Genomic DNA, 72089 nt, shown 5'->3' on the forward strand with positions numbered 1-72089 from the left:
CATTTCTCAGCACCTAGAGAGTCACAGTGGCATTGGGGCAAGAGATCAAGCACTGATGAATTAGCCATCTAGGGGAGCCCTATAATCCCCAGGAAATGTTCAGCCTCATAGGGAGGTGCTTACTGCTGCCAGGCTGGTGGTGCAGGGCATGCTCAGAGAGGGCTTTCTGTAAGAGGCATTGGGGGGCTCTAGGGATACCAAGGTGGTGTCTTAAAAGGCAATGGCTAATCAGGGGACTAGCTGTGTGAAACTTTTCTTGAAGACCCAGAATTTTTACTTCCACCACCTCTTCTCAGGGCCTTCTGTGAAGCTTGAAGCAGCAACCAAAGAACTGAAGCATTTAACCAGGCTCATAAAACCTAAAAGCCAATCCTTGGGCCAAATCATCTGGCCATTTCCATTCAAATTAATTTATTTGATCAAGGGAAATGACCAACCCCTCTTAGTTACTCCCACAAAACGTTTTTGCTTTCTCTCTTCTGAAATTTATTCATTGTCCAAAGTTAAAGATTTCCCAGTTCTATGGCTGTGCATTTTCCAGTTTTTATAGAGTAGATGCTAGGTTGTCAGACGTTGGCAGTGACTGTACTAAAAGTTAGGCATTTATGGCATTTGTTACATTCAAATAATTGTTAGCTTTAGTTGAAGGATCTTTTGGTTAATAAAAAGTGGTTATGGTAAATAAATCACTACATGGCATTAATGCAGCTATTGGCAATGATCCTTTGAAATGCTGAAGCTCCGCCCAGGAGCTATTTATTGCATGATTTCTGCTATATGGCTCCAAGCTTTGGCTTTCTTCTTGGCCAGGGAGAACCAAACTGGCTCATCTGGCTGTGCTGGCTCTTGGAGCACAGCTGGGAGAGTTGAAGATCGCCTGGTTTCTTTTTCCACTGCAGGCCCTTGAACTATCTTCGGATCTTCAAATCCTATGAGAACCACAGAAGTAAGAAGCTCCAGAGACACAAGGGTATGTTAATGGGATATAGTAGAATTTTTCCTCCTTTCCGGTTTCCTCTGGCTTCCAAAAGTTAGTGCATGTGCACTGCTATGGGTGGTGTGTCGAAGGGATAAAATCGACATGGCTGTGGCCATGAGGGCCTGGGCATGGGAAGGCCTGAGAGAAAATACCTAGAGCTGGAACGGCCAAACTTTGGGTGGTTATTATTAGATTATCTTACACTTTTGAATTGAAACCATAGAGGAAACAGACAATATGTTATCTATTCAGTTTTTTACATTTCAAATCAGGTAATGTTATTTTTGTTTGGCTGATCCATGTCACAGGAAATGACTAATGACTTGGTAGATCTACCCAGTAAAAATCTGTGCTAAAGAACACCATACCACCTACTCTGACCAAGCAGACAACCGCCCCATCCCCCAGTTCTACTCCTTACTTCATGCTGCTTTATGGCTGACTGACTCAGTGGCTTAGACTCAACCAGTGTGCAGGCTACACATTAGAATCACCTAGGGCTCTCTCTCTCTTTCTTTTAAGCAACCAGACTTTTATTTGGTCAATTAGAATTGCAATTTTGGAGACACAGATTTGGGTAGAAGCCTGACTGGTGTTATACAGCTAGAGCTTTTTAAAAAAATACCAATGACTAGGTGCACCTGGGTGGCTCATTTGGTTGAGCATCTGACTCTTAATTTCAGCTCAGGTCCTGATCTCAGGGTTGTGGGATCGAGCCCTGAATCAGACTCCATGAGCCTCCTTAAGATTCTCCCTCTCTCCCTCTTCCCCTCCCCTCCATATCTAAAATAAATGAACAAATCTTTAAAAAAAATATATAAATGAACAAAAGTGCCAATGCCCACACTATTTCCTGAACTACTGGAATTAGTTAGCAATGGAGCTAACTAAAAAGCTCACCGGGCAATTCTAGCACACAGTTAAGAACCACTTGACAGGAGTACAGTGCCCATGAGATTATTAATAACTATCAGCAGGTCAGGTGCTACTATTTCATGGCCAGACAATGGCTTCCTAAATTCCTAGTCTAATTTCTTCACGAAGGGGACTAAGGGAGAGGACAAAGATGATTCAATACATATCCATTCTCCCCTCCCCCTGCTCCAATGGAAAAGAAAATCCCTCTGGGACACAACTCTACTATTGAGACCATGTTCTATTCTATCCCAGTCCAGTGTTTGCTGGACTTGGAGAAACAAGCCTTTTAAATAGTTAAAGGAAACAATTGGACACCACTGGGCCTTTACAGTGGATTACTTTAAAGTGTCACTGGGGCTGTAGCAGGTAAGAAAGTACTGCTTTGCTGTAAACTGGAAAGTAGCTTGGTGCTTTCCTCTTGAATCTCAGCCACAGGACCATTCTACTGAGTGATCACAGCTCTGTGCCTATATCAGCTTCCTCCACGCAGCAGAAGACTAGGAGACCCTCTGAAAGTTACATACCGGACCCAGAGTAGTCCTAACAATTAGATTTTCCTGAAACAAGCTAATATCTGTACCTAATGGAAGAGCCACGGGAATCATGAGGCCGATTTGAGGTGTGGGAGGGGTAGGGAAAGACATGTTGTCTGAGATTGAAATTACTAAAGTTGCCCAATATGCTGCTAGGGCTCCTTCTCTGGGGGCGGGGGGTGGCGGGGGGGGTATTTTTACCTGCTTTGATGGACTTGATGGACAGCTTCTTCTGTGCCATCTTCTCCTGTTTATTGATAACAGAAGTAAAAATCTTTCTGGGTTGGTTTTCATTTGCAAGGCCAGCTCCCTTTAATACAAAAATGAAAACAAAAAGTTTGTTAAGTCCCAAGGTGGAAAAGAGCGAATTACTTATTCAGATTACCACATAGTGCAAGCGCTGTTCCCTGGCTATTATGAGTTCAACATTAGTCAAAAGGAAAGAAAGAGAAAGACAAGGAAGGAAATAGCACTGTGAGGACCTTGGCTTAGAATTTAGGTTCACAAAACCTTAGCTAGGTCCAAGTTTACCACCTTTGAGATCTGGAAGGAAAGGTTGTCTAATCACACAAATAGCATACATAAATGGGCTAACAATTATTTAACTTGAGAACAATCCTTTCCCTAGCATGTTGCCAACACTTAACAACGAGCCAACATGTACTCCTTGCACTAGAAAGGGATGTAGCTACAAGTCTCTTCAGAATTGTACAGTGTTTAAGCTTTTCAAATGAACCTCTCCACAACTGGTATAAATTAATGAGTTTATATACACTAGTGCATATCTCTTCATATGTACATGTGATGTTTTCTTAGGTCAGTGTTCTGTCATTTTGACAAGAAGGGTTCTCATCCCAGTACCTCCAAAGACATCACAAATGGGACAATGAAAGCAAAACACCATCCCGTCATCTTTGGTACACATGTGGGAACATTTGTCTAGATCATCACATAACTTTGCTTCTAACCTGCAGGGAGGTGCCACACCAAACCAAACCAATATGTAAAGCCCCAAATATCAAACATTACCTTTATAAGGTCAATCATTATGTATGACATAGAAAGGTGCCCAGAAATTAAATGTCAAATGAAAAATAGTACATATATTTTGATTCCATTTATACTGTCTTGAATGCATACATATATTCAACAGGCATAAAATGCCTGTAAGGATAGTTACTCAATTCTCACCTCAGTGGTAACCTTGGGGGTTTTTCCCCCGTAACTTATTCCTCACTGCTCAATCAATTTCATGGAATCCTGCTCTAGAATATTTAGGACAGGATTTTATTTACAGAACCTTCTCATACTCATTACATTTCACAAACTCTTTCAGAGCAAAAGTAGGGCACATTATTGTATGTGTACCAGGCAAGACTCTTCCCCTGAAGGGCACCCCCCGCTCCACCGCCTTGATTAATGTACCCAAAGAGGTGGGACACTGCACACTTGACAAAATTCCAGGTACAAGCTTAGTCAACCAACTCTAGTAACCTTTTGGAGTATTTTGTAGGCAGGTTCTACCCCTCTAGGCTCTTTGGCCTCAGCCCTGGCTCCAGCTTTGTTCTTGGTTTTTGCTTCTTTCTTAGGAACGTAAACCTGGGAACTCTTCTGCCTCTGCTTTACCATGGTTATCCAAGCTGGCTCCAAGGTGCCATAATCTGCCTGTCGACCAGGAGCCTTTCCTGAGAAAGGAAAGACAGGAGTTAGTACTGAAGTGGGGCAGACAGGGTCTTGAGCCAGGTGGGGGCCTAACCCACAATCATGTACCAGATGGGGTCCTTGTTAATTGCCAGATGAAATGAAATAAAGATCACATAGAAAAGGGGCCCCTTCTTTAATGCCATCCTCATAACCTGGCTAGGCAGGAGCTACTTGTGTAGATAAGAGGCTGTACCTCAAAGTTTGCATACTGTCCTCTTACTGGTCCCATTCCCTCCCTTGTCCATCCCTCTTCCTATCCCCAAATCAGGGTAGGACCATGGTTTCCAGGTGGCCTGGGGAAACTCTCAGGAGGCCAGAAGCTCAGGCTGTTGATGTCATCTCCAAGGAACATCCTATAGTATTTGGTATTTCATGGTCGCTCATGTGAGTGTGGGGCTACAGGGGCATGGCTGTAGGCATGAAGGCCAGGTGATGGTCAGCGTGAAGGCACAAAGGCTTTGAGGGAGATTAGTCCCCAAAAGATCACCTCACTCTGGATTCATAGACATTTTAGGTGCGTGAAGAAGCTATGGAAGTATAAACATTTATAGTAAAGTAAGATTTCAAGCTGAGAGGCTGAACATAGTGCTCTACTAATGAGTTGTCTTTTAAAAACCACATGCTGGTGTGGGGGGAGCATACTATGTATAAAGGTGTTTTGAGAAAAGTATAAAATTCCATCTAAATGCAAGGTGCACAGAGGGTTGGGGGAGAAGGAATAGGGAGATAGTAATGTGTCCATCACAGAATGTGGATGGATGTCCATGGCGGATCTCCTTGGGAGAGGGAAGACTCAAAATTTAACCATATCCAAATCCATTACTTGAGAATGGGGCACCATCCTGTTCATAATATCCACAATCCAGCCCTATCAAAGCAACAACTAGCAGGCAAGGCTAGAAGAGACTCCACTCCCACCCACGCATTCAAGACTTTGATTTCTAGTTCTTTCCTCCACTTGGTACCTATGTGCCCTCTGGCAAGAGAAAGTCTCACCTGGGACCTTGTAAGCAGGTTGCTTCTTGATGAAGCATTCAGATTTGGGCCTGCTCTGTTGCTTCTCTGCAACTTCAAATGGGTAGGTGAGGTACTCTGTGGTGCCTAGGAGCCCCTGGGAAGCACTTCTGATTCGCTGTTCTTTACCTGCCGAAGATGAAACTGGGCCCAAGAAGAATGAAGAAAGCTTGGTAAGATCATCTGGTTTCTCCCTCTTGTACTTCTTCAAGGAAGGGACCTTTCTCAGACGAACTCCAAAAAGGTTTTCCACACTAGCCCTAGTGGTGGACACATTTGGATGGCTGTTATTTTGATTGCGGCCCTCAAGACCCTCCTCCTTAGAGACAGTGCCCCCCAAAGTGGGCGCCTGCTTGGCAGGAGCAGTAGTGAACTTCACTGGTTTGGTAGCAAAGGTCAGGATATTCTTGATGGGGTCTTCAGAGCCTTGTTTATGTTTCTTGGCTTTGTTTGGAGAAGCTGGGCCTTTTGGTTGTGACCAGCTGTCAGAACCGCCCTGAGAGATGGTTCCCTCAGTGGAGGCGGCCCACACTGGACCTGAACGACCCTGTGGCTGATATTCAGGGCCTGCAAAAGCCTGACGAGGGTGTCTGGGAGGCTGAGGCTCCTCAGACCTGCTCCGCTTTACAGGTACACTCACTGGACCTGTTGAGAAAAGCTGTGGCTGTAATTTGGCCCCCTCTTTGGCTTGGGGAGGGCCCCTGAAAGGCAGCTGCCCTTGAGAACTCTTCCGTTCTTCATGAGAGCTCTGAGAGACAGAGAAGGAGATCCCTTGCTGGTACTCCAGCTTTCCCAGTGCCTGGGAAAGGTGTCCGGGGGGCAGCTGATCCTTGGAATGGCCCCACTTCAAGGGGGCACTCTCTGGATGTGAGAGAACTTCTTTTGGGCCTTCAGGCTTCCCGGAGGGCTGTATAGGGCGTGGTGGCATAGGCAGTAGCTTCGAAGAAGTGCCTCCCTTGGTACTGGCATTCTCCAGCTCTGAGAAAGCTTGGTACTGGACTTTTGACCTCAGCAGAGGTTTGGAAGGCTGATTTGCAGGTGGAGGATTCCTAGGGCTTCTCCCCTCAGCAGTGGGCCTCTCTGAAAAGACCTGTTCTGCCATAAACTTCACAAATGACTGGGAAGGCTGCCTGGACACTGGAGCTTTCTTAGACTTGCCTCCTTCAGCAGCAGTGATCTCTAGACGTGAGGACAGCTCCTGAACCTTAGACCTCCCCAAGGGCTGGGGAGCTTGTTTGGAAGGCACTGACTTCCCTGAAATGGCTACCTGGGCAGCATTCTCAAAAGTTGATGACATTTGCTGGACTTTGTATCTGGTGGGAGGCTGGGAAGGCTGCCTGGAAGGCCCTCTCTCTGTAGAAGCAACCCCCTCAGTGGCAGCGCTTTTCAGAGCTGCAGGAGCCAGCTGCTTGCCCAGCGGTTTGGTCAGGGGCTGAGAAGACATTCTGAGAGGGGGTTGCTCAGTAGAACTGCTCCTCTGGGCCATGTAGCCCTCTGGAGCTGCCGAGGCTGGTTGCTTGCCCACTGGTTTGGTCGGGGGCTGAGAAGACATTCTGGGAGGGGGCTGCTCAGTAGAACTGCTCCTCTGGGCCACGGAGCCCTCTGGAGCTGCCGAGGCTGGTTGCTTGGCCACTGGTTTGGTCGCAGGCTGAGAAGACATTCTGGGAGGGGGCTGCTCAGTAGAACCACTCCTCTGGGCCATGGAGCCTTCTGGAGCTGCCCAGGACGGCTGCTGATTGCTCACTGATTTGGTCAGAGACTGAGAAGACATTCTTGGAGGGAGCTGCTCCATAGAACCGCCCTTCTGGGCCACAGAGCTCTCTGGAACTGCCCAGGACACCTGCTGCTTGCTCACTGATTTGGTCAGGGTCTGAGAAGACATTCTGGAAGAGAGCTGCTCCATAGAACCCTCTGGAATTGCCCAGGACATCTGCTGCTTGCTCACTGATTTGGTCAGAGTCTGAGAAGATATTCTTGGAGGGAGCTGCTCCATAGAACTGCCCTTCTGGGCCACAGAGCTCTCTGGAACTGTCCAGGACACCTGCTGCTTGCTCACTGATTTGGTCAGGGTCTGAGAAGACATTCTGGAAGGGAGCTGCTGCATAGAACTGCCCTTCTGGGCCACGGAACCCTCTGGAATTGCCCAGGACACCTGCTGCTTGCTCACTGATTTGGTCAGGGTCTGAGAAGACATTCTGGAAGGGAGCTGCTCCATAGAACCGCCCTTCTGGGCCGTGGAGCCCTCTGGAACTGCCCAGGACGGCTGCTTGACTTTTGCGCTCCCTGGGGTCAGGGAAGCGCCTCTGGGAGGCTTTGGCTCCGCTGGAGAGCTCCGTTCTCGGGCAGCAAGGCTCCTCGATTCCCGGGAGGCGGCTCGGGCCGCCGCCCGCCTCTTCCGGGTCTGAGAAGGCCTCCTGGGAGGCAGTGGCTCCAGAGAAATGCCCCACTCCAGAGCGGCGCTCTCCAGACTCGCAGAGCTCTGCTGCTCGAATGGGGAGCTCTGCCAGGACTGCAAGACGCTCCTGGGAGACGCCGGCCCCGCGGGTTGGCTGCACGCGGCCGAAGCGCACACTGTGTCCAGAGGAGGGAGCTGTGGCTGGAGTTTTGACCTCACCGAGGGCTGGGCCGGGAACCCGGACGGCAGCTCCACAGACGCGCCCTCCTCGGCGGCGTTGTCTGACTCTTGCTGGCCTTCAGGATTTGGCAAGGACGGAGGAGCAGAATATTCCGGGAGCGGTGGCTCCATTGCAATGACCTTCTCGGTGGCGGCACCGTCCAGGCCGGAGAACACGTCCGGTTCCACATTGGGGTGCACCAAGGGCTGCACAAGCACTTGCAGAGGCGGGGGCTCAGCAAAGGGCACGGCGCTTTCCGCGCTCGCGGGGACCTGCCCCTGGACTAGAAGCGGCGCCGGGCGCTGGGAAGCATGTCTGGGCAGCGGCAGCGGCTCCACCACGACGTTCTCTTCGACCGGGGCGCTTTGCACGCTCAAGAACACTTGTTCCTCGACGGCTGGTCTCGGCAAGGCCCGGAACGGACCTCTGGGAGGCACCACCTCCACGGAAACGCTCCCCTCCACGACTGGGCGCTCTGGCCTCTTGGGGACGGCTTGCTCGGGTTTCAGCGGGGGCTGAGAAGGCTGTTTCGGGGGCAGCAGCTCCGCGGCCCTGTCCCCTACGGCAGTCGCCATTTCTGGACCTTTGGCGACTGGTTGCTCGATCCTAGGCTGCCCCATGGGCCTAGAGGAGACTCTGGGGGGCAGCGGCTCCAGAGAAATGCTGCAGTCCTCAGCCGGGCTCTCGCGGCCCCCGGGGGCCTGATGCTCGGCCTGGGGGCGCAGCCAGGACGGGACAACCTTCCCGGCCGGCTCCACCAGGCTGCTCCCGGGGGCCGGGGGGGCCCTGGCCTCCGACGACACTTGCTGCTGAAGCTTGGGCCTCGAAAAGGACTGAGCGAGCCCCTCCAAGGAAACGCCCCAGTCCTCGGGGGCGCTCTTTGAACCCGAGGGGATCTCCAGTACGTCTGTGGGCTTCCCGGAGGCCTGGGCAGGGGGCCTGGGGCGCATATCTTCCTCCGAGGTGCTCCAGTCGTCAGCGCTGTTGTACTTCGCGACGTAGCTGTTGGATTCGGCGGAGGAGGCCCAGTCTTCCGTCTGCCCCAAGGCCCGGGACACGCATCTGGGAGTCAGCTCCTCTGAAGCCCTCGAGTCCCCGGAGCTTTTGGAGACTGAGAAGACTTGTAGGTAATCTTCAGGCATCCCCAAGGACTGCAAGGGGTGCCTGAGAGCCAGGCGCCGCTCGGAGTCGCTCTCGCCCTCTGAGGGACTGTCCGAATCCGAGGATGCTTCTTGAACTTTGGGCATTGTCAGGATCAGGGAAGAATATCGCGGAGCCAGCGGCTGCTCCGGCCTGCTCAGTTCCACAGCCGAACTTTCTGACTCCGTGAAGAATTTCTGGTCATCATCTCTGGGCTTCGCCAAGGACTGGAATGAACGCCCGGGAAGCAGCTGCAGCTCAGACCCGCTGGCCTCCTCTGAGGAGCTCTCTGAACCCGAGGACGGCTCCTCAGCCTCGAGATCCGCCAAGACCCAGGAGAGGCTTCTGGGAGGCAGCCTCTCTGCAGACACGACCCCCTCGGCCTGAGTGCTCGTGGGACCCGAGATGCTGGCTGTAACGGCCCGCAGAATGCTTCCGGGAGACTTTTCTCTGCAAACCGCTGGAATATCTTGAACTGACTCCATTTTCAATTTGATGGCTTGCAAATCAAAGCTGAAAGCTTCCTCCCTTTCTGACTGGATATGAGAAGGATCCATAAACACTTGAGCCTCCATTGCAACTGAGAAGATGACATCTTCTTGGGTTGTGGAAAGAGAAGCTCTGGCCGCTGGCTTCTCGGCTTCAGGGCATGGCGATGGATCGCTGACCATGGACTCTGCCGAGTCTTCCGGGGTGGCTGGTGAGGCCAAGCCTTTTCTGACTTTCAAATCGACACCGGCACCTCTCTTTCTGGTGGCATCTTTACCTGAAAGAAGCTCCTGAGGAGTAGGACTTTCTGCCTGTGGAGTCGTGGGCTGCTCCAGAACTTGCTGCTCCAAAGACAGGTTCCAGAGAAGATGATCTCTGGCACTCTGATCGGCAGGTGGGGATCCCGCCCTATCACCGCTGCGGAGCCCTCGACTGGATTGTTTGAAGCTTCTTCCTCTGGGCACACACTCACTAGTTCCTGAAGCACTCAAACCTTTCTTTGCACCTCGTCTTCCATGTGCCGCTGAAAATGGGTAGCTCTGACTCCCAGCAGCATCTGCACTTGCGGCCTGATCTACTGTCTTCTTATCGTAAGTTTCAGTTTTCTTGCTCTGTTCCAGGCCTGAGACACCTGTACCTAAGAAAAATAAGGAAAGGAAAAATATACATGCCTTTCACTTCCTAAAATTCAAACATTCTGCCCTGGCCCAGCGGGTACCTATTCACTATTGAATTCCTCCTTACAGAGAAGTAGCCATTCAGAAGAAAGTGAGTGACCTGGTCACTATTAGCCTCTGCAGTTGGAAATTATTTTTGAAGATTTTTTTAAAGATTTTATTTATTTATTCATGACAGACACACACACACACACAGAGAGAGAGAGAGAGAGAGAGAGAGAGAAAGAGAGAGAGGCAGAGACACAGGCAGGTGTGTGAGCAGGCTCCATGCAGGGAGCCTGATGTGGGACTCGATCCCAAATCTCCAGGATCACGCCCTGGGCCGAAGGCAGACGCTAAACCGCTGAACCACCTGGAAATTTTTAAATCAAAGTGAAATCTCAGTTTTATGAACTGATTACAAGGTCAGCTCATCAACAGCAAATCAGTAGTCAGATCCACCTTTACCTGTGAGACACATTGCAAGTCAATTCCCCATCATCCAGTGATTATATGGAAAACCAAAGTAACTGCCCCCACAAACACAGAATTGGTCCTATCCTCTGTGTGTAAAAGGGACAACTATTAAAAATAAGTAAGAGAAAAATATTTAAAAGAAAGAAAATTTAATTTTCATTTCATTTTCTTCTCTCTGTGTGTGTGTTCAAGACAGTTTTGTGGTTTTGTTAGTTTTCATGGATTAGACAAGCTTATAAATAAGCAAGCTCAGAATACCTCTCTGGTTGGAAATTCACTTAGATAGGATAGAGATCCAGGTAGAATCTTTTACCTTAATCCCATGCAAGTGGTAATGGTATTAGGCAGGCAGTATAGATGGAGAAACCTGGACCACTTTGATATGCATCTTAAATTGAAAGCTCTTTGAGGACCAGGGGCAGACAGAAGCCTGGGTAAATCTCATATAGCTCCTCTCAAAAAGCACTGTGCAATTAAATTCATAAAACACATTTCTGAATGAGTGTGAAGCTGTGCCAACCTGGATTGTCTTTTTTCGGCTTCTTTCGGTCAGCTTCTTTTGGTTTGGTTGTACTCTTCTCTTCTTCAGAAACCAGTAGAAGCATTGACTCCTCTTGCTTTGGTTTTGCCTGAAAGAGGGAAAGAAAGAGCTTCAGACTGAAGTGCTTCCCACTCACCCCTCCATGGTTGCCAAAGAAAATAACATTAGGAAAAAAGTTCTTGATATCCAAATAGCTCTGCTGGGAGCATAACAATAACCATAGAAATTATTTCCAATGGCATTAATTCCCTGGTGATCATTTCACCTACTAGATGTGATCATTTTACCTATTGGAAGTGATTCACCTAGATTGGAAGTTTCTGGTCTCTAAGTGATATGCTGCAGAGAACCCTCTGTGACACCCCGGAAACTGCTGAACCACACTACAAGGCCATCAATCCAAAAGTGGGGTTGTTGGGCCTGACGGCGATCATATTCTTAGCAACATTGGAATTCCCAAATTTGTTTCAGCAGATTTGGGAGCCAAACTCAAATCCCATTTGGCTTCTTTTCAGGGAATTTAATGAAAGCATGAATTAAGCCTTTCCAGCTCAAAAGAAGAAAGAGAATCAGGGTTTTGCTGGGAAAGTAGAGGGAAAATAATGAAGGGTTCAACCTTATGCTGAAAGAGTTGAAATTGATTTCATATAAACAAGGCTTGCATATGATTACAGTGCAGCTTTGGAAATGTCAGAGTAGCACTGCACTGAACGGTTACCAGAATTTGCCTCATGTGAGCCTTTCTGCCATGCATCTAAAAGCAAATGTCCTCCTCTTTACGCTACTACTCAGGGTGCCTGTGCAAACATACTCAACTCAAAGTAGTTTACTTTTGCATGAATGAGGTTGAGATAGGCCTGGGTTCGAATTTCGGCTCCAGTATTTACTCGCTGTGTGAGCCTCGCCAGGTTGTTCTCTAAATCTCTATGCCCACATCTATGTCTAAATCTCTATGCCCACCTCTATAAATTAGGGGTGAGGGGGAACCTAAGAAACTCCAAAGCAAGGAGCAAGTGGCAGCAGCCTCTGTGTCCAACATGATCCTGGACCCTTTCATATTCATCCATGTGTCAGGGAGAGTCACATGGAAGAAGACGTCCTGACCTTCTTAGAAAGTGATGCCCAGGCCTTTTCTTAATTAGGCTATGCTGAAGGAAGAGAATCAGAGGCCCTACATCCTTTCCCTGAGCCAACATTCCCCATCTCCCAGGTTTGTGGTGAGACGTCCAGGTGATAATGCATATATAGTGTTTAGTGCATAGTAATTGGTCACCTTCTGCTTGACAGCCAACCAAGGAGATACTCTCAGGGCCACCAGAGGGCCCCCCAGACCTGCTGTCCCTGACTGTTCTTTCAATTCGTATTTTGTTCTCTTTCTTTTTAAAAAAAAAAAAAATTATTTATTTTTAGAGAGAGAGCATACAAGTTGGGGGAGGGACTGAGGGAGAGGGAGAGAATCCCAAACAGACTTCCTGCTGAACTGGGAGCCTGACGCGGGGCTCAATCCCATGACCCCAAGATCTGACTTGAGCTGAAATCAAGAGTCAGATGCTTAATGAACTAAGCCATCTAATTTCTAAAGTTAAATTGAGGTGTCTAAGCTTGATGCACTGTGGGGTGAAAAGAGTACGGGGCTGGAGGTCAACACTGGGTTCTGGCCCTAGCTCTACTACCATCTGGGTGTGTGACCTTAGGCAACTATTTGTACTTTAATGTCCTCCCCTGTAAAATGCTTATAACTACAAAATCTTTGAGTGTCTTCCAGTTCTAATTTACAACCCTTTACTTATAGCCCAGAGTCACTGAAGAATTGAGTGTTTGACCAAAGTGAATCTTCCAGCTAACTGACACATCTTTTTGAACACCAACATCTTTTAGCAAATTAAAATTTACAACACCAATATCTTTTACCTTTTAGTAAAAATCTTTTCCAAAGGCACTATTTCCCTATCTTCTTAAACAGATATAAAACACAGATAAACTTTTCTTGATGACTTGGATAAATAAGGAACATGATCGATTACACTGGACTATGATATAGTGTGGCCCTGAGAGATTTAGATTTACTGAGGTGGGCATGGTTCTTGATCCCTCTACTAAATGGCCCCAGATCATTTCTGCCATCTTTCAGCTATCAACTGTCACTTCTCCTTGTTGTCAGATCTCTGAGTCTCGTGGCCATGTTTTTAACATAATTGGCTTGCCTAAATGTAGTTTTGCCTGCTAGAAAATCATGTGACACAACTTTGGGACATCTATGTGACAATGAGATTTCTAGGGGCATTAATAGCTGAATTCTGAATGCTTGGAGTTGCTGGAAGCCTTGCCTCCAAATGAGTTGAATGGGGCTGCAATTTGTAACTCATGGGTCTTACCTGATTAATAATTTCCTGATCTGGGCCATGGTTGAATGTCCTCTACAAAGAGGGCTGAATGAATTCCCAGACACTAAGCCAATAAGCAATTCCTGGGGTTTAAGCCACTGTTTCTGCTTTCTTCAGTCCATTTTATGTAAATACCACATGGATAGTACATCCTACCCACTAGATACAAGTTTGCTCACCTCTGGCGGGGTGAGGGGGTGTCAAACTTGGGATAGTGCCCTTGACTTTACCATCCTTACTTAGGGCATGGATCCCCTAAACCATACCACTCCCCAAGAAGCAGTTTGTGAAGGTTGGAACTCCTCTTTTACTATATGGGAGTTTGTTCTTAGGCCTCTTGAAGTACTTACACTGGTTTGAGGGTTCTTCTTTTTCTTTTGTTTCCGGGGGTTTAAAGCCATCTTGTGTCGAGCAGCTGAAGAATCTAAACAGCCCTTGGTGGTGGCTGGGGTGTTGAAACTCATGGGCAGGTGAGTGCTGCCAGGAGAGGCAATCATGGCAAACGTGGTCAAAGATTGTGAGCGGATTGGTCCAGGTGAGGGCTCAAAGGAGCTCTGGAGAGAGGGGGAGAAAAGGAATGAGTCATCTCCCTATGCTGCCACTGGTCTCAAAAGCTGGAAACTTGTCTGGCTGAAGAATTCCTAAAGAAAAAAATCCTTCTGGTCAATAGACTCCTTAGAGGCAAGGTGCACACTTCTGCTGGGTCCCTTGTAGGTGAAAACAAGAAAAGGGAAATGAATTCAGGTTGTGCCCCTGCTTAGAGAGGATTCAGGAGCTCCCCTTTGCCCTTAGGACAGGAACTCAACCATTTAATGGAGTTCACAAGGTCAAAGGATTTGTGTTTTCCCTTGTCCTATACCCCTTTAATTAACAAGAGGGGCTGATTGGGGTGAGAGGCACAGTCTGTGTCAGGAAAACCAATCAGGGCTGTGGGGTTTCTCCATAGGAGGGCTGGGTAGAGGGGAGAAAATCAGGTTCAAAGAGGGCTTGTCTGTAAGCTGCATTTGCAGAAACAGCACACTACCTTTATTTACATTTACTGTTCACGGGTGCCAGGCTGATGGGAGGACCTGAGTACCCCCACCCCCAATGAGGTGGAGATGGAGCCTGTCACCTTGTCCTCATTATGGCTGGCTTCTACCTCTCTGAACTATCTGGTCCCTGGGGCTCCCAGCTGAGTTCCTCCTAGGAGCCTCAAACTACTCTCCTCTAGGCTTCTTGACATAGCATTTTCTACACCTCAAAAAGACACCCCAGAGCACCTCCTACTCCTGAGAAGCTCCCAATATTTGCGTCAGGAGAGCCCCTTGGAAGGCCAGGTGATAAGCCATCGCTCTCCTGCACACCAATGGAAAGTGATACAATTGAGCAGGTGGACACAATCTTCATTTCTGTTTACTCACTAGCTCTTTCCAAACTAGCTTTACATAGCACTAGAGTCCCCTTTGGTATTTGCAGCTCTCACATCTCTTCATATTCCACCCACCCCCCACTACTTTATGTTGGTTCAGTGATAACCTTAGCTACTATCTTGGTTCCAAATATGGTTCTTTTATGGCCAGTGATTCCAATGCCTGGGGCGCAACACAGTGCTAATGGGTCAGGCCAATGATAGATCCAGGTCACTGTTCTGTTTTTTATTCTAGGAAAAGGGGAAGGAATGGAATGCTAGTTATCTTTTGTGGGGTCAGTCACACAGAATTAAGAGTGGTTCTGGAAGCCTTTTCTAACTTGTTCATGCAACTCTCATCCATGAATTTATAGAACACCTCTTCTGGGTACTATATATTTGCTTGTGTGATCTGGTGGAGTTGTTAATTTAACATTCAGTGTACAGAGTAAGGTCTCTTGTTTTGTTGTTCTGAAATGTGTTCATACTTCAGGGCAATCTTATAGTTCCGGTATTTGGGGACTACATGATAAGGTCCATACTCCCACTAACCTCACATGATCTATCTCCCTGTTACCTCTGTGACTATGCCTCCCATTACTTTCTGTTCCAGACATACTGCTGGTTTGCTGAACTTCAAACGTTCCATGTGTGCTCCTCCCTAAGGGCATGCTCTTCCTTCTGCTGGGCATGCTCTTCCCCCATGTACATGTGGCTGCCTCTCTCACTTCCTTCAAGTCCCAATACAAAAGCCACCTTCTCGGTGACATCCTCCCTGGCTAACCTATTTAAAATTGTATCCCTCCACCGTGACACTTCATCATCCCCTTCCTTTTTTTTTTTTTTTTTTTTAGATTTATTTATTTATTTATTCAGAGAGAGCGAAAGAGAGGCAGAGACACAGGCAGAGAGAGAAGCAGGCTCCATGCAGGGAGCCCAACGTGGAACTCGATCCTGGGTCTCCAAGATCACACCCCAGGCTGCGCCACCGGGGCTGCCCCATCATCCCCTTCCTATGTTGTTTTTCTTTTCTCCTTGGCACTTTTATCACTAACATACTGTATATTTTGCTTATGTATCTTATTTATTGTCCACATCTCCCACTACACATATAAACTCCATGACGAAGAGTTTTCATTTGTTTTATTCACGACAGTATCCCTAACCCCTAGTACCGTGCTTGGTACATAGTAGTTGCTCAATAAACATTTGCTGAACTGGCAAATTGATTATGCTAAATGTTTCCGCCAGATGTTTCCTTTCTGAGAAATTGCTTGGAGAAAGCCCCTCTGTTCTCTGTATCATTTTAGTTACTCTTTGAGACCTCACTAGTCAAGGAGCTCTATGGATCCAGAAGCCCTAAAGGAACACCATGTAACTGGCTTTTCATGAAAACTAACTTATGATGCCTAGACAGCAAGTAATGTACATTTAATGTAAAATTTTTTTCAATTTCTTTGGCATCCTAAACCTTATGGTGTAAGCACTATAGACAAAAGCACTGTTTAGTGAGACTCTATAGCATAACAATGAAATCAGGCTCAGCAAAATTCTGGCAACTTGTAGATTGAGTGTGTGCAGGTGAGAGCTTAGCCGTTCCCAGCAATAGCTTAAACCAAGAGTCCATCAAACTTAAAAATAGCCACTAGTCTTGCCATGCCTGATTGGCTCTCATTAAGAAATCTCTAGGTATTAGACCTAAACACAGACCCATAGCTATCTTCGAAACTGGGCTAAAAATAAGAGAGCAGAGCCATCAAGCATTATCCTCACCTGACTATGGCACTCAAGTTCAAGCATGTGATTCAAAATAGCCCTAAGGGAATCTCCGTTGTTGAGTTTAGAGTATGTCATCTGGCTATAGAGTATGTGTATATTTTACAACTTCCCTTAAACTCATAAGTGAATTAAATAAACAGTTAATAAAATCAATTATTCAAATAGACCCTCTGGAACTCGGGGCAGTGAAAATATGGTCTAGGATCTCCCAACTCCCAGCATCAGAGTCACCTGTAGTGAATACTGAAAAAAATACATTTCAAAAGATATAGCAAGACCTGTTGAATAAGACTATCATGGGAGGGGCCTTATAATAGGCTTAACAGGCTTTCCAAGTGAGTTTTCCGAGTTGTGAATCACTCCTAACTCTGGTGTGACAAAAGGCTCTCATTTTCAAACAGAAGCACAGCAAAATCAGGGGCGTCTGAGTGGTTCAGTGGTTGAGCATCTGCCTTTGGCTCAAGTCATGATCCCAGGGTCCTGGGATCGAGTCCTGCATTGGTAGATAGATAGATAGATAGATAGATAGATAGATAGATAGATAGATAGATAGATAGATAGATAGATAGATAGATAGATAGATAGATAGATAGATAGATAGATAGATAGATAGATAGATAGATAGATAGATAGATAGATAGATAGATAGATAGATAGATAGATAGATAGATAGATAGATAGATAGATAGATAGATAGATAGATAGATAGATAGATAGATAGATAGATAGATAGATAGATAGATAGATAGATAGATAGATAGATAGATAGATAGATAGATAGATAGATAGATAGATAGATAGATAGATAGATAGATAGATAGATAGATAGATAGATAGATAGATAGATAGATAGATAGATAGATAGATAGATAGATAGATAGATAGATAGATAGATAGATAGATAGATAGATAGATAGATAGATAGATAGATAGATAGATAGATAGATAGATAGATAGATAGATAGATAGATAGATAGATAGATAGATAGATAGATAGATAGATAGATAGATAGATAGATAGATAGATAGATAGATAGATAGATAGATAGATAGATAGATAGATAGATAGATAGATAGATAGATAGATAGATAGATAGATAGATAGATAGATAGATAGATAGATAGATAGATAGATAGATAGATAGATAGATAGATAGATAGATAGATAGATAGATAGATAGATAGATAGATAGATAGATAGATAGATAGATAGATAGATAGATAGATAGATAGATAGATAGATAGATAGATAGATAGATAGATAGATAGATAGATAGATAGATAGATAGATAGATAGATAGATAGATAGATAGATAGATAGATAGATAGATAGATAGATAGATAGATAGATAGATAGATAGATAGATAGATAGATAGATAGATAGATAGATAGATAGATAGATAGATAGATAGATAGATAGATAGATAGATAGATAGATAGATAGATAGATAGATAGATAGATAGATAGATAGATAGATAGATAGATAGATAGATAGATAGATAGATAGATAGATAGATAGATAGATAGATAGATAGATAGATAGATAGATAGATAGATAGATAGATAGATAGATAGATAGATAGATAGATAGATAGATAGATAGATAGATAGATAGATAGATAGATAGATAGATAGATAGATAGATAGATAGATAGATAGATAGATAGATAGATAGATAGATAGATAGATAGATAGATAGATAGATAGATAGATAGATAGATAGATAGATAGATAGATAGATAGATAGATAGATAGATAGATAGATAGATAGATAGATAGATAGATAGATAGATAGATAGATAGATAGATAGATAGATAGATAGATAGATAGATAGATAGATAGATAGATAGATAGATAGATAGATAGATAGATAGATAGATAGATAGATAGATAGATAGATAGATAGATAGATAGATAGATAGATAGATAGATAGATAGATAGATAGATAGATAGATAGATAGATAGATAGATAGATAGATAGATAGATAGATAGATAGATAGATAGATAGATAGATAGATAGATAGATAGATAGATAGATAGATAGATAGATAGATAGATAGATAGATAGATAGATAGATAGATAGATAGATAGATAGATAGATAGATAGATAGATAGATAGATAGATAGATAGATAGATAGATAGATAGATAGATAGATAGATAGATAGATAGATAGATAGATAGATAGATAGATAGATAGATAGATAGATAGATAGATAGATAGATAGATAGATAGATAGATAGATAGATAGATAGATAGATAGATAGATAGATAGATAGATAGATAGATAGATAGATAGATAGATAGATAGATAGATAGATAGATAGATAGATAGATAGATAGATAGATAGATAGATAGATAGATAGATAGATAGATAGATAGATAGATAGATAGATAGATAGATAGATAGATAGATAGATAGATAGATAGATAGATAGATAGATAGATAGATAGATAGATAGATAGATAGATAGATAGATAGATAGATAGATAGATAGATAGATAGATAGATAGATAGATGTAGTCAGTATAATTATAATGAATAGTCAGGTGAGGGGTTTCAAAGAGAAATGCAAACTTTAAAAAAGCAACCAAACAGAAATTCCTAAAATTGAAAACTACAGTGTTTGGGGAAAAAAATTCCCAGATAGATTTTACGTTCTTCATAAAAGCAGAAGAAAATACCAAGTGAATTTATACAGAGAAGTCAATAAAAAAGGTATAATATGAAAAAAGAAATAAAAAATTAACAAAAAATAAATTCTAAAGAATCTCCATAAATCTACGAGAGCTAATAAAGGAATTAATCAAAATTAAAAGATACAGGATCGACACACAGAAATTAGTTGAACTTTTATACATTGGGCATGAATAACCTAAAAAGGTAATTAAGAAAACACTTCCATTCACAATGGCATCAAAAAGAAATAAAAAGTTAGAAATAAGCTTAACCAAAGAAATGCAAGATTTGTACACTATAAACTATAAAACATCCTGAAAGAAATTAAAGACCTAAATAAATGGACAGACATCCCATTCATGAATTGGAAGACTTAATGTTAAGATGGTGATCAACTCCCCAAAGTGATCTAAAAATTCAAAGCAATCCCTATCACAATCCCAATGTGCTTTTTAAAAAATATTTTTAAAGATTTTATTTACTTATTTGACAGAATGAGAGAGTACACAAGCTGAGGGACGGACAGAAAAAGGAGAGGGAGAAGCAGACTCCCTACTGAGCTCCCCACGGAGCCTGACGTGGGGCTTGATCCCAGAACCCTGAGGTCAGGACCCTGAGATCAGGTGCCCTTCCCAATGTGCTTTTTAGAAGATATGGAAAAACTTATTGTAAAATTGATATGGAATTGCAAGGGACCCCAAAAAGCCTAAATGATCTTAAAGGGAAAAAAAGGAACAAAATAGGAAGATTCCCACTTCCTGATTTTGAACCTTACTACAAAACTAGATAAATCAAGACAGTGTAGTACTAGCATAAGGACAGACATAGAGACCAATGGAATAGATCTCTATTCTGAAAGTCCAGAAATAAATCCATTCATCTGTGGTTAACTGATTTGCAGCAAGCATGCCAAGAACATTAAATGAAAGAAATAAGTCTTTTCAACAAATGGTGCTGTGACAACTGGATAGCCACATGCAAAAAATGAAGTTAGATCCTATCTCATACAATATATAGAAAAGAACTCGAAATGGATCAAAGACCTAAATATAAGAGCTAAAACTCTTAGAAGAAAACACAGGGGTAAATCTTCATGATCTAAGATGGGCAGTGGTTTCTTTGACATGACAGCAAAAGTACAAGTACTAAAAGAAAAAAATATCAATAAACTGGACTTCATCAAAATTAAATTAAAATTTTTTTAATGTTATTCTTTTGAGAGAGTTAAAAAAGACAACTCACAGAATGGGGGAAGTGTTTGCAAATCATATACCTGAAAAGGGTCTAGTATCCACAATATATAAAGAACTCTTAACAAGAGAAAAACCAAACACAATTTAAAAATGGGCAAAGGACTTGAATAGACATTTCTCCAAAGGAGATGTATAAATGGTCAATAAACACATTAAAAGATGCTTAACTAACATCATTAGCCACTAGGGAAATGCAAATCAAAACCACAATGAGATACCACTTCACAGCCACGAGAACAATTTTTTTTAAAAATAGGAAAATAACAAGTGTTGGTCAGCATTTGGAGATATCAGAAGACTTATACATCAGCAGGAGGGAATGTAAAGTGGTGTAGCTGCTGGGGAAAACAGTTTGGTGGTTCCTCAAAAGGTTAAATGTAGAATTACCATACGATCCAACAGTTCCACTCCTAGGTAAGCACACAAAAGATTTGAAAACAAGGGCAGCCCAGCTGGCTCAGCGGTTTAGCACCTGCCTTTGTCCCAGGGTGTGATCCTGGAGTCCCGGGATCAAGTCCCACATTGGGCTCCCTGCATGGAACCTGCTTCTCCCTCTGCCTGTGTCTCTGCCTCTCTCTCTGTCTTTCAAGAATAAATGAATAAAATCTTAGGGAAAAAAAAAGATTTGAAAACAAGTGTTCCAACAAAAACTTGTATTTGATTGTTCATAGCAGTACTATTCACAATAGTCGATAGGTAGATAGGACCCAAATGTCTATCAGTGGATGAATAGCTAAACATGGTAGATCCATACAGTGGAGTGTAATTCAGCCACAAAAAGGATTGAAATACTACAACATGGATGAACCTCAGAAACATTGTACTCAGTGAAAAAAGCATTTGCAAAAGGCCATATACTGTATGATTACATATATATAAAGTGTCCAGAATAGGCAAATCCAGAGACAGAAAGCAGATTGGTGTGGTTGCCAGGGGCTGAGAGGAGGGAGGAATGATAAGTGACTGCCTAATAAGTATGGGGCTTCTGTTTGGGGGAACCAAACCTATTCGGGAACTAGACAGCGGGGATGGTTGCATAGCATTGTGAAAGTATTTAATGCCACTGAATTGTATACTTTAACATGATAAATTTTGTTATGTATATTTTATCACAGTAGAAATGTTATGTAATTCAGTCTTCCTACCAATTCAGACTAATTTGTCTGATTTAGCATATTCTGCAGAAAATACATACAGTCTAGATCCATAAATCAGTGAGCATCCTTATCCACCTAACACCGGCCTGTGCTTTAATTTTGTTCCTAACTTGACCGCTTTTTTTGTTGTTGTTGACACATCTAACTGAAGTCTGCTTCCCTCCATAGAATCTTCTAACATCAAAACAGTTTTGTGCTGACTGGCATATTATCATCATTATCAATTACCTTTCTGTTTACTTTTTAAGTCCCCAAGGTTAATTATTCTAAACTCCGTTTCACTTTAAAAGTCCTTTTAAGAGCAGCCCCTGTGGCGCAGCGGTTTGGCGCAGCCTGGGGTATGATCCTGGAGACCTGGGATTGAGTCCCACATCAGGCTCCCTGCATGGAGCCTGCTTCTCCCTCTGTCTGTGTCTCTGCCTCTCTCTCTCTCTGTGTGTGTGTGTCTATGAATAAATAAATAAAATCTTTTAAAAAATAAATAAATATCTCCTAATTATTAAAAAAAAAAAGTCCTTTTAAGTTTGGGTTGCCTGGGTGGCTCAGGTGGTTGAGCATCTGACTCTTGGTTTCAGCTCAGGTCATGATCTCAGGGTTGTGGGATCAAGCCCAAGGTTGGGTCAGCACAAAGTTGGCTTGTCCCTCTTCCTCCCCTTCTGCCCCTCTGCTCTCTCTCCCAAATACATACATACATACATACATACATACATACATACATATATACATACATAAAATCTCTAAAATTCCTTTCAAGTTCAATAACAACCAATTAAATTAACCATACATTAATTTGAGAATGGAGGTACTGATATAGGCACAATCTACTAATTTTCCAATTGTATTGGATATTATTGGTTGACAAACCTACCTGTATAAAATGCACATACATGCCCTCTCATGTGTCAAATGATTTTTCATATAGGTGTGTATCTACTAAACAATACTACATGCCCTAACCTTTGAGATTTTGGCATTCACAAACATAGAGGCTTTACTTCCATAAAAATCTCCCTTGTTTTCTTCCTAAAATAACTGAAAATATCTTCAAACTATTATTGTTTTCTAAAATACCGTCTTCCATTGCTGACAAACAAAAGTGCTGATTTTTCGGTTTGTAGAATTGGACAGAAAATGTAAACCACCATGCAAATCAAAAGTCAAAAATGGCCGTGGCTTCCCCAGATGCCCCCCTAGTGCTAAGCCACAGTAGAAGGAGTGCAAGAGATTATGCCTCTGACCTGTGCTCCCCAACAAAACCTACCAATTAGGATGGGGCTAACACTCACCTTCTTCAATGTCAAGATATTGTGTGGTAAAGCTTTCCTCCGTGAGCTCTTAGGTGACTCTTCATCAACAGAGCTTACTTCAAAGTCATTAGAATTTGTGTCAGATTGGATTAGAGGTGGGCTGATGCTGGGTTGGCATGGGCGCCGTGTTGGGATCTGTCAAGGAGAGTATAAGGAAAAATTTAAAACTTGTGTGCTTTCCTCCAAATTATTGGTGTTTTCTTGTTGCTTAATGGATGGAGAGACTAAGTACCCAAAGTGAGAAAACAAGCCAAGAAAAGAATCTCCTACCTCCATGACTTCACTTCTTGTACCTATGCAAACCAGACCAATAGCCTTGGGTCATGCCCTGGATTGCTGCACACTTTTGCCAATCCCCAAACAGAAACAGAAATTTTGAATTGCTTAATTGATCAAAATCAGAATTCTGGTGTTATATCTCAACTAATGCTTACTATAAATCTTATTTCGGTCTGATCTTTGTTTTGGTTTTGGCCCTGTCTTTGGAAGTCTGGTTCTTGTGGAGGTTAAGTTTTAGGGTTAAGATCTAAGCTTTGCATCCAAACTATAACCCTTGCTCCTGTCATTCCAGGAATTGTCTGGATCATATCTTGACTCTATTGGTTGTTTATCTTAGTCCTGTCAAGATTGGTCTTCTGTAATTATTAGAAAATCCACAGAACTAGCCCTGATTAGAACTGCTTTACTAGTTTTCCTAAGGGGATAAAAATTGATCATTTGGATTCTCCTTGGGCTTCAGCAGACTAACTTAGTTCATTCCAACTTGAACTTCATAGTACACTTGAATCTGAGGCACTGGTCTCTGCCATGGTCATTTCGATGTGGATCAGAATCTCTGATTTTATCTTTAACAAATGCCAGCTAAGCATCTACAGTGTGCCACAGCCCACTGTAAGCATTGGGCCTATAGCAATGACCCAAACAAAATCTTTGCTGTCATGGAACTGACATGCTTTCTTCTGTCATAGTCTCTGCTCCTGTTCAGGACAGATGGTCCTCAAATTCTCAAAGCCAAAGGAGCCCCAGTGAGGATTTTTCCAAGGTTCTGCCCCTGGAGCACTCCTGGCTAGAATCTAAGGTGCCCTCTTATTACTACCAGGCCCGCTAGGGGCTCTTGAGAAGAAGTCTCAAAGATTCACCAACCCCAAGTCCAATCCTAATAACAATAATGGCAATCATGACAACTAACTTTTACTGAGGGCTTTACTCTGCCTTAATCTGTATTCTTTCCTTCCTCTCACTAGCTTTGGGGTTAGTTTGCTCTCCTCTTTTAAGTTCCTTCAGGTGAAGAGGTAGGCAGTTACATTATTGATTTGATCTTTCTCCCTGTCAGGCAGGGAGCACTCTCGGTAGATGTATTTCATTTGAACTTTACAACAGTTCTTTGAAGCATCTGATCTTGTGATCCTCATCTTCCAGGTGGGGAAAACTGGGTCTGAATGAGGACGTGACTGGCCCTAATTCTCATGGTGGCAGAACAAGCATTTGAAAGGTCTGCTTGCCTTTATGGTCCATGTTCTTAACTATTGTGCACTCCTATCTCCTAACTATAAGGGCTCGGAAGGGGTGTCCCATGCTCAAGTTCAGGAAGTTTAAGGGCAAGAACCAGAAGAGATGATGTGCCTCCTTCCTTAAGAAGGGCCTCAGAGAGGGGCACCTGGGTGGCTCAGTGGTTGAGCATCTGCCTTTGGCTCAGGTCATGATCCTGTGATCCTGGGATCAAGTCCCACATCAGGTTCTCTGTGAGGAGCCTGCTTCTCCCTCTGCCTATGTCTCCGCCTCTTTCTGTGTGTCTCATGAATAAGTAAATAAAATCTTAAAAAGAGGGGGCCTCAGAGGGAGACCCAGGTCTGTGACTACGCAGCCTCAGTTCCTAAATTACTGAATTCAGTTTGATTCCACAAGAAGATGCTAACAATCTGCTAGTAAATCTTCTCATCTATTTTCCTCAAATAAAAGGAACATGAAATGTCTTGGAGAATAATCAAGGCACGCACATTCCTAACACTTCAGATAAGACGTCAGGTGAAAATCTGTCAAGGGATAAAATGCTGGTTCAGTCTCAGTATTTCTGACAGAACTGTACACTGGGAGTTCGTCTCCCACAATCTCCCAGTTGCTCTGAATGTCACAGAATCTATTATGACTCCTGCCCCTTCAAGGGACCCAGCCATTGGTCACTTCCATACTTTCTCAGCTTCTATGCAGCATGGGGTATCAGGACCCTCAACTTAATGCTCTCAATGACCCTGTCATGGAGGGTTGTCACCTTGGCACCAAAAGGAAGCTTCCCATGCAAAGGTGGATCTGGTGGTTGATGGCTCAGGTTCTGTTAACACCATACCCTGTCTTCAGCTCTGTTTCTCAGAAGAGGGACTGAGGGAACAGGCCAAAGATGTGAGGAGTGAGCCCAAACCAATCGTTTGAGAAAAATTGCCTTGGGACTATTGTTTGGCTTTTCCTAACCCCTTCATTATGAGAGGAAATGCCCCTAGAATCTTTACCTTGAATTTTCACACCTCCCCCTCTACCCCCAACAAATCACCTTTTTAGAGAAACAACATGTCTCTGCTATGAGAGTCTCTCTGTCTGTTGCTGGGACTAAGAGAAGGAGAGAGGGAGGCATCCAGGAAGCAGAATTCCCCTTTCTGAATGTGAGAAACAACTGTGTAGCACTCAGTCATGCACATCTGGATTTGTGCCCCTGAGTGGTGAGGGAGTGCAGCTGTGGAGACAAGTAAAAGCTCATGTTGAGGTTCAAGACTGAGGACAGGAAAGTTTGCAGAAGTGACCTTTGCTGCTGTGGTGCAAGAGGGCAACAGTCTGCTGACCCAGGGTCTGCTATACAACCATAAGATGGGCACCATTGGCGACCATCTTGGTGTTTGCTTCTCTACCTTCCACGGTTAATGTAGCCAGCAGAGCTGCCACATACAGTACAGAAACCAGAACGGGAGATATAGAGTCTTGAGCAGACATGTCAGAAATAAGCCCCAGTCACCTTTTGCCAAATGCGAAAGTAGAAAACGGGCTCCTCCTGGTATGGCCTTCTCAGTCACACAGGGATATTTGGGTATCATCCTACCCCCAAGTTGAGAGAAGGATAAAGGTAGCTGCTGAGGGTTATGTCCCTGGCAATATTTCTAGCTCCCCCTGGAACATCTCTAGATCAGAGCCCCAGAAGAGTCTAACTGAGCAATGGTTAGGATTATCAGGAGGTAAGAGGCTGTTCAATGCATAGGCTACATCTGATGAAGACTAAAGGTATATCCTTCTCCCTGTTGAGGCAGATACAAAGAAACTGAATATCTTAAAGCCTGGGGTACTAGAAAAACTGGGATACTAGAAAGACCATGGGTTTTGAGGTCAACGCATCTGGGTCAGATTACCACTTACTACCTGGGTGAGATTGAGCAATTTCTTTAACCTCTCTGAGTCTTTTATTCTATCCTCACAAACAACCGTTTGAGGTAGATATTAATATTAATATTAATATTAATATTAATATTATACAGTGGGTATAATATTAATATACACTGGAAAGGAAGGCTCAGAGAGGTTAAGCAATCAGCCCAAGATCACACAGCCAGCAAGTAGCACGAGAATTCAAGCATAGGTCTATCTGTTTGACTCAGCTGCCAAACTTTGCACAATTCCACTCTATTACCTCAGGGACCTTGGAGCCTCCAACCCAGATTCCACTTTTGGGCACATATTGGGGCATAGCCTCAAACATAAGTCCAGAAACAGCTCCATGCACATTACTAGTTCCAGTTCTAGGCAGAGTTCGGGAAACCTGAGATTGCTGTTGAAGAAAGAAAAAACATGGCAGTTGGAATGCCTGCACATTGACAGTGGGATGTCACCGTCTTAATACTTAAAGCATTCTTTTTTTTTAATTTTATTTATTTATTTATGATAGTCACAGAGAGAGAGAGAGAGGCAGAGACACAGGCAGAGGGAGAAGCAGGCTCCATGCACCCGGAGCCCGACGTGGGATTCGATCCTGGGTCTCCAGGATTGCGCCCTGGGCCAAAGGCAGGCGCCAAACCGCTACGCCACCCAGGGACCCTACTTAAAGCATTCTTGAGGTGCGTCAAGAAAAGTGAATATGGTTATGCCAGACAACACTGTGTGCTGGGCACTAGGTAAGCACACCATATATTTATACACTCTCCATTCTTTACAATAACTCCGTGGGGTAGAATCAGCTGAGAAACAAGGCCAAATTCCTCACTCCTTGCTTTTTTGGCAGATTAGGACTAGGGAATGGAAGAGGAGTAGTCTAATTAGGCACTGATGCTTGAGTTCACTATTACCTGTAGAGGTCTGCCTCTCTTGGGCTCTGGAGAGGGGCAGAGTTGATGGGTTGATCTTTCAGGCTCAGGTTCCAACATGAAGATGCTGTCATGGGACAGGGATTTGCTACCCATGTTGCTCTTGATCCTGAACAGGAAGGAAAAGGTCTGTAAAAGCAGCCCAAGGGCCATAGGAACTGAAGACACGTGTATATGCATAGTATGACATATCACAGTTACCTCAGAAAGAGGGCAAGGATGTGCATGTGTGGACATAGAAAGTTTTCCATAAGATATTGAGTCAAAAAATAAAGAATAGTATGGTCTCATTTAATATATACACCTACGGGCGCCTGGGTGGCTCAGTCCATTAAGCATCTGCCTTTGGTTCAGGTCATGATCCCGGGATCCTGGGATCGAGGCCTGTGTCAGGGGGGGTCCCCACTCAGCAGGGAGCCTGCCTCTGCCCTTCCCCTCTTCCCACTCATGCTCTCTCTTTCTCAAATAAATAAATAAATAAATAACGCTTATTACACACATACATAGTTTATGTTCATAGAAAAAAAATCCAGAAGGATATCCACCAAATAATTAGTGGTAGATCCCCCTGAGGAATGGCACTGGGGGCAGGAGTAGGAAATACTTTAATTTCCTACTTTATGTACTTCTGTATGATTTTGATTTTTAAATTATCAACACATATCTTTGTTACATGATAGTTTTGAGATACAGTTTACATACCATCCAATTCACCCATTTATTTTTTAAAGATTTTATTTATTTATTCATGAGACACACACACACAGAGAGAGAGAGAGAGAGAGAGAGGCAGAGACACAGGCAGAGGGAGAAGCAGGCTCCACGCAGGGAGCCTGATGTGGGACTCGATCCCGGGACTCCAGGATCACGCCTGGAGCCAAAGGCAGACGCTAAACCACTGAGCCACCCAGGGATTCCCTAATTCACCCATTAAAAGTCTACAATTCAATAGTGACAACCCCGTGGAATGAGAGGGAAGACCCTGAGTCTTTCTGTTATTAAGGTAAGAGTTGTCAAAGATCTTTCACGCTCAAATTTCTCTCTAGTGTTTTTGTTTTGATTTAAAATATCAAACATCTGCCCAGATCCTGGAGGCTCTCATTCACTAGATCGTTTCTTCTTTCACATGAGGGTTCCGTGATACATCTGTCTGATTTTCAAATCCATCTTATGCACCTACTCTACCTCACCCCCACCCTCATCTTGCTAAACCCAGATGGAAATACCCTCTGATTGGGAATGAAGACAGATTGATGACAATTAAGTGCTAAGATAAATCAGGGTAAAGTTAGAAACAAATAAAAGGCTAAAGGCAAAAAGACTCCTTTTGGAATGTGGGAAGATATTTTACCTTTTAAAAATTTCACCCAAAGACATCAGAAAAAAACTAAAAACGAATACCTCTTATGAAATGGATGTAAAAATCTTCAATAAAATACTAGTCATCTGAATCCAGCAACATAAGGAATTATATATACACTATTACCAGGTAGAACTTGCAAGAAATGTAAGGTTTTCTAATATATGAAAATCAATTAATGTAGTACACCATATCAGCAGAATAAAAGCAAAAACCATGTAGTTATTTCAACAGATACAGAAAAAGCATTTGTAAAGTCCTAATATGTAATAAATACACTCAACCTTGGCAGAGGACATCTGTGAGAAACTCTCAGCTAATGTCATATTTAATGATGGAAGACTGAATGTTTTCTCCCTCATCGGGAACAAGACAAGGATGTCTGCTCTTGCCACTTCTATTTAACATTGTCCTGGGGGTTGCAGCCAGAGCAATTAGGTAAGAAAATTAAATAAAAGACATCCGTATTGGACAAGAAGTGAAATTATCTCTAATCACAGATGACACAACCTCATGTATAAAACTCCTAAGGAATCCAATAAAAACTACTGGAACCAATAAGTGAGTTCAGCAAGGTTGCAGGATAAAAGACCAATATACGACAATCAATTGTATTTCTGTATCCTTGCAATGAGCAATCCTAAAATGAAATGACAACCACTTCCAATTTTCATTTACAATAACATCAGTAAGAATAAAACACTTAGGAATACATTTAATGAAAAGTGTGTAAAAATTATACTCTGGTCACTCTAAAACCCTAATGAAATAAATTAAAGAAGGAAACCTAAGGAAATGAAAAAGCAACCTATGCTCATGGTTTGGGACACCTAATCTTGTCAAGAGGGCAATAAGTCTGCAAACTGATCTACAGATTTCAGGTGATCACTATTGAAATTCTGGCTGCCTTTTTGTTATTCTTTTGCAGAAGTGGGCTAGATTATCTTTAAACTCATAGAGAAATGTAAGGGGTTACATACTGATAAACTTGAAAAGGAAGAACAACATTGGAGAACTCACATTTGCCAATTTCAAAACTTACTGCAAAGCCACCTTCATCAAGATAGTGAGTACTGGCATGAGGATAAACATATAGATTTGTCGCTATTTGTAGAGATGACACAGAGTAGACCCAAAATCCCCTCTCCTTGCCCCCCCCCCAAGTTTATAGCAGGGCTAGTCTTAGCCTCACTTAGAGCTATAAGGTTGTGGTCTATACAATGGCATCATTTGTAACGTGTGAAACAAGCCCCTCTGTCCATAACCATCTCCTGCTCTCTGAGATTCCTCACGTTTAATGCACTAATTAAGGTCCTTAAGGAAACCTAGGTGTTAGCAGTCAGGGAGTAGTATAACAAGTATAACACGTTTACTAAGCGTCCCCTTTCCAGCAAGCAAAGCCTTGAGGGAACAGGTAACAGCATGGGTGAGCTCTATGGGCAGCCCAAATAAGTCTGGCAAGTTGGGCCCAAGTGGAACTCTGTAGGCGGGGATCTGATGGATACAGGAACAGCTGGGGGTACTGGACGTTCAGAGACGGAAGGGGGGCATCACAGATGAAAATCTGAATAGGGGTGGCTGAGAAAGAGGCTCCCCCATTCTGGCACCAGTTCCAGCATTTTCCATACCCCCTCTGTCTCCTGTGATGGAGGGAGAAATGGATTTGGGGTTCTTGGTTTGTTTGCTTGTTTCTTTGTCTTTACATTAACACAAGTGATTTAAAGCTTTGGCCTCCACCCAGCTAGAGGCTTCTGTCTCTGAGATTTTAATCACGCATTAAGAGATGTAGCTCCCTGCCCCACCCCCACCAACCCCGCTGGGGAAATCACAGACCTATAGTCTGAGGGCCAGGCAGGCAAACCAGGCCCAGTTTCCCAAATGAGGTAGGCTGTCTTTACTTGAAACAGGCCTCCAGCTCCTCACTAGTGGTAGGCCCCATGTGGCTGTGATGGGAAACGCTGCCCTCATCTACTGGTACCCAGTGCTCTGGGGGTCAGGGGTGTGCAGCTGCCCAACCTACTGAGCTATGTACCCCAGACCACAAGCATACATGTGAGCACAGAAAAGGCCCCCTGGCAGTGGCTGTAGCCCCCCTGAGCTTACCTGGGTTCAGTTCGCTGACCCTCTCGAACTGGCTCCAGAGAAGAGATGTTAATACTGCTGCTGGACAAGCTTGGTTTTAGCCTCCTCCCTCCCTGGGCATCTTCAGACTCTTTTTTCTTCTTCTTGCCAAAAAAGTTCTTGAAGGCTTTAAATTTGGATTTCTTCTTTCCTGGAAGTTAAGGAACAAAAGCAAAGCAGAGTATGACAGCGGAAGGGAGGGTGGAGAGGAAACGGGGCCTTTGTGACAGGAATAAGGACTGTGATCCCCGATGCCCTGCAGGCTTGGCCCTCGCCGCCACCCCCTAAGCCCACAACACCATCCATTTGGCCTGTTCCCTTCTTCACAACTCATTATGACAAAGTGTCTGAGTTTCTGGGGTGAGCAGAAGCTCAGGCCCAGCTCGTGGTCTTCGGAGGGGCCTCTCTTCATGCCCAACCCACCAGGCATCCACCTGCCTCTCCACTCCAACGCACACCTCTTTCCTGACCTAAGAAGTTCATTCATGTGCGGCAATTACTGAACCCCACAGAATCACTGGGGACTACCCCCTGACTTCCCTCTGGTGGCTGGGATCACTGCTGTCCAGTTGGGGAGCCAAGCTTCCACAGGGGAAAAAAAAACCCTGGGGACCCCAGAGTTCTAGGTGGGAGCTGGTACCACCCACCTTGGGTGCTGAAAGGACCCACACCTGAGGGGTGAGTGCTGTCAGGGCAGTGCGGTGAGGGAAGCCATCCTCGAGGAGGGAACTTAGGAGCAAGGGAGAGGGCTGGGAAGAAAGGGCCACCAAGTAAAGAAGCTGCCTGTGCAAAAGTCATGACAGAATCAGATACCACAGGGTTTTGCAAGGAGTGCATGCGTGCATGCGTGCGTGTGTGTGCTATGTGCGCTGTATGTGTTCTTCAATTATTGCCGGCTGGTTTGGATTATCTACAGGGCTACTGCCCTCTGCACATGCAAATAATTGAAAGTTTGTTCTATCTACATTAACTACCGGGGCAGCAGTGAGGAATGGGACCTTGAGATGCTCCTAAGGCTCTATTTGGCTTTTGTGAATTTCCTAACAAGCACACATATCTTTACTGGGGCTCAGCAGAAGATGGGCAAGGGGAGGGGAGTCGGTGCTGCATCCCTCAAAGGGAAGGAATCAGCTCTTACTGCTTTTACATGCAGTAATTCACCAGCGTAGGTGTCTCATCCAAATTCTCAACAGTCTGGTCTCTGGAAGGCCTCCTGCCAGCAAAACAGGGCTGCACTGGCAGAGAAGGGCCCAGGCAAGGTAGTTGCCAATGAGGCTGCCACTAGAAAAGCTTAGTAGGATAATGGAAAGTACCACCCAAGAGTCAGAACACTCTGGAATCCTTGGCTTGCCTCTGCTATCAATTAGCTTTGTGACTCTGGGTACATCACTCAACCTCTCTGGAACTCAGCAGGGAAGTAAAGGGATCCCAATAATCAGCATCTTCCAAAGTGTGTTCAGAGGGTGGTCATAGTTCTATTGCATGGATCTGCAGGCCAGTCATTCTGAGAAATGCTGAGTTAGACAAAGTTTAGGACTCTGCTTTCCAACAAGACTTTTCTGGAACTTCAACATGCCTATATGTATGGTGAAGCCCTAAGATACTGGGCACAATAACTGTCTCCCAAATGCATGCAAGCAGAATGTCTGGCAAAACACACTTTGGGAAATGCTACAGTAGGGTTCTTCTAGCTCTGAAATCCTATGGCCTGTTTGTATACTGATTCCTAAAAAGCCTACCTATTAGAAAGGTTTCTAACGTTCAAGGCCTGCCTTCAGTCCAGTGTCCCACCAACCTCAATAATCAATCCTTTTCTCTCTACACACCTGAAACTTGACTGTTGGCCCTTCAAGTTTTACATCTGAATGCTCTCTAGTCTGTTCATCCATCCATCCATCCATCCATCCATCCATCTAACAAATGTTTAAGACCAAGCACTTACTATGTTTTGGGCATCAATGAGAAAGGAATAAGATACAGTTCTGTGTCTTAGCTACCGACCCCTACATCAAGGCTGTAGGCAGGCCCTCTTTAGCATTCTCATTAGCAACCAGCACAGTGAAAGGCATGCGATAGCACCCCAGAAACCACTGAGCCCATTGAGGAGTGCAGAATACCAACACGACTGTCAATTCCCTTAAATTGAGGTCACTGAGCAGTCATCACTAAGCATCGTATAATTTAAACACTAGCCCTTGTCAGGATTGATATAAATTGTAAAAAATGTAAGTAAAGAGTTTAGCATAGGATCTGGTGTGGTGCAAGTGCTAATAAATGTGAGCTAGTACTAGGGAATCAATAATTATTTCTTTAAAAAAAGTTTTTTACATAAGCTCTACACCCAGCGTGGGGCTTGAACTCACAACCCTGAGATCAAGAGTTGCATGCTCTACGGACTGGGTCAGCCAGGTATCCCAATAATTACTTGTTTATTATGCCAGATTCAATTCTACCTGTAGAATCGATCTATCACTTCTATCTATAGATCTATCACTTCTATCTATAGATAAGGGGAAGCAGCCCCACATCTACCATTCAATAGTAAATTGCATGCATGTGCAATATGCATGATTAGAAGCAGAAGCCGGCATGGGGTGGGACAATGCAAGACCAGAGGACTGTTTGCTTGATAATCACCACTTAACTCATTGCAGTTGGGATGGCTTGGGCAATTTCTCATCTACTAGGATGTATCTAAATAGGGTCACAATTGGGACCAACTTACCAGTCTTACCTACCAGTAGAAAGAATAAAACATGAAGATACAGCAGGAAACCGAGTTTCCTTCTGTAATTTTTTTCAGGAAAAAAATTCAACTAATTTCTATAATAATAAATCATTTAGAATGATGCTTGGGATGCTCGAAAATGACTGTGCATTCCTCTACTATACTAACTACTGAAATAAGTTCTTTGCTGGAAAAAGATTTACCATCTGGACCCCTGGGGAGAAATGCCCTTCTCTGTGGTATCTGCCTATTTCTCTGGTGTAAAAGGCCCCCCATTTTCACCCACAAGGAGTAAGAGTTACAGATTCTCGATGGGTGGTCTCCTCCTGGCCTTCTGAAAGAGGAACAACTTTATGCTCAGTGTGTTTAGAAACACAGTGATTGTTGCCCCTCTTTGCTTCAAAATCCCAGACTAGAAGGGAGGAAGGCAAACCTGCTTCTCATAAACTGGCAAAGGCAGAGAGGTGAGAATCAGCAGCTGGTAGCTGCACTTGTGACACAATCTAGAAACAATAATTGAATAAAAACACTTTTAGGGATGCCTGGGTGGCTCAGTGGTTGAGCATCTGCCTTCGGCTCAGGGCGTGATCCTGGGATCTGGGATCGAGTCCCACATTGGGCACCTTGCAGGGGGCCTGCTTCTCCCTCTGCCGGTGTCTCTGCCTCTCTCTGTGTGTCTCTCATGAATAAATAAATAAAATCTTTTTTAAAAAAACACTTTTAAAACTCTCCAGGCTGTAAAACTGAACGTGGCAAATGTAATCATTGTACAGGCAGACAAAAATTATTATGCACTGACACTCTTTCACGTTCCTAGGTTAGCAAAATGATTAGTGACTTCAGAACTGTAACAGGTGCTAAAATTTACTTACGGGTGTATTTCAATCCCACCCTGACTCCCGTGAATTTCCATTTTGCTGGGCAAAAACCACAACATATTTTCCTACAAGCATCAAAAATACCTTCAGTAATATGAGTCTCTTTCAACCATGGGCACTAGAAAGAAAACAATGTTTCCATTCGGTCCTGCGGGGGGGCTCTGAGGATGGGGGTGCGAGCGCTTTGTTGGCAGAGCTGGGGGTACGCCAAGAGCCAGTGACCACCACACTCGGAAGGTTGGTGGCTCACTGACCTAGGACGGTGACTTGGAAGCTGGACACTGCCTTACTGAATAACCCATTACCACACATCCAATCTCAGCTGCAAGGGTCCAAGTCTTTGGCGTCTTTTGGCTTGGGAGACCCCTCCAGCACCAACCACATCGGACCCCACGTGTGGAGACCAGCCCTAGGAAATAGATACAAATCCAGGAACTGTCCACACACTATGTCTTTTGAAACCATAATGAAATCTGGGATGGCTGCCATATATTCAAGTGTATGAATTAATCTCTCAAGCTTTCTTTTGTAAAGAGGTGCCTGGCAGCTGAGACCCCTGCACAGGCTGGTTTTCAAAGCTGCTGAAGTGCCAAAGGGTAGATAGACCTAGGTAGCAGGTGAGTGTTGAAACGTCTGTATCCAGCAATGTTCATGTAGGGTTGCCTCTACACAGGGTAACTCATGCCCTGTCAGGTACAGCAGTGGAGGTCAGTGAGCTGCCAGCTGTCTGAACTTCTCCTACAATAAAGCCATTGATTGCACTATGGATTCCAAAACAGGCAGTAGCTTTCTACATCCTCATCCAACGAGGGCTGTGTGTCACATTCCAGAAAATAGCTCCCGGAAGGCAGGTTTTTACCCCCCAGAGAAGAAAACACCATTAACTCCAATGAAGAATCATTGCTTCTGGGTTATATATGTGCTTATCCACCAAGCATACAGGCAGCCCACCTGGGTTGACCTTAGTGGGCTTTAAAAGTGCATCACATAATGGTACCTTGTTGCCTCATATCGCTGCTTGGGAAGAAAACATTTCTACCTTAGCCTTTCTTTCCATCTACCTCTGAACAGCCATGTTATTCTCTGGCTAGCAATGACTAGTTCTCAAAACACACCCAAATGTCTGGTCTTTTAAAAAACAAAACCTTGGGAACAGAGAAAAGGCATTTCCTTATCTCCACTCTTTATCAAGATGCACCGCATTGCCACCTTCTTTTGTAGGCATCTGTCTAGCTCATATCCAAAAAGATAGGTCAGTTGGTAATTGGGGCTGTCTTGGTGTAGAGGCCTATCATTCATTTATTTATTCGTTCATTGATTAAATATTTGGGGGTACCGAAGGACTCTCTCTGAGACCCAACTAATCAATGGTGACGCAGACATGAAGACCCAAGCCCTGCCCTCAAGGATCTATGCATCAGGTTCGGCATCTCCTGCCCCACATCATCAGTGAAATCAGGCCTCTAGGAAACCATAGGAAGGTTCCATTCTGTTCTTCCAGACCACGTCCTCCACATCACACACTACATCCACAAAAATTGAAGAACAAGGGATCCCTGGGTGGCGCAGCGGTTTGGCGCCTGCCTTTGGCCCAGGGCGCGATCCTGGAGACCCAGGATCGAATCCCACATCAGGCTCCCGGTGCATGGAGCCTGCTTCTCCCTCCGCCTCTGCCTCTGCCTCTCTCTCTCTCTGTGTGACTATCATAAATAAATAAAAATTTTAAAAAAAAAATTGAAGAACAAGCCAGTGAACTGTTACATTTCATTCTGTATTTAATCAATGTCTTATTTTATGTCCAATGGTTCCTTTGGCAGGGGTGTGGTGTCAGTGAAGCTTATCATTGTCTAGTGACTTTTACCTCCCTCATGGTCGCATATCCCTCATAGGTGGTTCCTCAAATGAAGGAATGGACACACATCTGAGTAAGTTTTACAGAAGAAGTTTTATAAATTGAGTCCTACTTAGCCAAAGCCTGTGGGGGCATCTTTTGTTTGTATTCTCCCTTTATTCCTCAAATCACAAATTTAGCTGTTGGTTAAATCTGGATCACTAGCTACAGTATGACCTCAGTTGAATCTCTCAGACATGGTCTACTCTCATTTTTTTTTCCGGATTAAGCAGAAATATTTCTCATACCTTAGTATGCAGAACCTGGTAACCATCCCAAAAGAAGATTGCAAGGCCTCAGATAAACCTCTTCTGATACCAGAGTTGAACCCAAAAAGTTTGCTTGTGACTTGGTTTTTTCTTAGGAGTTAAATATAGTAAACAAATCTAGTTCTAGTTTACAAGATATTACTGGGCTACTTACCATCCTCACTGGCCTCCAGAACCTCCAGACTTCCAGAAACTTCACTTAGTGATTCAGCCATACTAGTATCACTAAAAGATTGAGTGAAAAAGCAAAAGATCATTATTTGATATCCAGGGCACAACACACTAGTTTTTCCCTACCCCTTATTCTTCCATTAGATTCTTAAACCATTCAAGGAAAACCAGACAAAGAGAATTGCCATTAGGGAAAATTACCCTTCCTTAAAAGATCATAATTTCATGTATATGAAATGTCTAGAACAGGCAAATACATAGACACAGCAAGTGTCTTGCTTGGGATTGGGGAAATGGGTTTGTTTGTGAATAATACATCTAGAAATACTACTTGCAACAAAGATAGATATAAGGACCAACCTTCTTAATTTGTCAAGAGCACGTATAAATCAACAAGAGACAAATGACTCCGTGTAAAAGAGGATAAAGGATACAATTGGCAGTGTATGGAAAAAGAAATACCAATAGTCAATAACCACATGAAGAAAGACCCTGTCCCACTCCTAATGAAGGAAATGTAAATCAAAAGATCAGGTTAATATTTCCACCTATCAGATTGTCAAAAAAGTTTGACATTCTAATTCTAATGATGTTCCATTGCCGACAAGGATAAGAAACATAAACACTCCCATACACTATGGAGTGTAAACTGCTCTGTGAAGAATAGTTTCGCAGAATCAAGAGTCCTTAAAATGCACATACCTTTTGATCCAGTATCATTGCTGCTAGAACTTTACACTGTAGATATATTCACACTTGTACACAGAAACATACATGCAAAAATTTTTATCACCGCATTGTTTTAAAATAACCAAAAATGGGAAACAATCCAAATAGCCATCAAAAGGCTAATTCTCCTATGACTCTTATCCTATGTCATGGGAGAATCATCTGTCCTTGTGCTTTTCTCCATCAGTACAGATCATCGATTGAGCATCAACTGTAAATTTTCCATTTAATCTAGCCTTCTAGCAAAAGCTAGGGTCAACAGGCCTAGGGAAACGTGTCTGTGGATAATCCAATATTTATAAATCAATGCTGACATTTTTATGGGAGTTGGTGTGGGGTCAGGAGGAGGACCTGATCAGTACCCTAACCCAGAGAAAGCCTGCTCTATATTCATACACAGCTTGGAAGCTGTAGAAAGGCGGGCAGAGATGGGCCTCATAAGAGCTCCCCCTAGGGTCTTGATCTGACTGAAGTACCATCATGCAGCAGGGTTAAGTAGGTTCTGGAGCCTCCCTCCCCACCCCAGATCTGCTCTGCTCCCAGACATAGTTAAACTGCCATTGCTATTTCGTGGATGGACTCCAGGCCCGTGTGGTCCAGCCCTCCAGCCATAAGCCCCTGATACATCTCCAGAGGTAAAGAGGGATGCCTGTAGGCTCTAAGGTGGCTTCAGACCCTCTTAGCAAGAAGTCCTATGATTTCCTACAGTGTGTGTTCTTTCTTACCGTGATGAGTAATAAACACAACTCGTTTGACGACGGGTGTGATCCTGGTGGACTTTGGCTGAAAGGTATTGACATTTCGTTCAAGTCACTCAAGTTCTATGAGCTAGCATCACAATTCTGCGTGAAAATTACTTAATCCCAAGCCCACACAATCCTCACTAATGGTCACACGCATGCACACACACAAAAGTTCTACCTGGAGATTTGGGAGAAGCAAAGGGATAGTAAAGTTCAGAGGCCCCTCAGAAATTCCAAGGGAGGATAGGAGAATTCCTTGGGCCAGGAGCAATTCACATCACGGGTGAGATCCTGGGCCACCTTCATAAACATGGCAGCACTCCCACCCCCAATACTAAGGAAGGCTTTTTCGACACTGGGGAAATAAACTGTCTCTGAGCTTTGGAGAAGTCCGTAGAAAGGGAGTCTGCCTTCCAAAATGCCGGGCCACAGTAGGCTAATATTGTCTTTAACCCATCCAACACTGTCAGGGCTAGAAGAAAGGTAAGCAACAGTCAAAGAGAAAAATACAGAAGCCAACAGGGAGAACAAAGAGGACATCTTGGCAGCATCTGAATCCCTTAGGGCACTTACTAGAATCACTCAAGTTGACTAACTCTTGAGTGTAGACTGTCTCCGATTCTGCAAGGCACACCTGCCTCATCCTCCCAAGCAAATCCAAAATGCCTTGAAGACGGCACCACCATCAGCTGCGCTGTCTCGCTGTCTCCATCAACCAACCGAAAACCACAGGGAAATACACACACCTCCTCTTGATTTGAAATTCTCTTACCACTCCACGTCTCCGCATCTCTTTCAAGCAGAGCTTACAAGAGGCATGTCATCCATACCTACTATCCTTCTGTCTTCGCTTATTCTCCTGGGCTCGCTCTCTTCGGGCTCCAGACCCAAAGTGCCTACAAAGCCCTCGACCAAACTGACTCTTGTTAAATGAGGCCACGGGTGCTTTGATTTCCCTGTGACATCAGCCACTCCCTCCTTATTTGAATAACTTCATTGCTCTGACTTTTTGAACATTGCACTCCCCTCATTTTCCTCCGACCTCATTGGCTGTTCCTCCTCAAACTCCTTCGCTTGGATCTTTCACCTCTCCCTGGATCCGAAATATTGTTGCTCCTAAAGGCACTGTCCTTGGCCCTCTGTATCTATCCCTGCTTCCTCAGCCGGGGCCCTTCAGTAGATACATGACCATGAGCCACAACAGCAAGCCATTGTGTAGCTTGCTTCTAGTAGCCCCATTTAAAAAAGCAAAAAGAAATCAGTGAGGTTGGGTAGAGCCGAAACATTATCCTATTTTATTTAACTCAACAGGACCAAAATAGGAGCCTTTCAATGTGTAATCATTACAAAACGAATATCAAGGGGACATTTGACATTTTTTCACGTTAAGTCTTTGACACCGGGTTTGCATTTCACACATACAGCACATCTCAATTAGAGCTGGCCAATTTCAAGGGCTCAGGGTCACGTGTGGCTAGTGGCTATCACGTCCTAAGTGATCTCATTCAGACTGGAAGTACCATCTATATACTGGACTCCATGGCATCTCTCTCTAGCCTGGATGTCTCCTCTGTACTCCAGAGCCCTATAACCAACTGCCTGGTCAACACCTCCAACTAACAGTGCATGGAACTCTTGCTTTGCCTCATACCCATCCTCCGCAGTTTTCCCTAGCTCTGAAAAATTTCAGATTGAAATTTAGGAGCTCTTGATTCCTCTCTTTCCATTGTATGTATGTATGTATGCCACATCTAATCTGACAGTAAATCCTATGAGTCCTCTTTGCACATATTTCTATAATTCGACCATCTCTGTCCTCGTCTGAGCTGTCATTGTCTTGTTGCTGCATCACAGCAATGATCTAGCTTGTGTCCCGGCTTCCATTTTTGCCTCCCTATTCTCCACACGGTGGCCAAATCAGTCACATGTACCCCCTGCTCAAAACCCCCTAGTGGCTTGCCACCGTGCTCAGAGCAAAGTCCCAGCTCCTTACACCTGGGACCTTATGTGATCTGACCCTAAGCCTCCTGACTGCCAATTCTGCTCCCTCCCCCCACCCTTTCTCCCTCTGCTGCAGCCTCATTGATCTTCTCACCAATCCCCAACACCAGGCCCTTTCAATCTCAGGATCTTTGCACTTGCTGCTCCCTTTGCCCAGAGGGCTCTTCCCCAGCTAGCTACATGGTTGACTCTTTTGTAGCTTTCAGGTCAGCTCAGTTGTTTGCTCCCAGAGAAGACCTCCATGACCACCCTAGTTAGAGCCCCCAGTCTCTCTCCATCACATGACCCTTTCTGAACATCTTTATAGCCCTCAGTGCTACTTGAAATTATATTTTATATTAATTTACTTGTTTCTCATCTGTCTTCTCTGCTGGAGTGTAAATTCCATAAGGTCGAGGGCCTTGTGTATTTTGTACATCACTGGATCTCCCAGCCCCTAAAATGGTACCTAGCACACAGCAGGCACTCAATAAATGATTGCTGCCCGAATGCCTAAATTCAATAAAAGAAGGGGAGGGAATGTAAGAGCCACCGTTATGGTCAGAAATTTCTTAGAAGTAGAGGCATGCTGTTGGAGGCAGAGGAACATTTGGCCTGGGGGAGGGACCCCCTGATTCCCACCTTTTTGAGGCCTCACTTCACTCCTAGCCAGGTGGGCCCCACTCGTAGGTTATTCACCATCCAGAACCAAGCACATTTGGGTCCCCCCTGTCCTCGGTGTAGAGAATCCACTCCTAGGTGTCCCAGCCACCAGCACCCTAGTAGAGAGCCCCACTACACTAGGCTGGACCCAGAACCTCATGGAGGAGGCTTCAGGAATGGGCACCTTGCCTCCTCCTACTCTCCCACTGGCAAAACTTCTTTTCGGTTGCCCCCCCGCCCCGGACTAACTTTATTGACCAGAACTTGGCTTCTCATAGGGACATCATTGTATTTCTTTCACGTGTCTCATTGTAGCTAATAGAAATCTAAAGTGACCTTGTTCCTTTGTTACAGCAGGGCTCTCTCAAAGTGGCCTTTCGACCACCTCATCTGGCCTCTACTTTTGTGTATGATATTTAGCAAAAACTCTTTGTCAGCTCACTGATATCTCAAAAAAGTCACAATGTTTGGTCTCAAATACCAGCTTGAGTCGGACCCTCCCCTGCTTAAACTAGTTTATCAACTTCCCACTTCTGGCAGGATGGGAGGCAAGTTCTTGACATCCAAGGCCCTCTGCAACCTGGTCTCCCCTGCTCCCCTCCAGTGAACCAGAAGTCCACCCCCACTCATACCCTCATGGCCAGAATTACCAGTCATTCCTCAAACACACCATGTTCTCTTACGTTTAGTGCTCTGTGTGGGCTGTCCACTTGGCCTAGAACATCAACCCCCTGATCCCCACATCCTTAAAATCCTACATGTTCCTCAAGATCCAGCTCAAAGGTCACCATCCATGCCCCACGCCCTCGGACCTTTGCACATGCCTCTGTCATAGCTGATATCACCTTGAAGACAGGGACCACATCTTGCCTATCTGGATGTCACCAGCACCTAGCACAGTACCAGACACACAGAAGGTGCTTGCTGCAATTTTTTATGGTTGGATGAACGCAGGAGTGGGGAGTAGGGGAGGAACTGCAGTGACAAATAGGAAATCGGTGGGAAACATGGTCCCCTTTTTTAAACACATGGAGACAATATGAGACAGGCTTTCAGTAAAAATCCCCTCCGCACAAAATCCATGAAAAAGCTAGCAAGCTGAGTAGGGAAAGAGGAGGTAATGTATGTTTTTATCCTGTAAATAAGAGGCATTCAGAAGCACTTCCAGAGAGCACAAAGTCATGTAATAATGGTCATCAGGAAGCCTGGCCCAGCAGAGGCATAAAGTTCCATTATGGGTCAGCATTTCAAGGCTTGCTTGCTCTCTCTCGGCCAACCCTAGACACATAGGCCTCACAGCTGCCTTCTGCTTTTCAAAATATCTGACTTGAGGGCTGAACAAGGGGGCAAAAGAGAAACAACACAAGAATGAGGTCTGTCTTCTGAGGCTGTTGAAATGTCTTAACCACAGCCAGGTTCAGGTTCAAGGATTCAGAAGATTATGCTTAGCTGCCTTCCCAAAGTGGGGAATGCTAATGGAAAGCAGCTGGTCTCGGTTTTTAGAAAATAATCTGATAGGCCAAGGTGCTTTTTCATAGAGTCTGTGGTGGGAAGAATTCTAAGCGTGCCTATCCTGCAAATCCCCTCCCCTTGAGTATGGGTGGGCCTAGCCTAATCAGGTAAGCTCTCTTTAAAAGCATGTCCAGAGGTTGGATACAGAAGTCAGAGAGATTTGAAGCCACGGCAGATAATCTCTTGTTGGGCTTGAAGGAACCACCTGCTATTTCGTGGTGAGTAAAGACCACATGTCAGGGAATGGCAGGTGGCCTCCAGTATAGGCAAACAAGCCTTAGTTGACAGCCAGCCAGAAAGTGGGGACCTCAGTCCACCTTCACAATCTCAGAAACCTGAATGCAGCCTCCAACCAGTCCATTTGGAAGAAAACCTTGAGCCTCAGATGAGCCCCCAGCCACAGCTGATCCGCTGAGTGCAGCCTTGCGAGAGCCCAAGCTCCTGCCTCATGGACACTGAGAGGGAGGAAATCTATACTGTGTGAGACACCGAAATGTTACTGGCTACAGAGCAATAGAAAATGAACACGAGCCCGAGGGGCGCCAGTTCTAGTTGAGGAAGAAGGCAGAAATGGGGTAGGGTTTGGAGTCATGTCAGCTGAAACCCAGAACTTGGTAAATAGCCCTTGAGGGGATTATTGTTCCCTTTCCCCAGCCAGGGTAGTTCTAGAACTTCTGGCTTATGCTCTCAGGAGCAGAGTTGAGCCCCCTCGTGGCATCCTGGGTGGAGGAAAACAATCTTGGCAGTCATTCATCCTGGTCTGAGAGTCCTTGGGTAGACAGCTGCCCAAAGCAGAAAGTGCCGCATGGCTTGGGGGCCACCTTATGTGAAGTGACATCTTCAGTGACTTCCGCAAAGCCACGCCCCTGAATGCCCATGGGTGTCAGGAGGAAGGCATGCAAGAGGGATAGACGGTCACTTCTCTACACTCCACAGCCTCACCTGTGGGTGTCTGACCACCAGAACCATCCAGCAGATGCCTCAGCACACTCTAGGGAAAGCAAAGAACCTGGCCTAAAAGCTGCTTTCTGCCATTTCTCCAGTGGCCTCGAAGCCTAGCTGATGAGGAGTCCCATTCTGTCTTGTCAGCCCACATATACTATGATAAAGTCTCTGTTCTTGCTGTCAAGGGCGATTAATATTACTCAATTAAGAGGCACCTGGGTGGCTCAGTGGTTGAGCATCTGCCTTTGGCTCATGTCGTGATCTCAGGGTCTTAGGATCAAGTCCCACATCAGGCTCCCCATGGGGAGCCTGCTTCTCGCTCTGCCTATGTCTCTGCTTCTCTGTGTGTCTCATGAATACATAAATAAAATCTTAAAAAATATTACCCAATTAATACAATAACAAAACTGCAGAGCCCCTACTCTGTGCCAGGCAAGCACTGTGAAAACTGATTTTAGGGGTGTTGGGGTGACTCAATCGATTGGGCATCTACCTTTGGCTCAGGTCATGATCCCAGGGTCCTGGGATTGAGCCCCATGTCGGACTCCCTGCTCAGTGGGGAGTCTGCTTCTCCCTCTGCCTCTGACACTCCTCCTGCTCCATCTCTCTCACCCTCTCTCTCAAATAAATAAATAAAATCTAAAAGCAAAAGAAAAACCCCTGGTTTTACATGCATTCTTCACTGAACCCTCACAAAAGCCCTATGAGGTGGGCATTATTGTTTTCATCCCCATTTCCCAGCTGAGGAAACTGAGTCTCACTGAAATGAGGTAAGCTGCATAAGGTTGCACACGTAGTATATAACAGACCTAGAACTCACATCCAGTTCTGGAGGATTTCAGAGCCAATGATTCTACAACTACAGTCTACAGTCAGCAAAATCTGGTGAGCATTAAATGCCCATCCTCTCCTGCCCCCAAAGAATCTTACATACTGGCCTATGACAGGATGGGCAAAATAGGACAACTAGCCAGGTCACTCTCAGCCCCTACCATCTTTGACAAGATTCATTGGCCATTTTAACAATGAAGAATCTTGCCCCAAATGGCTCACTAGACACACATATTGCAATGAGCCATCACATGGTATTAAAGGGGACAGGTCATCACATGGGCCCCTGGGGCGGCCAGGCTGAGGTAGGGTACCAGCTGGGGGAGCAAGAAGCATGTGGACCCTGGGGGGCTCAAGGTAGAGCCAGAATTGAGTCAAGGGGCCCTGAGGATGGAATTCATACCTTTGGGTGTGTGTCGGGTGCCAAGAGCTCTGGTCCCCAGCTCTCTGCCTGAGCTCAAGTGTACCCCAAGCAGAGTGTGTCTGTGGCTTTTGATTGTATGAGATATTTGTTGAGGTTGCTGTTATTATAGCTCCTAGCAGTCAATAATCCATCAGTTTGGAGGTGGAGGGTTGTGTGAAAAATCTCCAAGGCGGGAGGAAGGGCAAAAGGAGAAAGAGGGTGGTGGTGCTGGTGAGGACATGAGTTCTATATGGCTGGTTGGACTCTGTGGGCCACAACATGGATGCTTCCTGACCTTTGAATTTGAAACACCCTTAGAAGAGGAGACATGGGGATTCGTCCTCTGGCAGAGGAGGTAGAAGAGATAAAGGAGGGAGAAAATCCAGCCACTGGAATGTTGCCCCCATGCCAAGCCACACTATCGTGTCTTTTACAAAGGCAACTTGTAGCTTTTTAGTTTCATCTTAAGCCCACGGGGTGGGGGTTGAGGCAGGCAATCTCAGTTTTACCTCCTGGTTATGATAAATAGCCCTCAGCCTCCCAGTTCCCAGAACAGAGGTCCCAGAGTGCACTGTGCCTTAACATGGAGGGGATGGATGGGCAAGGCAGGAGGTGGGGGGACGCTGCCTGCAAAGGGCACGTGCCCCTTAAAATAATGCATACAAATCTGAGAGCCCTGGCCATTCTTGGTCAAGGTGATATTGAGAGCCTAAGGCCCCAGATTTCCTTAACTCTTAACCCCACAGACATCCCTGCAGGCAGGCAGAGACCCAAAGGTTCCCTGATCCACAAATCTCTCCCCTTCCCCTATCCATGGCACTGTTCCTCTCTTTCCATGTGGCCTTGGATACCCATCATTGGAATCACTCCCTCTGAATCAGGCAACAAAGTCAGAACAGTCTTTCCCAAGGCCTCTCCTAGTCAGAGAGCTAAGATCCCTCTTTGCTACCCCAAGGTCTTTATGCAGACCTACTACAGGCTCAGACCTGCAATGACAAAATATGGCAGTTAACACTTGCTGGACAGCTAATGTGGGCATGCATCATCTCATTCGATCCTCGGAACAATCCTATGAGGCTGGTACCATTTATTCTTGGTCCTCCCCATTCTGTAGATGAGGGAGCCCAAAAGGCTAAGTAACAGCCTAGGGTCACACACAAGTCCACAGGCAAGGTGAGAGAGTCTGATTCCAGGGCCCATAGGTGCTACATAAAATGACCCGTGCTGGCAAGAAATAAGCCCACGTGAAGAGCTCGAGGGCAGTATTTGATTAGGAATCAGAAGGCTTGGGTCCTAATTTTGCCCTTCCAACAGATTATTTTTGGGGCCTGGCCACAAAGTCATACCTCTTCCATACTGGGCCTCAGTTCCCACATTTGTCACATCAGGAGGTGAGACTAAATTATCCTGTGTTCTCTTATGGCATTTTATGACAAGGACCCAAAAGCTAAACTCTAGGGTATTGACTGCATATAGAAGGGGTCTGTAGGCCCCAGGAGTCTTGGAACAGGAAGCCAGAATGTGCGTGGCTTGTACGTGCAATACGGGGGGGGGGGGGGCAAAGGGCAGAAAGGATGCCAGGGGCCAAGATTAGGCCAGAGAAGTGTGTCCAAAATACATCACCAAGCCAAGCCAGAGAGCTAAGATCTCCAAGTAAAAGAACAAGGAAAGGGGAGAGTGATGGGGAAGAGCAGGTGGAAGAATCGGGGAATGGGAGGCGTGTGACCACAGAAAGTTCTAGAGGGTGATTTTGTGGGCAGCTCCATTTAAAGCAGTACAAGGGACAAAGAGGGACCTAGCCGCACAGGCTGGAGTAATCATGAAAGGCCTGATAGATGAGGCCCACGTCAAAATCGGCCATCTGCTGGGCAGAAACATTTACTGACAGCTTAAGCACTGAGGCACTTACTTAAAAGTCAGCGTAGGTGAGTCAGGGTGGGGGTGGGGACAGAGAAGGCAGATGATAGCCACAGACCCTGGGTGATGGGGAAGAGCCCAAGAACTCTGGCCCCCAAGGATATGCTGGGGGGCAATGGGGCACGGGTGGGGCTGGCCTCCCTTCCATCCCTCTTCTCTTGGCTCTGGTCTGGTCTCACACCTGACTCTCATACCTCTTTGGTGGTCCAGGGCCTGGAAAAGAAGCTAGAAGCTCCTGGAACAATCCTGACAGGCCACAGGAAGGAGGCTGTAGGCCCAGGGGACACAGGACAACTGATTTGGAAAAATGGAGCACTAGACCAGAGAAAGAGGGACCTCCAGAAGGAGGGCCTGGAGCCAGGCCAGGCTAGAAGGCAGCTAGCCTAGGGAGAAGAGAAAGATGGCTAAGGGCAGAACGAAGATTCCCGGTACCCTTCTCCTATGTTCGCTGCTGACCACAGAAGCAGAAAGGATCCCCAAGCGCAGTCTCTGTCAAGCATTCTCACCCCCACTCACACTCTCACTCAGCCCAGGCCACTCTCTGGCAGAGAAAGGAGTTGGATTGCCACTTGGAAGAAGTAAGTGATGGGTGCCGAGCTCTTCCCAGTGGGATCACCAGCTCAGAGGAAAAGAAGAGTGGCAGGGAGAACTTGCAGAGTAGAAGTCTACCAGGCTTCCTTAAACTTTAGTCAGAATGGCCTGGGAGAAGAAGAAAAGGACACACTGGGAGGAGGGCCTGGGAGGAGTGCTTCAGTGAGGGTGGGAGGTACCGACACTTTCCCCCCACATCCTCCCCCCATGGATACTTGAGAGTGACAGGGAAGTATACAGCTGGCGTCCAAGGAATAAAGGAGATAGTGTGTGAAAAAGAGCCCAGTACAAAGAAAGGGCTCACTGACTAGTGGGATTTTTGAAACAACTACGGCAGACAGGGACAAGGGCATGAGAAATGGGTTGGAGGTGGAAGTCTACATCTTGTCTACCAAACACGGACTCATGGGTGAGGGGACTCTGATTCCTCAATGGTGGCAGGCCCAGAGATCTGCTTGTTTGAGAGGCTCCCGGGCAATCCTGAGGTAGAGGGGCCAGGCGCCCCACTTGGAAGAAATCCTGCTATGAATCTTGTTGGACAGTGGGCATGGCCAGGACAGAAAAGCTGGAGTGGGAAGCCATAAGAAGTAGATGGCAGGGCCCGATGGCATAGAAAAAACAACCCGAGTGATGTCTAGAGAGAACTGTGACTGTGAAGGAAGGTATTTTGTTTTTCTAATAAACATCTCAAAAATTTGAGCCTCCGATGAGGCCCACAGCAACTTTTGGAGAGTTGACCTCCCAGTTCTGCTATTAATTAGCCGTGAGGCCTGATCACGCCAAATGCCTTCTCTGGGCCTGTTTCCTCACCTAAGAACTAAGGAATCCAATTAGACTTGGAGTCTAGGATTCCTTTTAGCCTGGGCATTCTGGGATTTTATGATTCATTGAGACAATCTACCCAGATTCCCAGTTCATCCCCAGAGAGGCCAGAGAGGCCCACCACAAGCCCTGCTTGCATTGGCCAAGAGGGGACCATCCTTCAGAGCAGACCCTTCAGAAGCCTGTCGATATTTTCAGCAAACTCTCCTACTTGCAGATTGTTTAGAAACCTAAGCTGGGTTTTTTTTCCATTTTAAAAATGCAGAGGCTGTGGAAAACAGTATGAAGTTTCCTTAAAAAAATAACAATAGGATTACCATATGATCTAGTAGTTCCATTACTGGAATATTACTGGTATTTACCCACATAAAACAAAAACGCTAATTTGTAAAGCTGTATGCACCCCTATGTTTATTGCAGCATTATTTATAATAGCCAAGATATGGGGACAGCCCAAGTGTCCATCAATAGATGAATGGATAAAGATGTGATATATCGATCGATCGATATATAATGGAATATTACTCAGCCATCAAAAAAATGAAATCTTGCCATATGCAATAGCATGGATGGACCTAAAGGATATAATGCGAAGTGAAATAAGTCAGTCAGAGAAAGACAAATACCACATGACTTCACTCATATGTAGGATTTAAGGAACAAAGCAAACAAATAAACAAAGAAAAAAACGAAACCAAGAAAATCAGGCTATTAAATACAGAGAACAAACTGGTGGTTGCCAGAGGGGAGGTGGGTGGGGAAGTAGATAAAGGGGATTCAGAGTACACTTGTCATGATAATCCCTGAGTAATATACAGAATTGTGCAATCACTATATTATACCCCTGAAATTGACAAAACACTGTATGTTAATTATACTTTGACTTAAAAAAATAACAAAATAATTGCACAGGGTTGCAGGAGATTTGACTTAAGCTTCCCCACTTATTCTTTCTGCCCCTTTAAAAAATATTTTTAAGACCTTTCAAATCATGAATCCATCACTATTAGGGAGCTAACTACCTCATCCCAAAGAGCTTCCTGCTTCCTCCAAGTCTGAAAGAGTGAACACAGGCCTTCTCAGCATGAAATAAGGTCTTGGATCTTTGACATTTGGCTTCTGGAGCCATAGGCACAGAAGAAACCAACACTCCTCACACATCAAAGAAAAATTAGCTTCTTCAAAAACAGGTGATGGAGGTTTAGTGGGAATCTCCCCTCACTTCATTCCTTTAGAGGGCTTCTAGAGAGTTTAGTGGGAATCTCCCCTCACTTCATTCCTTTAGAGGGCTTCTAGAGAGTTTAGTGGGAATCTCCCCTCACTTCATTCCTTTAGAGGGCTTCTAGAGAGTTTAGTGGGAATCTCCCCTCACTTCATTCCTTTAGAGGGCTTCTAGAGAGTTTAGTGGGAATCTCCCCTCACTTCATTCCTTTAGAGGGCTTCTAGAGAGTTTAGTGGGAATCTCCCCTCACTTCATTCCTTTAGAGGGCTTCTAGAGAGTTTAGTGGGAATCTCCCCTCACTTCATTCCTTTAGAGGGCTTCTAGAGAGATTAGTGGGAATCTCCCCTCACTTCATTCCTTTAGAGGGCTTCTAGAGAGTTTAGTGGGAATCTCCCCTCACTTCATTCCTTTAGAGGGCTTCTAGAGAGTTTAGTGGGAATCTCCCCTCACTTCATTCCTTTAGAGGGCTTCTAGAGAGTTTAGTGGGAATCTCCCCTCACTTCATTCCTTTAGAGGGCTTCTAGAGACCCCCTCTAAGTATCACACATGAATAGTGAACTAACACAGAAACCTCTGTCCATGTGCTTTATGCAAACTCAGGGGGATCAGACTTCCTCTGCCTTCTCTTCTGAGCTCTGCTGAACATGTGGAGAGGCAGATGTGCCTGGACTCCCCAACCCCATGGACATCAGACGAGTCCCCCTTTGACTTACTTTTCTCCCCATTTTTCCAGAACACTTGGGCCTAGGGAAAGGAGAGATCAAAGCAGCAAGATCTGAAGCAGGGTGGGGAAGTAACATGACCCACAGCTTATAGGATGGGCTGGTCTTTGGCCTTTGAGGTCCACGGGACAGAAAATAAGAGAAATGACCTTGTTGGTATAAAAATGCAACATGGCTTCAGCAATCCTTAGTAGCAGTCTTCTGTGAGATACAGTGCCTACCAGTTGTTGCTCTTTCCTTATCCATATCTAGATGTTCTCATGCCCTGTATCTCTTCTTTTTCTCCCCTCTTGTTTCCATTCCTTGTTTTGAACATCTCCCTTATATGCTATAGCGGACAAATGAATTAAATTGTTATAATCTTGCTGTGTTTGTAACAACGGATACAGCTTCAAGTGTTCAAATTAGATGAATAAAATGTTTTATGTTTCTACTTTCAGAAAAAATTTCAAGTCAGCTGCTTTAACAATATGGAACCCTTTGTTAATTTTTTCCCCGTTTAGCCTTGGCCCTAATAGATGAAACTCTTCCTCTCCTTTTCAGCCTCTGTGTCTTTTAAGGATAGAAACTCAAACTAATGAAGAGCTACATCCTATGTGACCCAGGACAAGTCATAATTTACTCGTGCCTCAGTTTCTTTATCCATGAAACGAATCTGCCTGCAGACAGAATGTGGTACATGGAGGCAGGAGGTAGGATGGAGGTATGGAGGTCACAATATCATGTCTTTCTGTGGTGCTCTTGATTCTGTGACCCAGTAGTGTCTGAGCTGACATTCCTTTATTGCTGAAAGAGAAATCTGGCACCTTGTTTTTCTGGAGAGGAAGCATAATATGGTTGCAAAAGGGTTAAGCTATGGAGCTGGACAAATCCAGGTTTGGATCTTGGCTCTTGCTTAAGATCAGAAAAGAAAAAGGGTCCTGGTGTTGCAGGCAGTTGATGAAATAGCTCATAGAATGCTCTGGGCGTGTGGCATAACACATAGTAAGCCCTCAGGACGTGTTGGCTATTCTCATCATCATTCTCACCCCATGGTGTTGAGGACCTGGGTCCCCTGTTCTTCCTTTCTGCTCTCCCAAAAGTAAGGGATAAAACTTTCTGCCGTTAGCCATACTGTCTCCGGTGGCCCCCTGGTGGCCTGCTGCGTAAAATGTCCATCTGCATTGAGGGCTGGGGCCCATGGCTACATGAGCGAAAGCCAGCAGGATCCAACCTGTGCCCTTTGCTCATTAGGATCCTCCAGCCACAGATATGGCTTGAGTTTAAATTCCTGATGCCTGGGAAACCCACTGTCCCCAGAAAGCCTCTCTCTGGGCACACGGAGCATGATGACTTCTTTCAGGGTGCTCCCCAGTTCAGGCAAGGCTGCCCAGGCTCCTCATGAACACTGTAGTTGTAACTAACTCAGAGGCCTTTGCTTTATCCTTTGTCCTCCTCTGTCCCTAAATGGTTTGGACTGCTCTTCTGGGCTTGGCAAGGCTCCTGGCTCCTGGCAAAGAGACTCCTGTCCCCCTTTCCTCCTCTCAAGAAAGACCTAAACAGCTTTCCCACACCAACAGCCAATACCTTCATTGCCATTTCCATCCCAGAGGAAGAGAAGTGGGATTCTGACTAATTAAGTGGCTAAAAGTTGCTCGTCAGGTGGTGAGGGAACTCATGTTTACTGAGGGCTTAGCCACGTGCCCATCTTACCTGACTTACTGCTGGTGATAACCCTTGGAGGTAGGAATCGTTATACCCATTTTATAGAGGAGACAAGTAAGGGTCAGGCGGGCTTAAGGCCTTCATTCACCCAGGCCATACAGCTAGTAAGTAACACCGGGAGGATTCAAACCCATGTCTGACCCCAAGGCGTCATGCACCTTCCACTATATGGTGCCCATGATTTTCAGCATGTGTGCCTCTCAGGCCAGACACTGTGCTGGGTGGCCGAGCCCTTGGAAGACATGGCCTTGATGGCATACCGTGAGCTGCTGTGAGGCCCTCCCGGGCCCCTCGGGCCAGATGCCTTGCTCCTTCATTAGCAGCCTGGGAGCCAGCCTGCCCCTACATTGCTCTGATTCCCCAACTCCAAATGCAGAGCTTCCATACGTCCTTCAAGTGGTTCCTGGATTCTCCCGGCACACGTTTGGCTGGGCGACAGAGGGAGAAGGACCTGACATTGTGAAGAGCTCCTGGTTTCCCGCTGCTCTCCAATACAACTGTCCCAGTTCGGGAACTCTCATTTCGAATGTACGATAGTTCCACCAAAGCAGAACTTCTGTGCCGAATCTAAACAAAAGCACCCCTGCGTGCAAACTCAGAACATAAGCCTTGAGCTTATGGAGGGCTTTGTCGTCTTCAAACCACTCTCAGAGCCATTTGGCCCTCCCAGCAATTCTGTGGCATTGACAGCAAGGGGAAGTAGCATTGCTGTGCTTATTATTTTTATTATTCCCATTTTACAGATGAGAAAAGCAAAGCCCAAAAAGGCACGCCTGTGGCCGTGCAGTGAGGACCAAGAGTCAGGGCTCTGCCTGGGAGGTGGCCTTTCAAAAATATTGCAGAGGAGGTCTTGTTTAGAAGCTCTGCAGAAGCCCCACTTACATGACGATAATTACTATACTGACCACAGATCCCTGGCAATAATTAACATCTTTCGAACGCTTACTGCTCTAGGCAACGCATTACATACTTTATAGCTCATGAATTATTGGATTGGATATTCATAATTTTCCAAGGAGGAGGTCCCGTTAGTACCATTATTTTACAGATGAGGATACTGAGGCTCAGAAGGCTTAGGTGACTCAAGACTGTCAAGCTAGACAGTGGTGGTCCAAAACACAGACCTAAGACTCTCTGGTCCCAGAGCCACACTCCACTAGGGCCGCCGTGCTGCTAAAGTTGAGTCTAGTATGGAAACCACTCGGCACATGTGGCTATTTCAGTCTAAATTTATTTTAGTGAAATAAAATAAAAATTCAGTTACCCGGTCATGCAGGCCACACGGCAAATGCTCATTAGCTACACATGGCTGGTGGTTCTCATTACTGGACAGAACAGATAGAGAACACCCCAGAAACTTCCATCACCACAGAAGCTTCTATTGGATAATGCTGGTCTAAACACTTAGGGTGCTCCTCTTCGGACATCTACTTTGGTAAAATGTTATTAGTTTCAGGCAGGGCTTCTCAATCTTGACACTACTGACATTTGGGACTGAAAAATTCTTTGTTGCGGGTTGGGGGGGTGGGGGGGTGGGGGGGGTGGAGAGGTGGTAAGGGGAAGGAGGTGGCTTTTCCTGAGCACTGCGGGATTTTTAGCGGCATCCTTAGCCTCTACCCACTAGATGTCAGTAACACACCTTCCCCCTAGTTGTCACAGCTAAGTGTCTCCAGACATTGCCATATGTCCCCTGGGGAGCAAAAATCACTTCCCACGTCTCTGCTGAGAATCTCTGGGTTAAGGTTAGCAATGTATTTAAAATAATAAGTGAAGTAAATGGCCAATCTTTCACTACCTTAACTTGGCCTTCTGAAAACAAGCTGTTTCACCCAAATTCATTTCTCCTACTGAATCATGATTTATAGCAATTTGCATTGAATGTGTGGTTTTAATAGCTATCGGAGATTTCATGAAAAGAATAAAGGCACTTAAAGCAGCAGCACATGAGTGAAGATGCCAAGAGGGGATTACTGTAATGTCCTGTATGATTAGTTCCTCAAATTTCCTAGCCACCAACAATAACTATGAGTTTATAAAGGAAAGATACAAAAAAAAAAAAGGAAAAATACAAAATGGATTATTTTTTAAAAGCTAGAAGAATGTTAAAGGAGAAAATCAATTAGGAAATGACAGGAGAAGCCATATGGCATGCTACATTTGGCTACTGATCTCCAAAAATAACAAACAACAGAAATTGTGCCACTTGAGAAATTAGCAAAAGAATCCCCCAAATGCTAAAGTTGGCCCAACAGAAAACAGGCTTTCAAAGGCTTCAAATGAAACTAGTATAAATATTCTCATATAAAATGCTGAAATTTTGGTTACTGATGAAATAATGTATGTTTCCACATTTTAAATATATTCCTAAGGAAATGAAACCTCCCTGCAGCAAATGGAACACTCAGGATGCTGCTAGAGACCAAATATAACCCACCAACTATGTCTCCAGAGAAATCTCCAAAAGCTTTTTTTAAAGATTTATTTATTAATTTGAGATAGAGATCATGAGCAGGGGGCTAGGGGTAAGGACAAGCAGACTCCCTACTGAGCAGGGACCCTGATGCAGGGCTCGATGCAGGGCTCAATTCCAGAACCTTGAGATCATGACCTCAGCTGAAAGCAGATGCTTAGCAGACTGAGCCACCCAGGAGCCCCTACAAAAGCTTTAAGCTTTTAAAACCATCTCCTCCTAATGAATTTTTACAGAGTTAACAAGTTTAGCTATCTTACAAATAGTCCAAAAAGGCAAACTTTTGGTAAACTGGTAGATATGTCAGGTAGTTTATTCGAGAAAGGTCCCCGGGTGAGGCTGGGGACCTGGGACAGTGCCACCCCATGGTGGGCACCTGCTACTCCACCAGCTCTCCTATGGCTCTCATGAATGGAAAGTGCCTCCGGTAGATGTCACGGGTAAATGCAGGTTAGCAAAATGCAATACCCAATCGGGGTCCCTTGCCAGGGAACTGGACTTAAGAGCTTTTCTTCTAAAACTAGAAGGAGGAGGAGGAGGAGGAGGAGGAGGAGGAGGAGGAGGAGGAGGAGAAAAGAAAAAAGAAAGAAAAACACTGGGAAGAAGAGAAAACGAGAAGGAAGCAAAGTGTCACAGGGATCTCTAATGACCTTCTCAAGTGCTTAATTGCAGTGAGGAGTGGAAGGTGGGAAGGTGGGTCTGAGCTGGGAGGCTGAGTAGTAGCAGCTACACATTTATGGTGCTTTTAGGTAGCTTATGTTTGCCTTCCCCAGCTGGAAGCTCACATGGGGCCTGGCTTTGCATTCAGGAGAACAGGCTACTGATCAAACCTATGAGGTGAGACCTCTTCCAACATCTGGGTGTCAGAAGCCTCTGCAGGATGAAGAAGGAATGCACGGGTCCCCTGAATACCTGCAACTAGAACTCCTAAAAAGTCAGTATTTGTGGCCTCTGGTCTCCAATAGCAGTCCATACTGCTTCTGGGAAAGGGAGACATCAGGACACATAATTCAAGACTACTAGTATGTTCTCCTTTCTACCCATAAGCATATTCACTAATCCCTTGATAAATTCCAGTCCCCTGCTGTCATACCGCATCTGTGAAAATAACAGGACTTGATAGCTAGTGACCTCAAACAACTATAGAACTATATCTACAATAACCAGTTCAGAACTCTAACACCAGAACTGGTCCCTGAGTGGCTGGAGTAGAGCAAGGTATCAATGAGGCTGGTGGCAGGGAGTCAAGGCCTACAAGGGTATGGGTGGCTCTGAATATATACCCATTTCCACAACGGGCCAAACACCTCAAACATCTCCAACCCATAAAATAAACGCACGCACCTATAGATAAAATCTACACTGCAAGTGTGAGCTGGAGAGGAACTGAGCTAAGCCTGTGTTTCCACCCTGCATTTCAACTCCCAAGGCCTGCCTCCCGGGGTTCCTTGAAAGGGTACAACCCTCCCTATATGGCCAAGCTATGATTCTGGGAAACCCTCTTGTTGGGCAGGGGGGTGTTGGGAGGATGGAGGGTGGGAGAGAATCAGAGTCTTCCGAGGCAGGCAGTGAACGAGCAGCACGATTGCCCTGACTTGCAGCAGGCCTGGGAAAAGCTCACAGAAGAGGACCCTGACGCCACATCCGGTAACTGAGAGGCTGCATCTTGTACTTCTTTGAAGAAATTTAGAAAACTTAAGATGATTCAGTAAATGTAAGGTGTTTTCTCCATTCACCTCAAATTCCACTCTCGCTTGCCCTTTCTGTCTCATTCCCCCAGGCTCTCCCATTTCGGGTCCCGGCTCCTCCATTCTCCTTTACATTCTCTCTGACTGAGCTTCTACAGAACTCCCACCCCACCTCTGGCAAACTGCTGTTTACTGGGTGCTCCATAAGAAGGCAAGCTTCTCGAGGGTATCTTGGTTCAGTGGACAACATGCATTACACAAACGCTCGTGCCAGGCACCATGCTCTCTTGGCTCCAGGCAAGGAAAGCACGCATTTCCCCCTGGAAGGTGTTGAGCACAAAGCTTGCTCCAGAGCAGGTACACAACACTTTTCAATGACCTACCTATACCTGTTAGGTCCTTCAAGGGACTTTAAGCCACTTACTAATAGAGGCTGGGGCTCCTTAATCTCCTCAAATACCTCCTTATCACTTCTCCCATTCCTTCAGCCTATATTCAATAAATGGTCAGATGAGCTCAGGCCTTCAACTGTGGCTACAGGAATAGCCATCGGCCCCCTGAGTGTGTCTTCTCCACCCCAAAGATCTCAGACTGCCCCGGATCCCCGCCCCCCCCACCCCCCACCCCCACCATGGAAGACAGACATCAGGATGAAGGGCCCAGAGAAAGGCCCCCTCTATTATCTGCAAGCAGGAGAATCTAATAAGGGGGCAGCACTGTACACCAGGGAAGAAGGGCAGGACACTCACCTGGAAGTGATAACATTATCATTGTCACCTCCCATGGCAGCGGTGTTATCACCCTTGCCTCCCAAGGCCTCCACACCAACCTCTCTGCAATCTGGTGGCTATAAGGAATTACGCAGAGAAAGCCCTGGATGGTTTCCATCCAAGGTGGTGGAGGGCAAGACACTCAGGGGAACCCTGGAGTGGGGTTTTCAAAGAGCTGCCAGGACACTTCACAGGCCCAGACTCCAGGCCCACTCATTCACCATCAAGAGCAGGAGCGGGCTGCGGTGTCAGTTTCCCAGCAGCAGCAGAAGGGACGGTGGATCTCCCCACACCTCCCTGCCCTAACCACCTCCTGTCAGCACTCCAAAGGGAACCCCAGCGGAAATCACATGGAAGGCCACTTGGGGCCTTGAAGGCCAGAGGCTAATCAGTGCTTTTCCGTGGGGGGAGAGGGGGCAGGTGCTGCTGGAGGTCTACAGTGAGAGTGAGGTGAATTTCTGGCTGTGATTCCAGATTGTGATGGCCTCACAGAAGAAACTAGAAAAATAATCCTATATACTCGCAGACCCATTAATGAGCCATCGGCCTAGATCCATTTTGCTGAGGATCTTCTTATTGTCACTGCCGGCAGTAGGCACACATGACATCCCAAGGCACCCCCATAGGTGCACAGGGACAGTAAAGGACTCGGTGCTGACCTTCCACCCCTGCCCAGTAACTAGGAGCACACAGTTCCTAGGGCTGACACCAACTTTAGAAAATTAAGGCAACTCAGAAATGTTAGATTTTCTCCACTCATCCAAATTCTGCTCTTTCGTCCCTCTTGTCCTCCTTTGTCCTCTTCCTCTCTCTTCTTCTTTGTCTCTCTCTCTCCATCTCTGTCTTTGTCCTGTGTCTCTCACTCCTTGCTCGCCGCCCCCCCCCCCCCGCATCTCCGCACCCCCAGTATCTGTATTGGCAGCCCCACTGGCTGCTGACTATGTATGTTTTTTACCTAGGTAGGTTTTGACCACATCAAAACGCTTGGCGTCACTGAAACCCATTCATTATTTCACCGAACAATTACTGCGAAGGTGACTTCAGTGGTGCTCTTAGTCCACGAAATTTAGCCTTGTAAAATCCAGGGCTGTGCGGTGCTTTATTTTCAGAGGACATGGGCTAGGTTTAGCGACAAGTGCACATCGGAACCTGTAGCTCTGCCTTCGTCTCTCTGTCTCTCTCCTGGCCCGCCTGTGATAGGAACATCCTGGTGGTGCAGCTGTCCCTTCTCAGACCCTCCAGCCACTCCTCGCACGCTCCAGCGTCCCCCGCCCGGGAGAGGGAGGTGGGGCGGCGCGCTGCGCGTGGAAGGAGTCCCCGGGAATAGCGGGACTCCCGGGCCATCTCCGCCCCTCGCCGCTTCTGCCCTACCGTGCGGCGCTCCTAGCCTCTGCGAGGAGACCAATCAATGACCTCAGCGGCCCCGGCGGGACGTCCCGCCTCCTCGGCCCGGCCCCGCGCCTCCCCACGGGGACGCAGGTGAGCCAGGTGTGGCCGGCCTCAGGGGACAGAGAGTCCGCCGCGCCCACGCTTCCCCCTACCGCCACCCCAAGCAGGCCGGCGCCGCTTTCCCACGCCCACCTGCCGGAGACCACCGGCGCGTGCTGCCCCCAAGCGGAGGGTTCGAGCCCCGGCCCCGGCCGGCTCCGCGCGGGCCGGGTGGGCGGCGAGCACCAGGTCTGGGAGCAGAGAGACCCCCCGCGGCGGCGACCTAGAGCTCCGCCGCCCTCGGCTGCGGGGAGCCTAGTCGGAGCCCTGCCTGCGCCCGCCACTTACTCTGGAGCCCTCAGGCAGCTGTAGAAGCCAGCCATGGTGCTTCGGAAGCGCCACACTGCCCAAGGGCGAGCGCAGCGGGCAGGCGGACCGGACAGCTCTGCAGCCGGGCGGTCACACGCATGCAGCCCACGTCTGCGGGCCGATGCACTAATCCAGATAAAGTTTCTGCTCCGAGACCTCTTGTTGTCTTCTGAATCGGGTCCAAAAAGGGCCGGGCTTGTTCCTTACAAGGCCAGGAACTGTTAACTCCCCTTTTTCCCCTCTGCCTCCGACTTCACACGACCACAGCATCCTTGGTGCAAAATACCAGATGCTCTGTCTTAGGCTGTCTGTATCCCCGCAAGGCTAACAAGTGTGCGGGGCGGGGGGGGGGGGATCTTTAGGAGGGGAAGCCCTCGGGGCTTAGCCGAGACCTTTACCTGGGCAGGGAGGAACACTCAACAGCTTTGGGAAGGTAATGTGAGTAAGTCACTTTCTGGCATTTTAGCTTCTGCAGGCTAGAGGATTGGGGGGGGGCAGAGGGGAGAAGAGAGGAGAGGAGAGGAGAGGAGAGGAGAGGAGAGGAGAGGAGAGGAGAGGAGAGGAGAGGAGAGGAGAGGAGAGGAGAGGAGAGGAGAGGAAAAAGAAGCACGAATGTCCTTAAAGTTGTGAAATTTCAATGCCCTTCAGATTGAGGTTCCCAGCAGACTGTGCATACACAGTGGATCCCTATTATAACATGGTTTACATTACATGGATTCAGATATACTGCTGATCAGATTGTGTCTGCAGAAAACCCGAAAAGAACTAGAGAAAGAGCAAAAGTGCCACCTAATGTTTGCTGCCTGAAAGACCCAGTAGGGGCATCTTTCCCAACCCCAGTTCAGTTCACTAAAAAGGCATCCCTTCCCTAGCATCTGAAATTTGGAGGCAATATTTGATTTTGCAATATTTTGCAATTGTTTTGATTTTTGAAGGGTCTGGTGACAGTGTGAAAAGCAAGGCAAATGTGGATGCGGGCTTTGGCTTTTTTTTTTTATGATAGTCACACAGAGAGAGAGAGAGGCAGAGACACAGGCAGAGGGAGAAGCAGGCTCCATGCACCGGGAGCCCGACGTGGGATTCGATCCCGGGTCTCCAGGATCACGCCCTGGGCCAAAGGCAGGCGCCAAACCAATGCGCCACCCAGGGATCCCTGGGCTTCAGCTTTTTAAAATTACTGTGAAAAATCAAGGGTTTTTTTAAAAGTCAAGATTTCTCCTGTGTGTGCATTCAGCAGGGATCATTAAACACTGCAGGACTGAGCCTAACCTGATGGCCTTTTTAAATCTGACTACCTTGGATTAGAAAGAAGAAGAAAACCAGGTCCCAGCCCCTCAGGGGGGTCTTAGCCAGTCTGTAGCAGGGGACCTTCTTTTCCCTTCAGTCTGCAATAGGCAACACCCTGCTTCTGAAATTTCACTGGGGGAGTAGACTGGGCTCTCTGGAGCAGGGCAGTGCATGGGCCCCTCTCTTCATAAGTTGGTGGGGTGAAGGGGGAGCATAACTGTCCAAGGACTAGATTTACACTGTACGTGCTGAATCCTCACCTGTGGCTAAGACTTCTGGCAAGAATTCCTTTCTAGCTAGAATTTATGATCAGTTCTCTATGATTTATGTGTGGCTTACACACTTAGTGGATTTTCTGCAATTATGGTTTAATCAAAGCATGAATGCTGTCTACCCTAGTTGTCATGTCAGTGGATGGTTAGGAAAGACCAATTTTATTATTTTTACTATTGTTATTATTAGGAAAGACCAGTTTTAATACTGGCCAAAGAATAAGCTAATTAGGAAGGCAAATTCGTACTATTCTCCTCTCACTCAAATAGAACACACACTGAAAACCACAGAATTCTGGTTGTTTTTTTTTTTTTTTTTTTTTTTACTACACACACTTTGTGATCATTTGGTCAATTACTTTCTTCCATTGCTATGAAGAATCAGGAGTGGAGGGTCCACAGAAAATCCATCCTGGAATTCCCAGACTTCACTGATGGTTCCTTCTCCTGAACTCTGGCATCGCTTGTGGTCAGGGCTCTGGAACCAGAGCTGGGTTCAAATGCTGCCTAAGTTTCTGCCATGTGATAGCTGAATCAGGATTTTGTGAGAAAATGTTCTTTGAAGGTCCATGCTGAAGTATTTAGAGGTGAAGTGTAATACTGTCTGCAATTTATGCTCAAGTAGGTCAGGGGGAAGAAATGGGTAGGGATGTGTTTGTGTGGAGAGAGAGAGACAGAGAATGGAATGATGGGGCACATGCAGTAAGATGCTGACACTCGGTGGCTGTTAGGTGAGCCTATATGGGACTTCATTTTACTCTTCTTTCAACTTCCCTGTAGTTTGGAAGTATTTTCAAAATTAGAAGTGGGGGATAAAATTTTAGTTCTGCCTGCCCTGATCAACTGTGTTAGCAGCAAATTACTCCTTGTAAATTTGAACTCCCTCGGCTTGAAAATGGATGTATGAAGAACCTCCCTTGTAGGATTGTTTATGGGGATTTAATTGAATGAACGAATGTCATGCCTTTAACATGGTGCCTGTCCCTGAGGAAGGCCTCCATAACTACTAGAAATTGCTATTATCATGCCATTGCCACTTAACATGTGATTATATACTGTCTCTTACTGTCCTCTCGTGTTTCACACACAGGTATCCTATATCCTGCACTCTGATTTTAAGCCTCCAGAGGGCAAACTACATTACTTCCACATTTTCTTGTCTCTACCATAGAAGCTGGCTGGGCACGGTGTAAATCAGAGCTAGTGAACAGTGCACTTTGTTGAGTTAACTCTGATGTCACTGTTCTGTGAAATCTGTGCTCCTGTGGCATTGCCTTGAAAATAATCGCGTGCCCAAGGGCCAGCGTTACTGATGACAGAAGGGTAGAAGAGAATGTTTGCATCACACGGAAGGTGGGTGATGGGTGAGAAGGCGGACTACCAAGGCATTTACTGGGGAATCGGTTTCGTAAATTCTTCAGATTGAAGATAATATATACCTTCATGCACAGCCAGACTTTTGGAAAGAGCGCCCACCTTTTTTAAATCCCAGGAGGGCTTCTGTTCCACTGCTTGGCTCGCAGGATGAGGACGACCTCTACTAAGCAAGTTGAGCGCATCCTTGGGATTCCAGGCCAACAAAATAGATTTCCAGGAGTGGCAAGGTATAGCTACTCCCTCCCAACACAGGAGAGAGCACAGACACTGTGAGTGACCACACCCCTGCCCCAGTTCTTGGATAAATGCCTCCACCGCTTGCAGAAGGAATGTGATCTTCCTGGCTCCAACCATTGATTCCAGTGAGTCTCAAACATGCAGGATAAATTCAACTGAAACCTTCAAGACCAACTTCAAAAATCCTGCCAGGGCCTTTAAACATCTGGGTCTTGAAAAAAATCTCTGCAAGCACTGGAGCCTGAAATGGAGAACGGTGAGACTTCTTCACTCCTGAGCAGATGTAAACCATTCCAGAAGGTTCTTCTCAGTCCCTGTTTCTCTCTCCTCCCTTTCCTTTTGGCTTCTGTCTCCTTCCTTCTTCTTTCCATCTCCCATCGGTCCTAGCTCCTGGGACGCGCTGAACCAATTCCCTTCCTGCTAAAGGCTGGCAAAGAAGCACTGGACTCAGGGATTAGAAATGAGAGAGACAAAGCAGTTTAGTGTCTGTATCCATGTGACCCTGCTGATTGCAGCATCCCAGATGGAGGGACATCTCACGAAGCCTGGGAGGATAAGCTAGAGAACTGGCTTATGGCTTCCACAGAGCCATTCATGCAGACTTCTCAGCATGCCTTCAGAATATCTGCCCTCACAACACCCTGGGGAGTCCACAGGCCAGTGGGATTCAGGAATGAAAGACCAATAGAGCCAGGATCATCTCTAAGGAGCTGGACTGGGGAAAACTATGCTCAGGTGGGGCAGGGGCCTCTCCCCAAACCCCAACATTTATAAACATGCCAAGTCTGATGTAAATTGGCATTCAGGGGGGAAGAGGTAGGAATGGGGAGGGGGAACCTGGTAAAATACTATGGAGGGGCTGGAAGGATAAAAGGCCGAATGCTTACGTAGCAGGCATTTGGTAAGACTAGTTCCCAGTCCTGTCTACTTCCTCCACATCCCCCTCCCCCTCCATCAGGTAGTTTTCAGAGTCATTAAGTATCTCCTTCTGCCTGGACACCTTGGATCAGGGAGGAGAGGGTACAACCAGGAAAGTTACCATCACTTGCTACGCTCTAGGTTGGTCCTTGCAGTGGGCAAGAGCAACCAGATTTGGAGGAAGTCTGTGTCATATAGAATGTTTAGAATGTAGTTTTATTACTCTCAGGCTATATATCCAATAACACAAACTTGGCTCCAGGTGTGGACCTGACTAAACAGACAAGAGAAGAGTTTGTAAATAGACGTCGTGGAATGTTTCTAAATGCACACCCATCCATCCACCAGCCTGTTAGTTTGGCCCGTTTCGGATTTTTTCCCTTTCTCAAGTGGAAACTGGAGCTCAGATGAGGCCATTGATGTTGGGAGTGAAGGTGCAAGGATGTGAAAGGTCCTTGACTGGTTCCTTGCTGGATGCATTCATTTCCTTTCCCCTGGCCAGGGGAAAGCTCCGCAATGATCCCCTCCCCTCTCTCCTTCTCCCTGGCCCTCAAGAGCCTGGGGGTGGGACAGAGCTCAGGAAGGAGGAGGAACCCACGTTCTTTTCCCTCACCTCCAGTGACAGCCAAACTAATGATCTCCAACCTGCAAATCACCAGGAAAGAGAAAGGACATACATTTATCACTCACACTTCACTTAGCCCAGAGCTTGGAGGTGTGAGGCAGTGGGAGCCCCACAGCTGCCATCTCCTGGTCAGAGACCCTGCCAAGCATCACTTCCCCTAAGGGCAGCACCATCCAAAGCCTGCATGCTCCCCTCCATCTAACCATCAGCCCAAGGAGCACAGACTCAGCCAGGAATGCCACCTCCACTGGAGGAGGGAGACTCACTTGGTAAATGGTTTTTTTTTTTACCACCTAGCCAGACACAGAACCTGTTCTGGATTCCTCACCCAAGCAGCTGAGAGGGAAGCGACCTCCCTGGGCTGGAATCAGTGATTCACACTAGCCTACCCAAACAGCCTCCTGCTGTCATTTTATTTCCTCCATTACTTAACATCCTGAAGAGGGAGTTCCTAGTCCTTCCTCCCAGGTCTTTGGCATCCTGAGTTGAATGACGAGTCAGTGGGACAAGTAAAGGCATGTAGCCAGGGCAGCTGGCCTCTAACTCCCCAAAAAAGAAAAAAAAATGGTTAAAAAATTCTAATGGCACCCAAAGGCATAAAATAATGAAAGATGAAAGCCCCTCTCCAACCTTCATCTCCCAAAGTCCATACCCTACTTTTTGGGTTCCTTTCAGGAAAGAAAAAAGTTGAATGTGTAAACATATATGTGTGCGTGTATGTGTGTGCATGTGTGTATACATATTTGGGGTTTTTATTTATTTACAAAAACAAAAAGCTGAGTGCAGTAAGTCAATCAGAGAAGGACAAACAGTGTATGTCCTCATTCATTTGGGGAATATAAATAATAGTGAAAGGGAATATAAAGGAAGGGAGAAGAAATGTGTGGGAAATATCAGGAAGGGAGACAGAACATAAAGACTCCTAACTCTGGGAAACGAACTAGGGGTAGTGGAAGGGGAGGAGGGCGGGGGGTGGGGGTGAATGGGTGACGGGCACTGAGGGGGACACTTGACGGGATGAGCACTGGGTGTTATTCTGTATGTTGGTAAATTGAACACCAATAAAAATTAATTTATTTAAAATAAATAAATAAATAAAATCTTTAAAAAGATTACTTAAAAAAAACAAAAATGAAACAAACAAATCATGCTCTACACTGCTCTTGTATTTGCTTTTGTTCTACCTAGCTATCTTGACAATCTCTTCCTCCCAGGCCAAAAAAGTGTCCCTTATTCTTCACTAACTGTACATCAACAGACTCTCAAATGATCCTGGGGAATGAAAATTTGAGACCCTCTACACTGGCCTCACTCTCACACTCACCACCAGAGTCTCTGTCCTGTTTCTCAGCACTTCAGATGAATAAGTTCTGGGGATGGAATGTACAGTATGATGACTATAGTTAACAAGACTGTATTCTATACTCGAAAGCTGTTAAGAGAGTAAATTTTACATACCTTCACCACAAAAAAAAATATAATTATGTGATGTGATGAATGTGTTAACTAACTTTATTGTGGCAATCATTTATATTTATATCTATATCTATTCCTATATCTATATACATTTATATATATATATATATATATATATATATATATATATATATATATATATTGAAGTCACCACTCCATCCTAACAAGTTAAACCTGAACAGACTGAACAAAATCAACAACAACTCCTCTTGGATTTATAAGAGAGGGGAGGACTTAAGACAAACCGTTGCCCCCAAGCTTGGAGAGACAGACAAGCAAATTCTGGGAGACACGACTTCCCAAAGCTAAGATTCACTAGCAGAAATTGCCACAGGAAAGGGTGCCTGAGTGAAAAAGTAAAATCTGAACTGTAACTAACAAAATGATGGAGTCTCAATGTGGCCAACTCTGAGAGTTAAAAACTAGCCAGGCCAACTAAGGAAAAGAAAGAAAGGACACAAATTATTCACATCAGAAATGAAAGAAAGGAAATCACTACCAATCCTATGAACATTAAAAAGGTACTAAAGGAATACTATGGACAACTCTAAACCCACAAATTTGATAACCTAGATGAAGTGGACCAATTCCTTGAAAGCCACAATTTGTCAAATTCACACAAGAAATAGACTATTTATTTATTTATCTGAGTTCAATTTGCCAACATATAGCATAACACCCAGTGCCCATCCTGTCAAGTGCCCCCCTCAGTGCCCGTGACCCAGTCACCCCAACCCCCCACCCGCCTCCCTTTCCACCACCCCTGGTTCGTTTCCCAGAGTTAGGAGTCTCTCATGTTCAGGCATCCTCACTGATATTTCCACTCATTTTCTCTCCAAGAAATAGACAATTTAGGGGCACCTGGGTGACTCAGTCAGTTAAACGTCTGTCTGCCTTCAGCTCAGGTCATGATCCCCGGGTCCTGAGATCAAGCCCCATGTTGAGAGTCTGCTTATCCCTCTGGCTTATTCTCTCTCTCTCTCTCTCTCTCTCTTTCTCTCTCTCTCTCTAATAAATAAAATATTTTTTTAAAAAAAGAAATAGACTGTTTAAATAGGCCTGTATCTATTACAGAAATTCACTATTTAAATTACTTATTTACATAATAACCTTCCAAAACAGAAAGCAATGGGCCTAAATGGGTTCACTGATGAATTCTACCAAGCATTTAAGTAAGAAATTATACTACTCCTCTACAGTCTCTATCAAAATATGAAGACAGAGGGACCATTTCTTGACTCATTCTATGAGGTCAGCATTATCCTAATACCAAAACCCAACAAATTACAAGAAAACTACAGAACAATATCTCTCAAGAACATAGATGTAAAAATCCTCAACAAAATATTATCAAATTGAATCCAACAACATATAAACAAATGATATTTATTCCACAGCAAATGGTAGGTATTTAGGGCTGGTTCAACATTCAAAAATCAATTAACATCATCCATTACATAAGCAGGCTAAAAAGGAAAAATCACATGATCATATCAATAGATCTAAAAAAAAGCATTTCACAAAATCCAACACCCATTCATGATAAAAAAAAAAAAACTTTGAATAAACTAGGAATAAAAAAACCACTTTCCCAACTTGATAAAAAATATGTTCAAAAAAACTTACATTTCTCATCATTCTTGATGAGAAACTTGAAGGCTTCCCACTAAGATCAGAAACAAGGCGAGATGTTCCCTCTCACCACTTTTTTTCAACTGGAAAATACTGGAAATAGTAGCTAATGCAGTAAGACAATAAAGGAAGTAAAGGTGTATAGATTGGAAAGGAAAAAGCAAAACTGTCTTTATTCACAGATAATGTGATTATCTATGTAGAAAATCTGAAGTAATAAAAAGACTACTGATAAGCAATTATAGCAAAGTTGCAGGATACAAAGATCTAAATAGATAGATATCCCATGTTCATGGTTAGAAAGATTCAATATTACCAAAATATCAGTTCTTTCTACCTTGATCTATAGGGTCAATGCAATCCCAACAAGTTATTTTGTGGCTATCGACAAAGTGATTCTAGTGATTCCAAAGCTGATATGGAGAGGCAACAGACCTAGAACAGCCAACACAATATTGAAGGAGAAAAACAAAGTTGAAGAACTGACACTACTTGACTTTAAGTCTTACTATAAAGCTACACTAATCAAGAAAGTGTGGTATTGGTAAGGAATACACCTAGATCAATGGAACAGAATGGAAAGCCTAGAAACAGATTCACATAAATATACTCAAGTGACTTTGACAAAGGAAGAAAGGCAATAAAATGGAGCAAAGATAGTCTTTTTAACAAATGGAATAGGAACTGGACAGCCACATATGAAAAAATAAATCTAATGGCACCTGTGTTGTCCAGTTGGTTAAGCGTCTGCTTTCAGCTCAGGTCATGATCTCTAGGTCCTGGGGTGGAGGCCCACATTGGACTGGCTGCTCAGTGAGGAGTCTCTTTCACCCCCCCCCCCAAAATAAATAAATAATAAAATCTTTTAAAGGAAAAAATAGGGGCTCCTAGGTGGCTCAGTAGGTTGAGCATCTGCCTTCAGCTCAGGTCGTGGTCCCGGGTTCCTGGGATTGAGCTCTGTGTCCAGCTCCCTGTTCAGTGAGTCTACTTGTCCCTCTCTGTCTGCCCCTCCCCCTGCTCAAGCTCTCGTTCTCTTTCAAATAAATAAATAAAAATTTAAAAAAAGAAATATAGACATAGATTTTACACCCTTCACAAAAATTAACTCAAAATGAATCATAGACCTAAATATAAAATACAAAAACTGTAAAACTCCTAGAAGATAACATAGGAAAGAACCTAGATGACCATGGCATGACATAGGTATGGCAATGACCTTTTAGATACAACACCAAAGGCACAATCTATGGAAGAAATAATTCGTACACTAAACTTCATTAAAATTAAAAATTTCTGCTCTGTGAAAGACAACATCAAGAGAACAAGAAGACAAGCTACAGACTGGGAGAAAATATGTGCAAAAGACACATCTGATGAAGGACAATTATCTAAAATATACAAAGAACTCTGAAAACTCAGTGGTAAGGAAACAGACAATCTTATTTAAAAATGGGCCCAAGATCTTCACAGACAACTCACCAGAGGAGACACACAGATGGCAAAGAAACATATGAAAAGATATTCCACATCATATGCCCACACAAAAACGTACGTTCACATGTTTATAGCAGCTTTATTTGTAATTGTTAAAACTTGGAAGAAACCAAGATGTCCTTCAATAAGTGAATGTATAAACTGTGGTATAGCCAGACAATGAGATATTATTCAGCACTAAAATGAAATGAGCTACCAAGATATAAAAAGAATGTAAGATCCTTGAATTAATATTGCTAAATGAAAGAAGCTGCTGTGGTCTGAATGCTTATATCCCCCTAAAATCCATATGTTGAAAACCTAAATGCTCAAGGTGATGGTATTAGGAGGTGGGGCATTTTGGAGGTGATTAGATCATGAGAGCAGAGCCCTCATGAATGGGGCTAGGGTCCTTATTAAAGAGGCTCCAGGGCTAGCCCAGTCCTCCCACCTCACTGATAACACACTGAGAAGTCAACATTCTACAACCCAGAACCCAGAAGAGGGGCTTCACCTGACCATACTGGTACCCCGATCTTGAAGCTCCAGCCTCCAGAACTGTGAGAAATGTTTGGGGTTCATCAGCCACTCGCATGGCATTTTGTTATAGCAGCCCAAATGAACTAAGGCAGAGGCCAATCTGAAAAGGCTACATGTAATGTACAATTCCAACTAGGTAACATTCTGGAAAAGCCAAAAGTGTGGAAACAGTATAAAGATCAGTGGTTGTGGGACACCTGGGTGGCTCAGTGTTTGAGCGTGTCTGCCTTCTGCTCAGGGCGTGATCCTGGAGTCCCGGGATCAAGTCCCACGTCGGGCTCCCTGCATGGAGCCTGCTTCTCCCTCTGCCTGTGTCTCTGTGTCTCTCTCTGTGTCTGTCACTCATGAATAAATAAAATCTTTAAAGAAGACAAAAAAAATCAGTGGTTATGAGGATTTAGGCAGGGGACGGATGAATAGGCAGGGCACAGTGAATTTTTAAGGCAATGAAAGTCCTCTATATGACAGTATAATGATGGATACATGTCATTATACATTTGTCCAAATTCATAGAATGTCCAACACCAAGAGTGAACCCTCAGGTAAACTATGGACTTTGGGTGCTGATGATGTGTCAGTGTGGGTTCATCAGTTGTGACAAATGTACCACTCTGATGGGGGATGTTGATAATCCGGGAAGCTATGCAGGTGTGGGGACAGGGAGGATATAGGAAATCTCTGTACCTTCCTCTTAATCTTGCTATGAGCCTAACACTGCTCTAAAAAAACTGAAGTCTTTATAAAAGCTAATTTAAGTAAGTGGGAAAAAAAGTCACTGGGAGGCATGGCATGGAGGAATGAAAACAATTGATTTGCTATAAAGTTGTTCTGAATGGTTTCAGCCCCAGCTGAAAAATGTCTTAGAGTCTCCTTCATGCACATCCCTCTTAATTCGGGGGTGCTCATTCCTGAGTGCCCTCCTTCAATCCCCAGCCTAGTCTCAATAGACTGAGCAGAGCTCCAGGAGCCCAGATACTACCCCCAATCCCCCGCACCAAACACAATCTTTTATCTGAAATCTCTTCTTCTATGCACAGGAAATTGCTTTGTGATGCAGGACAGTGACAGGCACATAGGGGTTAATCAAAGTCAATCAATCAAAGAATGCAAACTTTGTTAGGGTTGGTGTTAAAAATCTCCAGCATCCTAGTACCTTAAGCCTGTGGGAAATTACATATATTTTTAAGAACCTTAGGAAATTGTTTTCATTCTTTTTAATTCTGATAATGGACATTGCAACCACTGCAATAGATTTTTTCCATTTGGAGACAATTTTTTCACTCCTTCATTTTGAGAGGAGTGCATCTACAAGTGGACAATAGCCAGACCATATATGACAGTAGAACTCTGACCCATGCCTCTACAGCAGCCGACAGGGAAGCCAAACTCCAATCTCTCAGTGATCACCCCCAGATTGCTTCCCTATTTTTTAAAAAGACTTTATTCATTGATACACAAGAGACCAGAGACAAATGAGGCAGAGACACAGGCAGAGAGAGAAGCAGGCTCCATGCAGGGAGCCTGATGTGGGACTCGATCCCGGGACTCCAGGATCACGCCCTGAGCCGAAGGCAGGCACTAAACCGCTGAGCCACCCAGGGATCAAAGATTCCCTATTTTTTGCCACTATCCATCCCTCTCCTAATTCAGGAATAGCCAGAGGAAGCCAAATAGGCTTCACCAACCAATCATATAGGAGTCCTTGCTTCTAGATAGCCCGCCGCCAACTTCCCCATGCCAAAGGCCTCCAATCAGATTCCACTTGAAGTCTTCCATCCTTTCACTGTGAAGCTTTCCCAATCCCCCACCTGCCTTTGAGTCTCTGCCAAAGCCAAGTGATGGTGGCTGCTTCTCTTGTATAGAAAGCTCAAAGTCAATAGCCTCTTCTGGTTCTCATTTGGGTCAGCTTCATTTGTTCCCTCAATGCCATAGCACATAGCCAGCTGCCCACTCCAGCATGCTCCCTGCCATTGGCCAGGGCTTCCCAGAATGTCTATACTGGCACACCTGAACTGTCCCCAACTGCATTGTGATACTGCACTTTGATGGTTAAGTTGCACACACACACACACACACACACACACCGAGGAGGGCATTTTGGTAGCTTGGTAGCTTGATGTAGTGATAAAAATATTGATATTGAAACCAGATACTGTAGCACTTATTAGCTACATGACCTTAGGCATGTTACTTACCCTGGGCCTCAATTTCCAGATCTCTTAGGTGGAAGCAATAATGTCCTTAGGCCCTCTTTCACAGAGTAGTTGCATCTCCTGGGAGAGGCAGTGTTGACTTAGAGAGGGATCTAAATGCTGGGGTCCTGACCCTCAGAGCAATGGTCCTAGCCAAGGGCCCACTGCTGACCAGTGGGCTAAAAAGCAAACAATAATCTGCAAAGCTTCCATGTGGGAACCATGAGTCAGGCTCTGGTCCAGGTCATGGAGAGGTTAACACACCTGGCTTTTCCTGCCCATTTGGCCTGCTGGCTGGGGAAGGGATAGGCTCCTCTGATGAGTGTACAAAAGATTTATTAAAGAATGAAGGAAAAGATCCAAGGATCTTTGCGTTTTATTTCTGACTTGGCCATCAACTGGGGCTTTTGGCAAGCCACTTGAGGTTCCTGGGTCTCAGTTTTCACATCTGTAAAATAGTAACAATAGCCCCTGCCCCTCCCAGCTGACTGGATTACGATGAAGATCTGAGGGAATAATGTGTATGTGACTGTGTTTAATTTTCTAAGCATTATATAGATGTAAGGAAGTATTTTAGGGGACAAACACTTACAATGGGGTCCTGGCAGAGGGACGCCAAATGAAAAGGGGCATGTCTTCTCACATTCTTCATGTCTTGTGGCTGGGCTCCAAAGCCCGCAGTCCACACCAAGGGCTCTGTCCCTTAAAAAAGACTCTCTCTGAATCTCCATGAACCTTGTGTGCCAAGAAGTGGCTTATCTGTGTCAGTGAAGCTTCACTGTTCTCTGAATATGCCCAGAAATGAAAACCATCTCTTTTCCCTTTATGCATTTCACAGCTTACAAGCCTGCCTCACACCATGGCTCCTTCCAAGAGCAGAGTAAAGGAGACAGCCCAGTGGAATGGGTCAGTGCATGAATTGTAAAACCAGGCTACTTGGTAGCATCGCAGCTCTGGCACCTGCTAGAGGTGTAGCCTTAGGCAAGTCACATATTCTCCTAACCCAGTTTCCTCATTTGTAAAATAAGGACGCAAATAAAATGGCACCTACTTCACAGTATTGGTGGGAAGATTAATTAAGTAATATGTGTACACACTTAGAATAGCACCTAACGCTTAGCAAGCGCTTTATGAATGTTATTGTTATCATTGCGCAGCGCAGGGTGTGTTATCCCCATTTTAGCCGATTGTAGAACTAGGACCATAGCTGGGACCCTTGTTCTAAGAAGAGTCATTCTATGAAAATGAGTGCACCCATGGAATGGAAGAAAGTATTTGTAAACCATATATTTTATAAGGAATTGATATCTAGAATATATAAAGAACTCAACAACAAAAACCAAACAACCCAATTTTTAAAAAGGGCAAAGGACTTGAATAGATGTTTCTCCAAAGAATATATGCAAAAGAACAACATGCACCCAAAAAGGATGTTCAACATCACTCGTCGCTAGAGAAATGTAAATCAAAACAGCAATGAGATACCACCTCATACCCATTAGGATAGCTACTATAAAAAAATACACAAAACAGGGGCACCTAGGGGGCTTCAGCTCAGATCATGGTCACAGGGTTATGAGATCAAGCCTCACATCAGGCTTCGTGCTCAGCAGAGAATCTGCTGTGAGAGATTCTATCTTCCTTTCCCTCTGCCTCTCCCCTGACCTCCCTAAAATAAATAAATAAACATTTCAGGGGGAAAAAAAACCCAGAAAGCAGTAAGTTGGCAAAGATGTGGGCAAATTGGAACCCTTGCGCACCATGTATAGGAAT

The 72089-nt window shown here is 45.1% G+C and overlaps 1 protein-coding gene across 1 annotated transcript; it reads right to left on the reverse strand.

Annotated features, from left to right (window-relative positions):
- Window positions 1–553: 553 nt before the first annotated feature.
- KIAA1210 (KIAA1210 ortholog) lies at window positions 554–36822 on the reverse strand. Its single transcript, XM_041740475.1, has 12 exons — window positions 36762–36822; window positions 30824–30992; window positions 27343–27469; window positions 26691–26828; window positions 23003–23158; window positions 13801–14004; window positions 11046–11154; window positions 8065–10029; window positions 5131–7980; window positions 3955–4115; window positions 2632–2740; window positions 554–929 (listed from the first exon to the last, which is right to left on the reverse strand). The coding sequence occupies exons 1-12, from the start codon at window positions 36820–36822 to the stop codon at window positions 757–759; spliced, it is 6222 nt and encodes a 2073-aa protein (XP_041596409.1). The 3' UTR covers window positions 554–756.
- Between the last annotated feature and the right edge of the window lie 35267 nt (window positions 36823–72089).

This window comes from Vulpes lagopus, chromosome X, assembly GCF_018345385.1.
Source record: "Vulpes lagopus strain Blue_001 chromosome X, ASM1834538v1, whole genome shotgun sequence".
Lineage (NCBI taxonomy): Eukaryota > Metazoa > Chordata > Mammalia > Carnivora > Canidae > Vulpes > Vulpes lagopus.

Bases quoted from the DNA above. Each gene is read 5' to 3' on its own strand.
- KIAA1210 (XM_041740475.1), bottom strand. From the start codon at position 36,822: ATGGCTGAATCACTAAGTGAAGTTTCTGGAAGTCTGGAGGTTCTGGAG. The intron at 23,159-26,690 runs GTAATAGAGTGG...TCTCCTTGACAG, and splicing joins GAGGCTCCAAGGTCCCTGAG to ATCCCAACACGGCGCCCATG. The intron at 14,005-23,002 runs GTGAGTGTTAGC...CCCTCTCTCCAG, and splicing joins ATATCTTGACATTGAAGAAG to AGCTCCTTTGAGCCCTCACC.